Source organism: Ceratotherium simum, chromosome 28 (assembly GCF_057802395.1).
Source record: "Ceratotherium simum simum isolate JZ-2026a chromosome 28, ASM5780239v1, whole genome shotgun sequence".
Classification (NCBI taxonomy): Eukaryota; Metazoa; Chordata; class Mammalia; order Perissodactyla; family Rhinocerotidae; genus Ceratotherium; species Ceratotherium simum.
In genome coordinates, this window is record NC_141927.1 from 20,571,202 (window position 1) to 20,643,290 (window position 72,089).

At 39.1% G+C, this 72,089-nt stretch overlaps 1 protein-coding gene across 2 annotated transcripts; it reads left to right on the plus strand.

Annotated features, from left to right (window-relative positions):
* The first annotated feature begins 33,173 nt into the window (after nucleotides 1-33,173).
* On the plus strand, nucleotides 33,174-49,774 carry FRG1 (FSHD region gene 1). 2 transcript variants are annotated; one of them, XM_004428775.3, is made up of 9 exons: nucleotides 33,175-33,441; nucleotides 35,481-35,551; nucleotides 37,856-37,981; nucleotides 38,780-38,837; nucleotides 40,503-40,617; nucleotides 42,985-43,089; nucleotides 47,202-47,293; nucleotides 47,822-47,932; nucleotides 49,671-49,774. In XM_004428775.3, exons 1-9 carry the CDS (start codon nucleotides 33,380-33,382, stop codon nucleotides 49,705-49,707), a joined length of 777 nt encoding a protein of 258 aa, XP_004428832.1. In that variant the 5' UTR covers nucleotides 33,175-33,379; the 3' UTR covers nucleotides 49,708-49,774. The 2 variants fall into 2 exon arrangements, with proteins under 2 accessions (XP_087274528.1, XP_004428832.1); XM_087418402.1 differs by lacking the exon at nucleotides 42,985-43,089 and having other exon boundaries at nucleotides 33,174-33,441.
* Nucleotides 49,775-72,089: the final 22,315 nt, after the last annotated feature.

The window sequence follows — 72,089 nt, forward strand, 5'->3', positions numbered from 1 at the left end:
CCTTTGGACTGTAATTCAGAGCTCTTACGTCACATCCTGGTCTTATCAGAAATCTGCTTTATTAGCTTTTCTCTACACATTCCAACCTATCTTCACGTACTTTGAGTTTTTTGTGATGAAATAAGAACTCAAAAATATATTCATTGGTTGCTGTTTTATACTTTATTAACCAGGTCTATAGCATTCAAAAATTAAAATATGTGGGCATGCATTTGATGAGTCTGAGGGAGGCATCCGCACCTGGCCAGCGCCAGCCCAGCCAGCCATGTGGCCCTGGGAATGGCCCCTCCACTGATTGACATTGCTCTGCAGGATTGATGTAGCCACTCCAAGGCTTTCCAAATTCTCAACTATCGCCCCTTGAAGCATTGCAGGGTTTGGCCACTAGGGTTCTGCTCCCTCAGGTACTGAGCCTGGAAGAAGGTGAGGCAAGCTCTTCTCAGGATGAAGGAATAGAAGGGCATCAGTGCAACTCACTGATAACCTTTTCTCCCCAAGTGAAGGTCTTTGAAGATCAAGCTCCAATAAACCCACATCCTACAGTTTTTCTTGAGGATTCATTCATTCATTCCACAAATATTCGAGTGCCATGTACCAAGCACCATTCTAGGTGTCAGGATAGAACAGCGAACAAGAGGCAAAAATCTCTCTCCTCATGGAGTCTACACTCCACATTTTGGAGGCCTCTACTGCCTAAAGGGATTCATTCCTTTTTCTGCAGCATTCAAAGAGACACTGTTGCACCCTTTACAACAGGTAGACCCAGGAGAGAAAATTCGAGCTCCTGGTTATAAATAATAACTAATAACAAAGCCTATATAGCAGATGAAATGTTACATTTCTTCTCCAAAGCTGAATTTCTTTAATCTTAGTAAACACATAGCTGTACCTTGCTTAGAAAAACAAAAATATATCAGAGAATGAAGAATTTGAACCACTTGGAGCTAAGTGTAAACAATCTGGTACTAATCTTATGCTTAACTATTCTGTTTCTTAAGAGGAGTTACCTGTGTTCATTACCTTGGAGACAAAAAAAAAAAACTGTGTCACAGATGTTGGGAAAGTAAGTATTGTATTAGTAATAGAAAACCACAGTAATGTGAGGAATCATTCTCAGAAAGACTTTAAATCCTCTCTCACCTTCCAGCACATGGGAGACCTAGAAATCTTTAAAAATATCTAGGAGAAGGATGGATAATATCTCTTAGCACCTTGACTCTCCCAAGAACTGGAGATAAAAGCCCGATGCCGGGGCCCCATCTTTCAGCAGTTTCTACTCATTTGTAAGAAAACAGTGCTTTCTTTCTTATGTAAAGAATAAGCTTTGTATCCACTATAACTGAATTAATCTTGACATCTGATGAGGGATAGAGGCTACAGAGGCAAATTTGAAAGAAAGAATATTTTATTTTATTAGCTTTATTTGAATATAAGCCTTATATTCATGCTGACTGAATCCAAGAATAAGGTTATTCAACCAAAACATAGCAAGGGGGGACTAGTTTTGAGTTTTTTCCTAATTACAAGGCCCACCAGGAGAATAATAAGGGGGAAAATTTTATCATGAAATTGGATCCCACAAAACCTAGAGATAAAGAAACAAGAAAACTAGGAATTACAATTTATTCCAATTCTTTTTTTTCCTCTCGTCTTTTTTAAGGCATGTAGCTGTTTATATTATGTATTCTCTCTCCCTAAAAGTGAGTCTTTCTTTTGGGATACCTGTAGCCCGAATATTTCTGTTAGGAAATTTTTTTCCAACACATGCAATGTTTTTATATTGCTATAATGTTTATTTTTGTAGTCTGTGGACCTGAATAGGTCATCCAATTAAATTTTTAGATGACTCACTTGAGATAGCAAAGAAGTCATTCTTCAACACATAAGCAAGAAGATTAAAATCACTTTTCAACCTTGATCAAAGATAACATTCGGAAACAAGGCTGATGGGGAAGCAACATGGATATTCAGGAACTTGATCACAACCCACAATTTGTGGGCCCAGAGTGGGGCCTTAGAGCAATTCACAAGGCCCTATGTAACTAAGATTTAATTCCTGTTTACTCAGAGTCTACAGGTTCATTCTCAAATACAATACATAACACCTGGAGAATTCCCTGATTTCTTAACCTTGGCATAGAACTTAGCTGTGAGGAAGCACAGCATTTGCTTGGCTGCCCTCAGAGGAGAAATAGGAAAGCATACCCCTCTTATGGTAAAAGACTCAAGAAGCACTTCCCAACTCTTATTGTGAACAAGGAAATTTCCCCAGAATGTCCAGAACGAGAGTTCTCCCAAATTCTTTATCAACTTATCTTAGGAGTTCGCTGGATGCCTTCTGCTCAGTGTCATCAAGGCTCCCTCACACTCAGCAGCTCTGGCCCACAAGGATCCAGTTTACACACACCTGCTAGACACTCCACTCTAGATGCACAGTCCAGGATTCAGTAATAAGCAATCCCTCAATAAAATGGGTCACCAGTAGCAGGTCTGTCCATCAATAATCAAGTATAGGAAGTAAATAAAACCTACAGAATGGAATTGTCTCATTGGGTTAAAAATATATCCAACACTCCTTTTTTTATTCCTTCATCATTTGATATATAGCAGGTATTCAACAAGTATGTCTTGATTAATTGGTTGATACCCAGTATACCAAATCATATTATGCCTAACATTTGCCCACAGAGTCTGGCTTTATGACCAACATAACCAAGTAAATGAGTGTCATATATGCTTACCCCTTTGAGTGCTAAACATTTCTTTTTTTAGAATCAATAAATAAATCACACTAGAAAAGCAAATACATTGCTTTACAGTAACTCCTTGTTTTTGATGCAATAGAACATGATTCAATCTCATCTACTATTTTATTTAACAGACTTAACTTGTTAGATTTTGACTATTTCACCCTCCTCAAAAGACAAATACTCCTTTCCCCTGATGATATCCAAATTAATGTGGCATAGAGTCCAAAGGGATTTTCAAAAGGAACACACACACACTCAAACGGAAAACAACGACCTAGAATGGTAAGTTTAGTGTTTTTATGACTTGACTTGTTACCTGATTTTATATGTTTAGGTTACATTCTGGATGTGTAAGGAAAGAACTCATCTTTTATAGATTTTAAAACATAATGAATACAGATCCTGCTCTCTAAATAATCTTGTAATTATATCATGGCGCTTACTATTTAACAGTTTTCATTTCAAGTCTTACATGTGAAAATGCATATCACATCATTTAAAAATTTCCTGAAAGTGCATCTTTATGTGTTATTTCCAAATTGCTTATATTACCCTGAACCTTTTAAACTAAATATCCTTTCAAGAAACTGTTAGATTAAGATATCGTTCTCCTTATGAGCAAATTAGTTAGCTTAAATTTCCAGAGATGTTTTTCTTTTGCGACTAGATTCTTATACCCTGATTTTTAAAGTAATTTGCTCTAATTTATTTTCTTCAGAAGCAAAAGTCATCATGATGTAATACTGAGACCAGACAGAGATTTCACTGCAAGTCTTTTTTTAATTGAAATTTTTATTGAGATAATTATAGATTCCCATGCAGTTATAAGAAATAATAAAGAGAGATGCTTGGTATATTTTTCCTAGTTTGTTCCAATGGTAACATTTTGCAAAACTACAATACAATATCACAACCAGGAAACTGACATTATACAATCCAGTAATCTTATTCTGATTTCCCCGGTTTTACTTGTACTCATTTGTCTGTGTATGTGTGTGTGTGTGTGTGTGTGTATTAATTAAGTTCGAAACAATTTTGTCACCAGAATAGATTCATGTATCCACCACCACGGTCGAGATACTGAGATAGTTCCATCACCACAAGAATCCCTCATAATTTATTGTTCTTCATTTGGCAGGCAGCTACACTGTGGTAGGAGGAAGACACCAAAGTGTTGCCTGGTTTTCATGTACTCAGTTATCACCTAAATGCGATTTTTCACAATAGGTGTCCATTTTTCAAATCCATTTTTCTTAATCTGCCACCTCAGAAGGATCCAGATTACAACTGCGATTTTTTTTCATCAAGTCTTATTTTCAGCAGACCACACGTGCCGCACATCATTGTCAGAACAGAGAGAACAGGAACATTTTTAAGATGGCCAAAACCATCAAAGTCCCAAGACTGACAAATGTTAGAGTCCCCAGCAAAGCAGATAAGCACAGTCCATATGCGCCTCTGCTTTTGGTCCTGCTGCTGTATCTCCCTCTCTCTACTTCTATAATCTGTGTTATTCTATCCTCATCCTTACTTATTTTTTAGGGAGATGTTGACAAGTAAGAGAAGTCAAAATTTTCTATTTTGAACTCCTAATTATCAGAAGAAATGGAAGCCAAGATCAGCAGTTGATAGAGGATAGAGGATACATCAAAAAGAGCAGAAGAAATGGAGGATGGTGAGAGGGGAATGTTATCAATAGCCATCCAAGGAATTCCACCACCATGAAGCAAGGAAGATTCTGGCACAGCAGCAATTTTTAAAATAGAGAACATGGGGAAAACAGATCAGAACTGAACATGTGTGTAAAACACAACGTAAGAACATGAACAAAGATGTGCATGTGTTGGAGTTGAGCGACGAGTCTCCATCTAAGATTCTCAAGCTAACACATCACAGACTGCTCCAATGTCACAGGCAAAGCTGGGTCCAGAGAGTGGACTGCACTGTCTCTGCACCAAGGGCATGTGTACAAGTTTCAAGGCCAGGACAGCCAGGTGAGGGCAGCTGCACCACCCGGTTTATCTCAGCCGGTGCCCTCCCTGAGAGGCAAAGCCATCTTTGAGTGTTTCAGGATTGCGTAATAGAGTCCATTTCTGAGATTTATCAAAATAACCAACCTAAGGGGAACTTCCTGAAGTTCATGGGAGAGAGATACCCTGTAAGTTAACATCCCTGTAAGGGAAAGGGATAGATGGCCCCACCACAGATTCCCTGACTTGGACCTCACACGGGATGCAACCTTGGGACAGCTCCTCTCTCCCAGTCATTAGAAATAACCCAAATGAAGTTTACCCTCTGATATGTTTATTGTATAATTGCAATTTCAACTAATTATACCCCTCTGCATCTCCTGAGTTCTATTCACCAACTAGATGAATGTCTACTAAGTAGCTACAGTTGTGCTGTAAAAGGTAATCAGTGAATAATAGTCAATAGTATTCTTTCTATAGCTTCATCTTGCATTGCATTTGTACATGTTCTTATCACATTTCTTATGAGAATTATATAGTGTACCATATGTGTTTTCAACAGCGATGTAAAAACTTCCCATGTCTCTTCCTTTCCTTACAAAATTATTTTTTATGCTAAGACAACTAAATTATTGGTCTATCTAACTAACCATAAGTCTTATTTGCTCAACTCTTTTACTCCACTCCAGTTTCATTGGACCTGTTAACAGTTCCAAACATGAGATGTGTCCATTATCAATTAGTTCTAAATAGGGTAGGTGCTCCCCCAATGGGCTCCTACAGCACCTTGAACTTCCTGGGTACAGCCTTGATCATCCTGTACCAAAATTGTCTTTGTACTTGTCAGCTAACCCCAGTATACTATGTCTGCAGAGCAGGGAATGTGTCTGTCTTATTCATCATTGCCATCCCAGCGCCTGGGGAGGTATTCAGTTGTTAAATGAATGACTGTAGGCCCTGTTTGCTCTCTCTGCATGTCCTCTGGCTCAGACTGCTGACACCAGTAAAACCTGAACACAAAATTAGGCCCCACCAATCTGTTGCAAAGGAGCTCAACCATGTCTTAACACAACTTTGACCCTTTTCAATATCCTTTTCCAGCTGCTGTTTTCTACTCCTTGAAAGCATAACAAATCAAAGGACTTATCTTTTTCAGTAAATTCTGAAAAATAATCACCTTACAAATCATGCCAGGTGAATCTCATTGAGCTCTTTTGATGCAGTTAATACTAATTCATAAAAGAAAATGTCTTAAATCCTGACTTTAACAATGACAAAAGATCAGGGACTCAACTAATTCAACTCACAAAATTGGGCTACATTTCTTTTGCCGTGAGCATAGTGAAAGGGTTTCAACTGACTGAATGAAAGAAAACACAAGGAAAGGTTAAGTAATGGCATATTAAATTTGTTCGGGGGTGGGGGAGAATTTCTAATGCTACAACACAGGGATTACTTTTGAACTGGCTTTCCCATCTTTATTAATGACTTTGGGGAGGAGAAGCAAACAGCATCTTAATAACCTCTGCAGGCAAATCACAACACCCATCTGGGCAGCGTGGTTAACATTCAGAGCTGAGAAATGAAACCAAGTAATACAGTCAGATTAGAGGTGGAGGCAGGCAATAAAAATAAGATCCAGCCTAGTAAGCTAATATCTCTGTGGGGAAAGTTATAAAACACCTCTCTGCAATGGAAGGAAGGTCCTCGTAAAGGTATAATAGTAGAAGAGACATAGAACTGTTATAAGAAACTAAAACGGGATTTACTATGAGTGATGACAGCTAAAAAAAAAAAAAAAGTGAGTGAGGTGTGGGTGGTATAAACACAGGCACCTAGTTCCACTTAGAAGTGACATGGCCATCTCAAAAAGGACCTAGTAAATCAGCATCACAGTGTTATGCTTCCCAGCACTCTTGGTAAGAAAAATACTGAAAAATAAAGTAAACCTAGGAGGCATAAATTAATAAGAATTAAAGAACTTGAGGAATAATTTATATGGAAAGATTTAAAAGATCAGATCTGTGTGGTTTGCCTAAATAATGACTTTGGGAGAGACAGAACTATCTACAGCTGTCTATAGAGTGTAAATATTTTTTAAAAACATAAAAATTACTTAGAATGCTACAGAAAATATATGAAAATAAAGAGATAGAATGAAATTGAGGGAAAAGTCTTACATTGTCTTGATTTGGATTTGGTAATAGTCTTTCAGACATCAAGCAAACTCTACCATGGGCTAAATCTAAAGTCTTGTGTTACACGCAAGTTTGGGGTATTTTATGGTACAAGAGAAAATTATAGATTCTTCCTTTTTCATAAATAACTTAGAGTACATTTCTCCACCCTTTCTTCTTGTACTAAACACCTGTGTTACCCAACCTGTGTTGAAAATGTGTAGAAAATATTTACACCTCCATTCACACTCTTAAAATGGAACATTCAACACTCCTGCCCAAATATTTGTCAGCTGGGACCTATTCAGGTGCTGATACCAAGGTTGGCGTTGATATTATTACATTCAACTTCCAACAAGCCAGGGGGTAACTCAGTCAGATATAGAGTTTACTGTATAGAACAAAGAAAACTCAGACTAGAGAAGCAATGGGTACAGGTGCTGTTTTCCAGGTTTCTTCTTTAAATTCTGTTTTACCCTAACTTTTCAACCCAAAGCCACACAATGTGCAATATGGTCCTAATCTTTAATCACTTGTATGCACTGAAGATATAACTAAAATAGATTCTAAAGAACCAGGTTTAATTTGTGTGTTAAAACCTCATTTTTGTACCTACTACAAGTATAGGACACTGTCCCTGCCCTCGAGAAACTTGTGGTCTTCTTAGAAAGAGTGGACAGGTACGTGAAAAATAACTCACCAATCTAAGGTAGAACACAATCATCAAATAATGCGACTGAGATACAGTAAGTGAGTCATTAAGAGTCAAGAAACCAAGAGATTTGGGGGTACTAAGCTAGCCCAAAGATTGAGGGAAAACTTTCAGAAAGCATTTGGGCTCCCCATTGTTTGTTTTTCTTTTTTAGAAACGAATATTGCACACCAAGCCCACTGAAACAACCTTTAAAATAACTTAACTGTACCTCTTGAATACACCCATTCATGCATGCAATACTTACCTGCAGGCCTACTGTATTCCAAGTACTATTTTTAAAACTGGAGATGCAGCAATGAACAAAACTAAGTCCCTGATCTCATGGCGCTTACATAGGGGAGAGGGGGAGCAACCGGTAAAGAAATTTTAAAATGTGTACATAAAATATGTCAGGTAGTAAGAGGTGCTATGAAGAAGAATAGAGTAAAACAAGGGACTAGAGAATGATAGAAATGTCATTTTAAAGGAAGTGGTCAGGAAAGACTCCTCTAATGAGAGGGTAATATTAAGCAGAGGCTTGGACAAAGAGAGGAAGTGAGCCATGGTGCTATCTGGAAGAGCGCTCCCGGCAAAGGGTACCACAAGTGCAAAAACCCTGAGGCAGAAGCACAGCTGCCTGGCATCTTTGAGGATTGCAGTGGGAGAGCGGAGCAGCATTAGACTTGAGATCAGGGAAGTGTCAGGGAACTAGATGAGTTAAGGCCTTGTTAGCTGTGGCAAGACATTGGCTTTCACTTTGATCTGGAAAACCATCGGAAGGTTTTAAGCAGATGAAAACCATTATCTCTCTTATGTTTTAAAAGGTTTACTCTGGCTGCTCAGTGAAAAATAAAATGCAGAGGGCAAGAGTGGATAAATGAGAAATGAGTTAGACTGTTTCAACAATCCAGGAAAACGATGACGTAAAGTGAAGACGAGTGAACTCAAAGGATGTGGTGAGAAGAGGTACAAGTCTGAATATAGCTCAGTAGTGTTTGTTGACTGGGGTGTAGGAAACAAAGACGAGTCAGGGTGAGTTTTCTGGCCTAGCAACTGGTACACTTGAGCTGCCATTTACTGAGATGCGGAAGACTGAGGGCAGAACAGGGGTAGGGCCTGAGGTTGAGAGTGGGGGGATCAAGAATTCTCTTGTGGACATGCAATGTTTGAGTTGTCTGTTAGTCCTCCAAGTGACGATAATTAGCAGGCATTTGGAGACTTGAATCTGGAGTTGAAGGGAGCAGTCAGAGCTGGAGACATACATCTGTGAACCTTCAGCATAGAGATGACATCTAATGCCAACCGGCTTCATCAGGGATGGGCATAGATAGCAAGAGGGCTGAGGACTGAGACCTGTGTTATTCCCATTAAAAGATGAATGAATTTTGAAGCTATAGAAATGATGATACGACAGTCAAACACTGAAACTCTGCTCAGTGCATAGGAAAACAAAATTCCTATTTTATCAGGTCACTGAATGGCATTTAAAGTTCAGAATTTTAGCAAGGATCACAAATATCCTAAGAAAAGTTAAAGCCTAAGCTCAGATTGGTGGCCAAGACTCTGCCTTCCTTGACCCTTCCGTTAGAAAATAATGGTGACACCAATAAAAGTAATAAAGGAAATATTTGTAGATCACTAAGTAATGTTGCAATACACTCAAGGGTAGATCCATTTTGTCTACTGTACCATTGTCATGGACTGATAGTGATAACATAGTTGATTAGAAATACACTGTCTGGGCTGGCCCCGTGGCTTAGTGGTTAAGTGCACACGCTCCGCTACTGGCGGCCCGGGTTCGGATCCTGGGCACGCACAAACGCACCACTTCTCCGGCCATGCTGAGGCTGTGTCCCACATACAGCAACTAGAAGGATGTGCAACTATGACGTACAACTATCTACTGGGGCTTTGGGGGGGAAAAAACAAAAAAAAAAAGGAGCAGGATTGGCAATAGATGTTAGCTCAGAGCCGGTCTTCCTCAGCAAAAAGAGGAGGATTAGCATGGATGTTAGCTCAGGGCTGATCTTCCTCACACACACAAAAAAAGAAATACACTGTCACTCTCAAGCCAACAGCAGTTTATAGATACAGGGCAAGGAGCCTGGTCTGGGGAGGCTGAAAAATAACTGAGAGAACAAGTAAATAGGAAGCTTACCAGTAACATGGTCAACCAGAATCAGGCAGATAAGCCAGAGGCGCTACAAGTGGCAGATCAAGCCAGCTAGACAGACAAAAACCAGGAGTGTACAAATACCAGGAAACAGGAGTGTACAACAATCCAGGTTGTACCAGAAAACACAAAAGGTGGGAGGTCCAAAGTTCAATGAAACAGTCAGGCATCAGTTAATTTCAAAGTTTAAACAAGGAGAAGGTAGCCGAGGGATCGAAGGAAAGGCATGGAAGTCTGCAACAGGAGACAGGAGGGTGCAAGGTATTTGATTAGTTTGGAGAACGAGGTGCTTTTTTGAGGTTGAGAAAATAACTGGGAGCCAGACCAGGGAGGACCATCTAGACCATATTAAAGAGTTAGCACTTGATTGTGTATGTGTTTGGGACCGATGCAAGGTTTCTTAGCAAAGCAGTGATGTTATCATGTCACATTTTAGAAAGAATATAAATTGGGAAGGGGCAGAGGCAAGGAGACCAGGAGGAATCTCTTACAACAAATGATAAGGGTCCAAACTACACAGTGGCCATGGAAATTCAGGTAATTAATTTTGATTATTTAAGCAGAAAAAATTGAAGCAGAACGTTATAGAAGTGACAAGAATGTTCTACAATGTTGAGGTGTAGAAAGCAAAACATTTCATGCTTCCACATTTCTCTTTGGTTAAAAAAGAAGAAGAATTTTTCTGTTAAGGTTTATGATAGCCTATTATCTCAATTAATCAAATGTAGGCAGGATGAATTTCAATTTAAAAATACAAAAAATTAGTTGCCTCTTTAGAAAAAGTGAGTCAGTATTTCCTATGGTCTTAAATTATCCTTCAAAATGATGGGCTATGAGACAAATGTAATTTTATTTATTTATCCAGCCTTTTCCTTGATAGATTAAAAATGTATACAACATCTTACTACATCACAAAGACAATAACACACTCAATTGTTAATTGCTAGTATACTAAAATTGTAAATCAAGGGAAGGTAAAAACCAGCTATGGAGTTCTAAAGGGAAAGGTTATTCCAAAATTCTTCTGCATGCTTTAGAATAATTTCACAATTAAAATCCCTGTACTTTCTGAAATCATCATCCAATATTTAATAAAGTATATCTATAATAATAATATTTGAATTTAACAGTTTATAAAGCACTTTCATTACCTCACCACATTTAAGAGAAGTCTGCAACTGGTTCAGTCCATTCATGCATGTTAGAAAACAACAGTTTTGGAAAACTGCATTTGTTAGTGAAAATCACAAAGTTTAAACAATTTCTGACCCCTGCTATAGGTTTAAACCTGAGAATTGTTACTTGTTATCATTTGGTCTGTAAATTGATCACAGAGGCCGACCATCCCCCCTGGAAGCATTAGGGTAGCATAAGGCTCCAACACCGGAGGTGAAAGGTTGAATTTGGTTCAATCACACATTTGTTATGAGAACTCTGGCAAGCTTCAGCTCTACAATTAAGCTTGGCAACACCAAGAAATTCTGCGAAAAATCCTGCACAAAAATAATCACTCCTCTCTTCTCATCCTGAGATAGAAAATGTGAGTTTCCCAAGAACAGATCTCTGAAGAGCAAATGACATAGAAATTCCCAACAAGTGCGTAGGTAGGACAAGTAACTAATAAAATGCCTCTCATATCTGCCTCATAAAATCCTGCTCATTCTTCAGGACTAATTCAAATAGTGCCTCCTCCATGACATCTTCCCTGCTCCTCCCACCAGATACACTTGCTGGCTACATCCTCTCTCCCAGAACACATGGTACTTTCTACAAGGTATCTATACTTAGATGGTTAACTGAGTGCCTATGATCAGGGACTTTCCAATTCATTTTGTGACTCCCACTATAGTTGTCCTGCACCAGGCACACAGCAGACACTAATAATGTTGGTTGAACAATTTGAAACTTTAGACTGCTACAGTCGTTCCAACACGGCTAATCATTTTCTAACACATTTTGGAAGTTCTTTAGGAACTGATTTTTTAAATATTTCCAGAGATAGCAGGTCTTGCCCTTCCAGGTTAGATATTATTTTATTTTAGAAACTGTGAAAAGTCATACAAAATCAAGCCTGTATCTCTGTACATTCTCTCTTTTTTCCCCCTTGATGCTAAAGAATGGTCTCTTCACCTTCCCAGGCCAACCACTCCACAAATAAATGTGTTGAATGAATGAACAAGTGAATAAGTGAAGTAAATGGGAGATCAAACTGTATAAAGGTATATCATTCAAAAATAAGAGATACAATTGCCAATGTGCTATAACCAAGCTCTGTCCTGACTTTGGCAACCCACGGCTCTGACAATGAGGAGGAAAGGGGACCGAGTCCCTATCTGCCTCAGGTGCACTAAGACTTTCCCATTTGCCCAAAGACGATACCCTTGCAGATGAGACATGATGATGCAGAGACCTGGTCAGAAATGTAGGAGGAGCTTGAATTGCCCATGAATTTGACTGGGATAGAAGGGATTAAACTGGGCTTAACAGGAAACAGAAGTTACTGGACTCTTGACAAAGCAATAACTGCCATCCATCTCTTATACCTGCCACTACCTCAGGCTCCAAATAACTTAGCACTAATAATTCCTTGACCAGGCCCCTGGTAACTGCCTAAGTGGCCTTTAAGAGCATCACTTCTCAATTTCCTGACCTGTCTCACTTTCCTCCTAGGCCTTACAGGAGCCTCCAGCATCACAGATACCATTCCCTGGTTCCCTAACACAAAGTCTACCTCCTCACTTTCTAGAAAGCATCAAGCTTGATTGTGTGTCTAAGCTCTCAGAAGTCAGACCTCAGAGTAAGCCTTGAAGGGAAATCAGCGGCAGGGAAGAGAGGAGAGAAGGAAGTCACTGTACTGGATTTATACACACGACCACATTTAATCCACACAATGAGCCTATAAGGTTCGTGTTGTTGTAGCCAGAAAACTGAGGCTCAAAGAGCTTAAATAACTTGTCTGAAATCTCACATATCTACTGAGAACAAAGCCTGGCTTCTGAAGAGTTATGAGGCCCCAAAATCCATGTTAGTTCCACTATATGTGACCCTAACATGCAGCTTAAACCAGTAGGACTGACATCATCATGGGGCTTATCACTAGCTCTGAAGACCAATCCAATAGAAGAATCTTCAAAATGCTTTATGAGCAATGGTAGTGTCATGGGAATAAGTTGACAAATTTCCAAGGTTGATACTTGAGACTGATTTGAGATTCTTTTCTCTACATGGAGTCAGAGTAAGAAAAAAGGATCTAAAAGGGGTGAAGGGCAGCAAAAGGGCTAAGCCTTAACGTATCAACCAGAACAGATAATGTTGGGATTTTCCTTCCCTTTTTCCAGACAAATCCAATAAAGATGTCTGTATCTGTTATCTAAAATCAGCTTGAAATGTTTGCCCCCTCCCATATTAAGTGACTTCGTATAGAGCAATAACTCAACTTCAGTTCATAGAGCAAAGTTATTTCTTTCAAAGTTTTTATAGTATCATTAAAAGCAAGTTTTTTATTTTATCCTTGGCAACCGTAAGCAGAATGTCAACAATGCTCAACATATCAGCTGTATTAGAGAGAAAACACCATGAAACTCTAAAGACCTTGATTATTGGGGCAATGAAAAATTCATGCCCTGCTCTGGTGGAGCAAAGCTTTGGCAGGGTTAGTGAGACGCCTTCAAAGTGTACCAGTGAAGTTTCCAACCTGCTATTTCAGATAAATGGTTTTCATTTCACTGTTTGCTTGTGCTTGATAAGGTTACTGGATTGATTCAAGTTGTTTGCAATGCCTTGAAGACAAAGGGTGTTATAGCACCCAGTGTCTTCGCCACTCACTTTGCTTTTCTAAGGAAAGTTCTTGTTATAATACCCAAGACGGCAACAGAAAATATTCCACTTCTTATCACATATTAATTTTGCTCTGGAATAAGTAAATATAACTACCAGAAATGCCCAAGGAGGATTTCATGCTGATGTTTATGTGTGTTCCTTAACCCATGGGTAGACCACAGGAAGATCTCTTCTAATCCATGATTCCAAGTCTCAAGGCACAGCAGGGCAAGTACCAAAATATCTATTCTCAACTTGGAGCTGAGAATTCGAACAAGAATTCTATTTTCTCCATAACCATAAAACAGTATTGCTATGGTCTGAATGTTTGTTTCCTCCCAAAATTCACATGTTGAAAACCTAATCCCTAATGTGATGGTACTTTGAGGTAGGGCCTTTGCGAGGTGATTAGGTCATGTAGGTGGAGCCCCCATGCATGGAATTAGTGCTCTTATAAAAGATGTCCCAGACCTCTGTCTCATTGCTTCCACCATGTGAAGTCACAGTGAGAAGATGGCCGTCTATGAGGCAGCAGGCCCTCACCAGACACTGAATCTGCCAGCACCATGATCTCGGACTTCTCAGCCTCCAGAACTGTGAGAAATAAGTGTTTGTTGTTTATAAGCCACCCAGTTTATGGTATTTTTGTTATAGCAGCCAAAACAGATTACGACAAGTATCAAGAAAAATGTCTTGATGTCTTAAAATATAAATCATTGGAAAATAAATCTACCTTTCACATAAACAAACTGAAAATTTTGAAGTAAAATTTATCTCTTGTACCATCAGCTTACCTCTATCCAGAGTTAACAGCAAAGTTGTAGCAGTGTATGAAGCGCTACAGCTTTGATGGGCTTTGATATAGACATCTAAACCTATTGTTCCAAACTATTCAGAATACTAGCCACAGCAATCTCACATGGAAAGACCATTTCCAAGGTATCTGTTCTTCTTCTGGATTGCAAATTCTGACTTTCTTATCACTGTGCCCAAACTAGAAAAGCTACACCTCCCACACAAAAGCCCTCTTCTATGAGTAAAGGCCTCACTGCTCCTCAGCTAAAAAAAAAATAAAAACAAAAAACCCCACAGACAACTGGGAGCATTGGTCCCTTTCTCCCTTTAGACTGATTTCTAAGAAATGAAAGGTAAAGTCAGAAAAGTAAATACTTGGCACCTACATATTCAATATCTAGCACTGTGCAAACAGAGTAGAAGTCACATAACTAGGAGGGGGAAACGGTTTCTTTGCTTCAAGAGTTTATAATCTAGAGTCAGGAACTAATATAAAATTTGGGAGTATATTCCAAAGAAAGAGCAAAAACGAACAGGAGAGAAAAGACGAGAAACCAGAACTTGGGCAAATATTTCAATGTGGACAAAATAGTTCTGCCTTGGGAGACCTCTGGAACTTTTCAGCTTCCTCTAGAGGCTCTACCACATGGGCTTTTCCCATCACGGGAGAACCTTCCATGTCAGGTCCGTTTCTTTTCCCAAACTCCTCCACCTAATTCATTCAAACAAATATATATATAAACAAATATATATATATTCTTTTGGATATATACCTATGAATGAGATCACTAGATCACATGGTAATTCTATATTTAACTTTTTGAGGAAGTGCCATACTGTTTTCCACAGTGGCTGCACCATTTTATATTCCCATTAGCCAGGCACAAGGGTTCCAATTTCTCGACATCCTTGCCAACACGTGTTGATTTCTATTTTTTTAATAACAGCCATCCTAATGAGTGCACAATTTTTTTTTTTAATGCCACTCCTGTGATTCTAATGTGCAATCAGGAAAATCAATTTTTCATCTGGGTAAAATGGAACAAATAAAACCTAGCCTGAAGGGTTGGTGTGATGATCAAACGAGTGTCCCGTAGAAGGCAATCAACAAATGTTAGTCCCTCTCTCATTCCCTGAAATTTCTACTGAACTTCCCCCCTCGATGTCCAGAAAAACTCAGTGAAGTTTTAAACTATGTAGATTTGACATAGGGCTGATTTTAACTTCCGTTTTGCTTTACCTATAGATCTTGAAACAGATGTCAAATATGTCCTCCATTGCATCTAAATAGCACCACACCTGCACCCAGATTTCCTCTCAAATTAAGTACTCATCACCTCTATTATGAAATAAACGAGGAGCAGCTGTAATGCTCAAGGAACAAGTGGGATTATACTTTAAAATTACAGCTCTGCCAACACTTTTAGTTTGTTGAATAACTCAAACAAGTTGTCCAGTTAAATTAATGGAATACTTTGGTACCACAAAATCCTGAAATACTTGGCCATAGAGGCAACAAAATATTTATCAAGTAAAGCATACATGTATGACACCTTAGAAATGTTTTCAGAGATAAGTAACGAAGGTGTTTATTTTTCATTAGTGTATTTTCTCTAATTTCACAGTCACAAATTATGGTTTAGTTCATTGGTTGGACACTTACTGCATGTCCTTTGTAAAATGCTGGAGATCTGCAATAATGTTATTATTGGGCTTCTGACAGAATCCACAGAAGGCCCCAGGAATTACAAACCAATCAGTCAACTACACAGTGTCTAAAGTGTTTGCAACAAAATAATGAACAATGGACTTGCAACAAAGCTGGAATCAAACTACATTAAATAATAGGCATTCTAGCTAGACTTTCTACAATGCACTCTACAACCATGGATCAACGAAATATTGGAAAACCCAAACCGATTGTGGTTCACTACTGTGCATTTATCCTACGGTATCATAATGTGGCCAATCAAAACAAAGTTGTATAAAGTGGTTTTCAGAGTGAACTCAAAAATTTGTTAAAGCCAACAGAACTTCTTGCAATTTTCGATTTGTTCAAATCAAACTATTCACAGATTTCACAAGCTGCTGTATGTAAACAAAACTTTTGTAAGTTTCAGCTTTAGGTAAAATTCTAAAGTCAATAGCTTCTGATTGGCAGGCTTCAGTTCTGTCCCTCCTCTCTTGTGTTTCACTTCCTTTCCTTTCTTGGTGTCACACAGATGCTGTGAGTGAATCCATCAGGTGACCTAATGTGCCAGTTGGGGAAGGTTTCTCTAAAGAATTAACACTTGTGCTGAGATCTAGAGCAAAGCGTCTCAAACTTTAACGTGCACGTGAATTACCCCGGGACTTTGTTAAAGTGCAAATTCTGATTCATTAGGTCTAAGGTGGGACCTGAGTCCTAGGAAGGATGCCCATCCCATAGATGCCCCTGCTGCTGGCCTTGGACATCACTGAAAGTAGCAAGGATAAGGTGAATGCTGGCCAACAAAGGGAGAGCCAGTGCATCACGGCCCTGGCAGCCCAGATTAGACCAGCTCATGTATCTGAGAAAAGAGCAACGTGATTGAGACAGATGAGTACTGGAGAGACAGATGGGTACTGGAGTGACGGGTGAGGCCGAAAAGGTAGATAAGCCCTAGGTCAATGTGGTAAGTGCCTACTAGGTACAAGGCACTGGGATAGACTCTGGGTAAACAGAAATAAACAAGGCAAACCTAGTGCCTGCATCCTTAGAGTCTGTAGTTCTGCAGAATTACCTTGTGGGTAGGAAACCAGTAAAGACTTTTAAACAGAGAAGAGACATGGTCTAACTGAAATCTATAAAGGGTCTCTCCAGATGCTCTGTAGAGAAGGTATTGGAGGGGTACAAAGTTGGAAAGAGGAGTTTATGTTTGCAGACCAGGTGGGAGATGTCAATGGGGATGGCAGGAGAAGTTTACTTTAGAACATGTTTTTGAGGTTGAATAACAGGACCTGATTGCAGGTGGTTATGGTAGAAGGGTGGTGAGAAAAAGGAAGCATCAAAGATTACTCCTTGTTTCTGACAGAAGCAAGTAGGTAAATGGAGGTGATTTCTAGAAGAATGAGAAGGTTAGAGAAGAAATAAACTAATAGGAAAGAATAGATGTAGGAAGAGGCATAAACTTGGGGGCAGAACTCAAGAGTTCTGAGTTCTGGTTTTATGGATGCCTGTGAAAATCCAAGCAGAAATTTCAAGAAAGCAGTTGGACGTAACGTTTGGTACTTAACAGGAAAGGTCTGTAGTACAGATTTATATTTGCGGGTCATAAGCATTTAAATGATATTTAAAGCATAGGAATTAATAAGATCTTGTTTAGGGTCTGTGTAAAGTGAGAAGAGAAGAGGACCCAGAACCAAGCCGTGAGGAACTTCAGCATTTAAAGTTTGGAGGTAAAGAAGGAGGAGATGAGAGGAAAAAAACAAGTCTGAGTCAGCCAAAGAAAAGGAAAGAAAACCAGCCAAGTGTAGAGGCAAAGAAGCCCCCCAAAAAAGAGAGTTTCAAGCTAGAGAAAGACATCTACTCTACTGAATGTTCCCGATATCTTATTGGACTTAAAGTAGACAGGCTGTTAGTGACTATTATGGGCTCAATTGTGTTCCCCCAAAATTCCTATGTTGAAGTCCTAACCCTAACACCTCAGAATGTGATTGTATTCGGAGATAGGGCCTTTAAAGAGGTAATTAAGGTTGAGGTCATGGAGGTAGATCCTAATCAATATGACTGATGTCTTTATAAGAAGAAATTAGGACACAGACAGAGGGATGACCACATGAGGACACAGTGAGAAGGTGGCCAACTGTGCCAAGGAGAGAGGCCTCAGGAGAAGCCACACCTGTAGACACCTTGATCTTGGACTTCTAGCCTCCAGAATGGTAAGAAAATAAATTTCTGTTATTTAAGCCACCTAGTCTATGGTATTTTGTTATGGCAGACCTAGCAAACAGCAATACAGTGACCTTAGCAAAAGTAGTTTAATGGACTTGGTGACAGTGAAAGCTAAGTTGGCCTGGATGAAGAATGAAAGGAAAATGAGGAAGAGGAGATAGTAAATGTAGAATATTCTTGAGGAAAAGTTGGCCAGGAAGGGAGAGGATAGGTGGCTTGGTAGCTAGAAAGACATGCAGAGTCAAGGGAAGGGTCTCTGCAAGATGGAAGATAATATTTTTTAAATGAAAGATTTACATTTAAATGCTGACAGAAAACATCAAGAAAGAGAGAGACTGAAGATGCAGATGAGAAATGGAAAAGCAGATGAGAAATGGAAAAGCAATGCACAGAATCTCTGAAAAGCCAGGAAAAGAAGAGACCCAGAGAGCCTGTAGAAATCCTGCAGAGGGATCTTTTACCAGAAGAGGGTATGATTTGCAAGCCCCAGGATTGCAAAACGTACCTAATTGCAGAGTTTTATGCTTTTCAGTAAACTAGCTTGTACATGATCTAATACAGTCACCCTGTGAATAAAGTGGGGCAGACAAGGTTACCTGCATTTTACATATGACGAAAGAACGGGCAGAAAGAGGAAGTGGTTTGCTTGAGGTCACACGGAGCATTAGTTGCAGTGTCAGCTTTAGATCACAAGGCTCCTGACGTTATTGCACACCAGAAATGTAGACTGAATTAGACAGAATGTCAGTTATTATATTTTTAAATCTGGAAAATTAGAAAATTCTTAGTAAGATTTTTATTCATTAACAAAGCACAGATCAGGGGGTCAGCACCTCAAAATGTTTTGTTACACAAATCACCAGATTTAAGGAGAGGTTCCCTTTTCTGCTTAATTATAAGAGTTGAATAGCCCTGGGTCAAAGAGTTAGAGAAAACTCAAATACTAGAGAAAGGTCATCTTGAAGTGACGAAAGCAGAGCTAGCACCACAGGTGAATGAAGGTCTAATTAAGTGAAAGAGGATGAAGTTCAAAACGAATGGATGCCACTTTCAGGAATCTGAGATTTGGGTGAGGGAGAAGGGAAACACAGATGACACAAAATCAGACACCTTGGGTTGGATGGGGAGGATATGAGAAACATGAATTAGAATCTCTTCAAATTCAAATGGACTATTAAGACTATAGAATCCCTAGGACTAAACTCCAATTGGGAAAAACTCTGAAGGAAATGATCTCCCACTCCCAGGAGACAGCAAACATGATTTAGGTAAAAAGCTTTTACTTTTATGGCTGGGGACGTAGCAATAAAAAAAAATGAACTTCCTGCCAGTGATTCTTTTTCAAGCCCAGCCAATTCCCATGTCTGGGGAAATGATAAAGAATGTCCAGCCTGGTGTTAAAAGAATTGTCGCAGATCTGCAGCTTACCTGTGTTCAAGCACTGAAACATCCACTAGCCTGTTCCTAGCTCGGCCTGGAATCGCGAGCGCCAGGCTGTTCTTCAGCCTCGGCTACAGCGTCTACGTGTCGGCATAACCAGGGCCTCGGCAGTGGGTGCTAGAGAGATACAGATCACTGATGAAAACAGCTGATGAAAAGCAGAATCTTTTCTCTTTGGCAGCAGTACCAATACCATGAAGCACGTGTCTTTTGGAGCCTTCCAAACCACTTCAAAAGCAAGTTTTCTGGTGTGGATCAAGAAAGCTAGGCATACCGCCCCTGAGCGCATAGCCACCAGCCAAGATATTGATGAGGGCAGGCAGCTAGGACCCACACTCAGGCTGTGGTGCCATCCTACCCAGAGCTCTAACTCCCGCAGGCGTGGGCAGCATTTGAAGAAAGCAAAGCTGATTTTTGTGATCTTCGGCCAAACCAAAGGTGGCTGCTTTCCGAGACACCCAGCACCCCACCCTCCCCCAGCCCCTGCCCACTTCACGGTGGCCTGCCCAGGCCCGCTGTCCCCAGTCTTGTCTTTTGTCCTTGTCAAAACTGAGCAGTCCTGTGTCTGCTTCCCTTTGGACTATGCAAACTAACTAACTAATTTGGTAAATCTGTTAAGTGAACTTTTACTCATAGTTTATTGAACATTGCACACTGACAACTTTGCTAGATAAACATTACCGCACTAAATTCTGCCTTCCTCAAATTGAACCAAGGCCTGTTTAAGTTGAACGAAACTCTGAGACCTAAGTATGAGGTCTGAGTTAACTTTTTATATCTCAGTCCTTTTTTCTAACTTTTCATAGAAATTTTCTTTAATTTAACCTAAAAGAGAGACTCATGACATTTGAGCTAATATGGAAAAGCCAGTAGGACAGAGAATTTGGAGACAGTCTTTCAGAGCCCCACAAATTACATGAAGTTTATCAAGAAAACTCTCCCTGTGCCTCTCCCCAAGCCCCAAATCTCCCTTTTCAGCCCCAAAGCGTAAAGTGGCAGCTCCTCCCACTACAGTTCAAGATTAGTTCCTGAAGACTAACAACTTTGAAGAATCAGAGAGAGAACTCTCTGATGAGGAGACAGCATAAATGTGGTTGTCCAGAGTTAGATAGAATTGCTGCAAATCTCAGCACCATCTCTTCCTAGCTGTGCGATTCTTAGTCTCTCTGACCCTCAGTTTTATCAAGTCTAAAATGGGACTAATAATATGTACATCAGAGTATTGCTGTGAGGTTTGAATGTGAAATTATTCAAAATTATTTAACATGTTCAGTACTTAACATAGTGCTGGGCACAAAGCAGGTACTCAACAAATACTAATAGCCTTCCCAGCTCACATCTCCAAGCAGAGGGACTTCTGACTGAGACAAGAGATGGTTCTCAGCAGTCCTATAGGTGCCTCAGACCAAAACGCCACTTTTAGGCAAGCCTAGAACTTGGTGAAGAACAAGAAGGGAAAAAATCAGTGTCACTAAGAAGACACTAAAGGAGTTACCTCATAATATAATTCTGTCACCATACTTGTTTCCTGAATCTCCATTTAAATTTCAGTTCCACAATGGAAATAAAATTTGTTATAATAGAAATGACTAGGGTGGTATTTGGCCAGGGAACAAATTTCCCCTAAGAAATTTATGTCCCTAAGAAAGATATATACATACAGAAAGCAAAGCTCAGTAAAACAACACTTTATTACTACTTGGAGATTCTCTCCAAACACAGAGAAAGGTCTACTGAGGCAAGCTTAAAGCTGGAAGGACTCTGTTACTAACTTGGTCTAATGTCAAAGCAAGCCAGAGATTCCACCTCCTTCTCCCCAAGTTCAAACCCAAGTCTTAGATCTGGCCACTCCAGTGTGAGAAAGGGCCGGAACACCTGTCAGAGAGGACAAGGAAAACAGCCAGACAGAGATTGGTCTGAGTGATGCCAGGGGAGCTTGCCTAGGTTTTGTTTTGTTTTTTCTTATTTGTTTTTGATTGTGTGTTTTGTGGAAGAGAGTGGATATTCTCTGCTGCCAAAGGATAGAATGCAGACGTGTCTTATCCAATATTTGGGGGAACAAAGGGGATTCTAAAAAAAAGAGCAGTGATTAGACTTTCTCCCAAAAGGAGTAGCCCCAGTCTACCTTAACTCTCCAACTTGCCCATAAATCTTTTCCTAGAGTTAGAAAACTTCTACCTCCAGCTGCGGCTCATACAAGATCCTTAAACTCGACCAACTAGAGTAGTCCATCTCCTTGGAGATGAAGTGAAAGGAGAGGTACGCATAGAAGCTGTAGGCTTTCTGTCCTCCCCAGGCCAACAGATAAGTCTCCTACTTCTTATAGAGCTGGGGCACGGAGAGCCTTCAAATGATGCTTACCCACGGACAATACCAGAGAACTGTTCCTCATCTCACCACGAATATTAAAGATTTCAAAGAATTTCTTGTCTGCATTATGGTGACCTATTCACAGTGCTACCCAGAAAGAAGTGAGATTTCAAAAGAAAGGATGTTAGCATTCCCAGGGACTTAAAAAGTATTGTAGGAGAATCGTAAATAGGTCCTGGAATCAGATAGACTTAGATTCAAATACCAGCTATATCATTTATTAACTGTGCGACCTGGGGCAAGTCTCTCAAATTTAGTTCCTCTGCAAAATTGGAATAGCAAGAGTAGCCAACAATAGGGTTTCACGTGGATTAAATTAAATAATGTATATAAAGCATTTAGCTTTAGCACTTGTTCATAAATTCTACTGTATGATTTCAAAGCACATGCTTTTACCTACAATGTTATAAAGCCTCCTATAGTAGATTAAGCTATCAGAGGACTTGTATATGTAATTCTGTAAAAATTCTGTAAATATAATAGGGTAAGAATAAATAAATCTTAGAGCCAGCCTGGTGGCATAGTGGTTAAGTTCATGCGCTCCACTTCGGCAGCCTGGGGTTCGCAGGTTCAGATGGCGGGTGTAAACCTACACACTGCTCATCAATCCATACCATGGCAGTGTCCCACATACAAAGTGGAGGAAGATTGGCACAGATGTTTGCTCAGGGCCAATCTTCCTCACCAAAAAGAAAAATAAAAAAAAAAATAAATCTTTAGAGGAAATAGTCAAGTATGCTTTGTTTTTAACGAACTTAGTTTGGGAAAGAATCAAGTCATAGTTTTAAGTCTTTTTTATAGGGGCTAGGTTTTTATCCAAGGGACAACTCGTTGTTATTGGATAAGGTGCTATAACTGCATGTTTGTGTCCTCCCACAAGTCATATATTGAAGCCCTAATCTACAATAGGACAGTGTTAGGAGATTGGGCTTTTTGATAATTAGATTTAGATGAGGTCATAAAGGTCATAAGGGTGGGGAACTCATAATGGGATTAGTGTTCTTATAAGAATAGAAAGAGACTAGAGCTCTCTCAGCCATGTGAGGATACAACGAGAAGACAGCCATCCACAAACAAGTAAGTGAGTCTTCACCAGACACTGGATCTGCCTTGATCTTGGACTTCCCAGCCCCCAGAACTGTGAGAAATAAATGTTTATTGTTTAAGCTACCCAGTCTATGATAATGTGTTATAGCAGCCCAAGCAGACTAAGACATAAGGATTCTCTTTTTTTAGAAATCCAGTTTAGTCGCAGTCACCTACCATCCTGAAATGCTATATCCTCCCTCCTCCCATCCCTGAGGTATCAGCTCTGAGGCTAGCGCTCCATCCAGCCAAACCTCTAGCCCACATCTGAATAGTTTGTGTGCTCCCATGGGGGCTTCTGTCTAACTTAGACAATCAAAGAATATATGCTAAATGGAATTAAACACCTCCATGCTGTCTGCCAGCCAACATCTCAGAGCACACCTCTGTGGATTCTGTCAGACCTCTGAGACTCCTCAGTTCTGCCCATCAGACTGAGGTCTCAGACACAGCCATAAAGCCCAGATTCTGGTGTCAGCTTTGCCCTCAGGATGCACATTAACACCTTGCTTAGCATTGAGCACTAAACACTGAACATTTGGCCATTACTTCTAGCCAGTGGCCTCTCTCGCTGTTCCAGTGCCTGTCAGCCTGACTCCCAGTCAGCCTTGGCCTTCACTGAGTGCCAGGCCTGCTGTGGCCACCAATGACAGTCAAAGTCAGAACATGACTGCTGGCTCCCAATCCAGGGTTTTCCCTCAACTCCATCGCTCTATGTATTAAACAACTAGGCTTGCTTTATCTTCATTTTCTCTTTTTGCCACTTCTTAGAATTCTCCATTTCGAGAATCCTGACCTCTCAACATGTCATAATCCTCTTGAAAGTGACACAGCAAATATGCTGCATGCACAGTGCAAACAGAAGCTGATTTCATTTTTCCATCATCTAAAAAGCACATACGGTAATTTCTAAGCCAGCAGTAAAATCTATTTATAAAGAATGCTGATTTGTTTTCTGCACTTTCCAGCACAGAGGTTCAATTTATTTCTTTACCATAAAAAGAACCATTACTTTTTTTAAACAATCATAGTTAGTGTGTTTTAGAAATGTTTTAATTTCCCCGAAAAAAAAACCCACTTGCAAATTAGAGTGTAAATAGCTTTCTTAAAATGGCCCCATTTTAGATCCAGTTTGCTGATTGATGATTTCTCTGTGCTTCAAGGCAGATGATTTCACAGTCATTGGGTATATAATATAATGATGTTTTTATAAAGCAGTTAGTATCACTAAAAACATGATTATTACAAATGAAAGTATAAGAGAAATCTTCACTCCCATAACGTCGAATTTTGAGCTAACTCATTGCTGAAAATTATGTTTCTACAAGAGAAACCCTATGCATTCCTTCCATGGGACAAACCTAAAGCACCCCGAAAGCTTAATAATTATGGAACAGGAATTATCGTAATTTTTTAGGGTACCTTGTGTTCTTGGGATTGCTGCCTTCTGTTATTAGAAGGGAAACAGCGGCACCTTGTGGACAAATAAGAAACAAAATAGACACATTTTGCTCAAGGAATATCATGTTGTATTAAATGTACCATTTTTTTAGGTTTGTGTAGCCCTTTCTACAACAGAAGTAGTGTCACATTTGTATTTAAAGGACAGTATAGCATTGCTTATAGAGATTTATAAATGACCCCAAAAGGTCTTCATGGAGGCACATCATGTAAATATAGCTACATGAATACTTCCCAAATGCCAAATTTGGGTGGGGAAAAAAATGAGACAGAAGACTTCTTTGAATGTACCAAATCCTAGAAAATGGACACAAAAAATCTTTAATCAGGGCCGGCCCCGTGGCGTAGCGGTTAAGTGCACGCGCTCCACTGCTGGAGTCCCGGGTTCAGATCCCGGGTGTGCACCGACGCACCACTTGTCAGGCCATGCTGTGGCGGCATCCCACATAAAGTGGAGGAAGATGGACACGGATGTTAGCTCAGGGCCAGTATTCCTCAGCAAAAAGAAAAAAAAAATCTTTAATCAGGCAGAATCAATGATGTCTATTCACACAATTCCTAATTTATGGTAATATCATAGTCTGAAAAGTAAATTCCAGCAACAAGAACACAAAGAAAAAGGGAAGGAAATGAGAGCAGGACCTTCGCCTCACACTCTGGACCCCTACCCCCCCCCCCCACTCAGCAACACCCCCACAACCACTGCTTTCTTTCCTGGATTTACCCACTACTCTGCACACATGTGGTCCAGGGAACTCTGGGAGGTTTCCAGTCCCTTTCGGGGAGTCTGTAAGGTCAAAACTCTTTTCCCAATAATCCTTACGTGTTATTTGCCTTTTCCTGTCCTGTTCTCTCAGGAGTGGATACTGGAGTTTCCCAGAAGCCACCTGGCATGCGATATCAGAAGAAGCTGATGTGGAAACAGACAGGAGAACCAAGCTCTCTTCTAGCAAGCCTGACATTAAAGATATATGCAAAAATATAAAACAATGCTACTCTTCTCATCAATTTTGTTGTTTTCAAAAATAATTATTTTTAATAAAATACGTTATTTACGTTAACACATAATAAGTCTATTTTCTAATATATATTTTTAATTTTTCGGTTTTAATGTTTAAACGATAAATATAGATAGATATAATCCACATAAACAAAAGCTCTTTGGACTCTTCAATAATTTTTAAGAGTATAAAGAAGTCCCGAAACCAAAAAGTTTGAGAATTGATGCTCTAAAGCACATACTCTCTGATGTAACGTCCATCCTCTCCATTTCTTAAAGACAATACTTATCAACCATCTCCCATTCCCCTCACCTAACACTTGTTGCAAAATCCAGACACAGTTTCCCCCTCCAGGCCTCCTTCATAAGGGAAGTTCTCACATTGTGGGCGTTATTTATTGACGTCTTTTATCAAGAGCTTCCTTAATGTCATTAGCCTCTTTGGAACCACTTCCTTCCCTCCCTCTCTCTCAAAGACATATTTTGTAAATGCTCTTTTTCTCAGGGTGCAATAGGGCTCTGCTTAGAAATGCATCAATAGAAAAAAAGGAAAAAGAAGATTCTTTGAGCCTTCTGATAAGTGAGAAAATAATGACAGAATGTGGTAGAATGTCATATATCTCAACACATGTCCTGTCATCTTGTTACTTTATGCGATATGTCTTCTGTGTATATTAGTCAATGTTCTATATTGAAGTGGTAAATCCATAAAGAGTACAGTCCAGAATGTCTCAGCTTAGGTCCTTAGAAGATGTGCTCGATATAGCCTTCTTGACAATCCTGAAACATTAAATATTTCTATTGAAAAATGATTGCAAATGTTTTCTGAGTTAAAGGCTAGAAAAGTTAAGCTTCTTTTTGTTCTTTTTGCCTGCACACCACCCACTGCCCCCTCCCTCTGGTATTAGCCATTATCTGAGTTCCTAGATGAAGTCACTCTCTGCCCTTGAGGTTTGGAGGATAAGGCTGACCCCACCCCCAGCTTCAGGAGTAAGCAGAGGACATCATCAACAAAGGAACCTAGCTGAGGGGACAAGCAGGGGCTGAAATCCAACCTGCAACTCTGCTCTCCCAGCCATGTGCCCCGATGTAGGACTGCATCTACCTGGAACAAGGGCAGCCATTTCTAATTCTTACAAAGGCACTGTGTGAGGAGCGGAGACCCCAGATGAGCACATGACACGGGCCTGGCCAATGAATATCTTCTAACCACAGATCAGATCAGAGATGGACATGAAATCCCAGCCAGATGTCCCAGAGTCAACCTTCGGTCTCTTATTGAAACTATTAGGAGGAGTTTTCCTTCTGGGGTTGTGGAGTTAATGCGATGTAAGCCTGGAGATGAGTGAGGGTGGCCACACTGGACCACAAAGGGAAAAAAATTTGTGGAGAATAAAGCCAACAGGGAAGAAAACAAAGCTGAGGATTTGAGAGAAGCCAAGTCCTGAGCCCCTACATGCAGCCATCCAGAAGCTACACCCTGGCTTCTTCTGTTGTATGAATCCGTAATTTCACCATTCTTTGAAATAAGCCAGTTTGAGTTTGAATTCTATTACTTACAACCAAAGGAGTCCTACTATATTATTCTAGCAGAATTTCTGAAAACAAGGTATTGGTAGATCAACACATGTTCTAAATGCTTTAAATTTGGTCCAGAGAGTGAGGGAACAAAGAAAGGAAGGGAGGAAAATGGTGGATTAGCATCTACAGTAGTCAGGGAGGGGTACAGAGCATCAAGCAAAAAGCACTAGAAGTTAGCTTTGTATTCAAACACATAAATCCTGCCTTGAAGTCCTCTGCCTCATGGTCATGGAGGAAGCTATATTTCTTGGAACTGCTCAAAAGACAGAAAAGGAATAACCACTTACCCCTGGGGACTCCAACAGGGGAGCAGACTACATGGGAATGTGCTTTGTTGGTTTGAGGTAGATAAGTCAATTTTCAAAGCCACAGTAATTCCAGAAACAAGAACAAGAATAATTATTTTACTTTAACGATACAATGCCTAGTCACGTTAAAAGCAAAGAGACCCTTGGGGCTGGCCCGGTAGCGTAGTGGTTAAGTTCACACGCTCCGCTTCGGTGGCCCAGGGTTCACAGGTTCGGATCCCAGGCAAAGACCTACACACTGCTTATTGAGCCATGCTGTGGCGGCATCCCATATAAAGTAGAGGAAGGATGGGCCCAGATGTTAGCCCAGAGCCAATCTTCCTCAGCACAAACAAGGAGGATTGGCAACAGATGTTAGCTCAGGGCTAATCTTCCTCAAAAAAAAAAAAAAAGTAAAGAGACCTTGAATAAATAGCTTTTATGGCAATGAAAGCAGATAATTTAGGAGAGAAGGGACTAGAGATATTTTATTTTCTGAAAGCTTTGTCGTAAGGGGAAAAATTACCCTGGAAATACAAATCTATTCTATCAAATACCATGGTAAATTAACATGATACACTAGGTCACTTAATAAATTTATGGAGACAATTTATTGGAAACAGTTTCCACAAGAGGATTTTTTTTTTCAGGACACTACAAGAAAACTACAAGCCAATATCTTTGATGAATATAGATGCAAAAATTCCCAACAAAATATTAGCAAACTGAATTCAACAACACATTAAAAGGATCATACACCATGATCAAGTGGGATTTATCCCTGGGATGCAAGTATGCTTCAACATATTCAAATCAATAAATGTGATAGACCACATTAATAGAATGAAAGATAAAAATCACATAATCATCTCAATAGATGCAGAAAAAGCATCTGACAAAATACAACATCTTTCATGATAAAAAAAATCTCAACAAATTGGGTATAGAAAGAACACACCTCAACACAATAAAGGACATATATGACAAGCCCACAGCTAATATCACACACAATGGTGAAAGGTTGAAAGCTTTTCCTCTAAGATCAGGAACAAGACAAGGGTGCCCACTCTTACCACTCTTATTAAACATAGTACTTGAAGTCCTAGCCAGAGCAATTAGGCAAGAAAAAGAAATAAAATGCATCCAAATCAGAAAGAAAGAAGAAAAACTGTCCCTGTTTGCAGATGACATGCTCTTATATATAGGAAATCCTAAAGACTCCACCAAAAGCTGTTCTAATCAATGAATTCAGTCAAGTTGCAGGATACAAAATCAACACACAGAAATCAATTGCATTTCTGTAGATGAACAATGAAATATCTGAAAAAGATATAAAGAAAACAATGCCATTTGCAATAGCATCAAAAACAATAAAATACTTAGGAATAAATTTAACCAGGGAGGTGAAAGATGTGTACACTGAAAACTACAAGACTTGGATGAAAGAAATTGAAGAAGATACAAACCCATGGAAAGATATCCTGTGGTTCATGGATTGGAAGAATTAATATTGTTAAAATGTCCATGGCCAGCCCAGTGGCTTAGCAGTTAAGTGCACGCGCTCCGCTGCTGGCGGCCCGGGCTCGGATCCCGGGCGCGCACCGACACACTGCTTCTCTGGCCATGCTGAGGCCGCATCCCACATACAGCAACTAGAAGGATGTGCAACTATAACATACAACTATCTACTGGGGCTTTGGGGAAGAAAAAAAGGAGGAGGATTGGCAATAGATGTTAGCTCAGAGCTGGTCTTCCTCAGCAAAAAAAGAGGAGGATTAGCACGGATGTTAGCTCAGGGCTGATCTCCCTCACCAAAAAAAAAAAAAAAATGTCCATACTACCCCAAAGCTGTCTATAGGTTCAATACAATCTCTATTGAAATTCCAATAGCACTTTTCACAGGAATATAAAAAACAATCCTAAAATTTGTATGGAACCACAAAAGATCCCAAATAGCCAAAGCAATCCTGAGAAAGAGGAACAAAGCTAGAGGTTTCACATTTCCTGATTTCAAACTACATTATAAAGCTATGGTAATCAAAACAGTATGGTACTGGCATAAAAACAAAGTACAGAATGCAGAGCCCAGAAATATACCCTTATATATTTGAGTTGAAATGAAATTAATGAAGAGGAAAAGTAGCTGTTTAACTTCAAAACCAAGCATGGGGGGGCCGGCCCCGTGGCTTAGCTGTTAAGTGTGCACACTCCATTACTGGCAGCCTGGGTTTGGATCCCGGGCGCGCACCGATGCACCGCTTGTCAGGCCATGCTGAGGTGGCGTCCCACATAGAGCAACTAGAAGGATGTGCAACTATGACATACAACTGTCTACTGAGGCTTTGGGGAGAAAAAAGGAAAAAAGGAGGAAGATTGGCAATAGATGTTAGCTCAGGGCCAGTCTTCCTCGGCAAAAAAAAAAAAAAAAAAAGAGGATGGGAATAGAAGGAAAAATCATGATTCCAGTATAAAGCACTGTCTTGGGTTCTATAAACTGGTCTCATTTTTATTTTTTGTAACTCTTTGTATACATAGTGGCTGGGCAAGAGGAAACGAAATCCAGAAATACGGAATGTACCATCCCTTATTTACGTCCCCATACAACCAAAGAGTCAACAGCAAACTGCTCATGCTTCTTCCTCACCTACTCCCTACATCAAGCTGACTTTCCTCACTGCTGCTGTACTGAAAATGTTCACCCGAATGTTAACTCCATGGCCTTCCTTCCATCCTATTCTTCTGCATCTTTGGGATTAAATAACATCGCTCTTCCTGGAGTTTCTCCTTAGTCTTGATTTCTATAATTTTACGCCAACCCTGTTTTTTCCTTCTTTCTTACCTTCCCATCTTCGTTTTTTTCTTTCTATCCCTTCACTGTAGACATGTGAAACGGTTTTGTTCTTGCTCTACTGGTCTCTCTACATTCCTTCCCTCGGAGCATGCATCTATGCTCTTGCTTTCAGCTTCCTGTCATGTAGTGATGACCATCTAATAACAATGAGGTTGGTGATCATCACAGCTAACTCCTACTGAGCACCAACTACGTGGATCATAACCCCTCTACATGAAGTACACTATTAAACCCTCACAACCCTAAGAGATACTATTGCTAACCCCATTCTAAGAGATAAGGAAATTGAGGTTTTTCCAAATGTCCCTAAAAAAGCCAACATGAGCAGCCTCCCGTCCTGTCTCTTTTGTTCATGACTCCAGAAATCTTTTCATCATGACACGTGGATTGTTATGGTATAGGAAAAAGGGACATATTGTGAAAATACTGGAAAAGATGTTATAATAGTAGGTAAGGATACTAATCTACTAAATTATTTGTGATGGCTTTGTTTTCTGAGTCAGGTTTGAGATGGGCCCATCCTGATACTATGGTGCCACCAGGGATCATGAGTTTAATAATATCCCCTAAGGTTCCTGAAGCCAAACTGGTCTCCATGTTTTCTACATTACGTAAAGAGCCGTGGCTTGCGGAAGAACTTCCTCGCGTCACTTACAGAACCCGTCATACCACTCCTGCAGAATCATCATCCTGGAGTACCACTCTGTTCATCTCACCCCGCTGCTGTGTAATCACTCTCAACTGCTTACTGATTTCATGCAAATCCTTCAGCTACAAAATGACCCCACCTTGCCTTCTCAATCCTACTTCCCACCACTCTACCCTGTGTTCCAACCAACAGGGCTACTCACTGCTCCTTACACAAGCTCCGTACTCTTCTATCTCCGCGCTTTTGTCCATACTGTGGCCACCGTGAGACATGTTTCTCCTCATCCATCTCCATCTGTCAAAATCCTGCCCATTAAGACCCTTCTCAGATGCCACTTTGACTACAGAGCTTCTCCTGATCCTCAGAACAAGACAGGAGCATCTAACTCCTGCAACATGTCACCTTCATATCCTGCTATAACATTTTGTTTGTACACTTCTCAGGGCACTTTGACATCTAATAATAATAGTTAACATTTATGATGCACTGACTATTTACCAGGGACTTTAAAAAGTGTTTTCCTAGATTAACTCTCTTAATGTTCATCATAACCCTAGGAGGTACCATCCCATTTTATAACTGATGAAACAGATATATGGAGGTTAAATAAGTTGCCCAAAGTCATCCAGCTTCTAAAGAGAGAGCAAGGTTTGTCCACCCAAGCAGTCTGTCTCCGGAAGCTATGCTCTTAACTACATGCTATACTGCCTCTCGCTGCATATTATTTACTTAGACAAAGGCCCTTAAGATCAGGCCCTGAGTCAAAGCATCTTTCATATCCTCTTATCACCAAGCGCAGTGTCTTTGCAGAGACAGCTGACAAACAAATAAGGAACTGACTTCCAGTGGCCTCCATGACATTCTATTCCTTACCCATCCGATTTTTCTCCTGTTTTTCTACCACAACCCCTCCTATCTGGTCAAGTCACACCCTAACTGTTCACTCTCTTCATTATCCCACAGCTGAACTTCAGGCTTGAGAATCTTAACACTTTAACAGACACTTATGCAGGGTCTACTCTGAAGCAGGCATCAGGGACGGTGTAGGTGAGACAAGGATGAATAAGCTACGGTTCCTGCCCTAAAAATGCACACAATTAAGCTATACAATGAGAAATGCAAGATATTTGGGGAGAAACAGGAGGTCATTCAAAGATGGGTTTTTGGAAGAAATGATGCCTGAGTTAGTCTTAAAGGGTGAAAACACGGGCCAAGTGAGGAGAGTGAGAGGAAAGTGAAGCATTCCAGGCAGCAGAAGCAAACACAGAGAATTCGAACATTTCCCATAATTTAGTGCGACCAGAACTAAGATGGCAGGGATACAGTGGCGGGAAAAGCCGTCAGATCATCAATAGCTTATTAAATGATGCTAGGATTTTCCCTCCCGAAAGCAATAGGCTGCCTTTAACAGATGTTAAGGGAATAGTTGGGGAATAATGATCAGCTATTTCTTCAGAAAGATCCCTCAGGTAGCACTATAGAAGGTGGTTTGGAAGGGGGAGAAAATGGAATCAGGGAGGTGAATTATAAAACTGTTGAAGAGATTGCAGCAGGCACGAGAAATACTCAGGTGACTTAGGCTGTGAAACCTCTCTCAAGACCCGGTCTCTGCAGCAAGACTTCTCTGATTACATTAGTTTTCAGTGTCAACCTGCACCCGAATTCCTACAGCACTTGTGACATCTGCGGCCCAAATTTTGTCACTTAGTTATCTTGTATTTTATTCCTTAATCGTTTCCTGTACATCACTCAAGTCTCCCTAGTCACAACAATACCATAAACTTGTATGGTATTGAAATGGCTTGTAAAGGTGTCCGAGGCCCGGTAACGCGCTGTGCTACTCAGCTACCCCGCCCCGCGCGGGGCGGTCAGGCCCAGGCCGCTGCTTGCAGCACGGCCCCGGGGGGGTTGATTGAGCCCTTCATCCTCCGGCTGATCAAACTGTCGCCCCCTCCCGAGAGCTAGCGGGAGGCTATCTCAAGAGAGGCTCGAGACGCAAACCACGGCTGTTAGCCCCGCCGCGTCCGCCAGAGGGCGCGTCTCCCGGCTCACCTTATTTAGAGATGGCCTGCCTGTCAGGAGTTGTCGAGACCAAGCAAAAGAACGCTGATGTATTTCGGCCCTCTGCGGGTGCCGTAGTCCCGGACGGTAAACAGGAAGTAGAACCCTTTACTCGGGCCGCAGTGTTCGGGTGAAAAAGAGCAGGGATTCAGGAGACACGTCCAGTCGCGCGGTTGCGTACGCTGGCAGGGAGTCGGTACGCCGTGTCAGTTTCTGGGCCTTCGTCGCCCGTTCGTGCTCCAGTCGAGGTATTTTGTCCTGAGCCAGCTCCCGCGTCTTGATACAGAAGTGTCCCCAGAACCATGGCCGAGTACTCGTATGTGAAGTCCACCAAACTCGTGCTCAAGGGAACCAAGGCTAAGAGGTCAGTTCGTGCGGGAGACCCTGCCGCTCTTTGCTGACAGTCCGCCGTCCCCACCGACCCCAACCCCAACCCCAGCCCCGCGCCGGGGCTCCCGGGAGCCGTCGTGTGGGCCCCCAGCCCTGGGCGCGGCCTCTCGTCCGCGGTGGGCGGAGGGGGCGACTCGGTTCCCGGCGGCGCTACACAGCCGGGCAGACGGGCCGCGGAGACGTGTCCTAGCTGTCCGCCCTGAAAAGGGGGGAGGCGGGGGAGCGAGACCAATACCCGGGAGACAGTTCGGGGCCTCTGATGAGGCCGCCCTCCAGACCTCGGCATGGTGGGTTGGCATTAGTCTGATGACCTAGGTCGTATCCTTTATTGGGGATAATTATTTTCACCATGCCTCCCCCCAAATAAAAATTCTTAATTTCTTAATGCAATTTGCTGATGTGAATTTCGATAGAGATGTAGGCTCGAAATCTGGACTCCACCAGTTACTAACGTTGTGACTTGTGGCAAGCTCATTAATATCTTTGAGCTTATGTTTTCTCATTCATAAAGAGGGAGTAATGATACTGTAAAAGGATTGTTATGAGGATGAAATGAGATAGCACGTACAGTAAATAAATAGAGCCAAATGCAAGGAGGAAGTCGTGGTGATTTATGATTATTAGGTTTTTAGGAAAAGGTATCTGCCCACTCGTATCCCCACCTCTTTTTTGACTGGGAGGTTTGCTCGGAGTTGATTGTTCATACAAATATAGAGCATTTCCTCCCGGTCTCAGTGATAAACAGAGTTTTTGGTACTTTTAGGTGAGATGGAAAGAAAATGTCAAGGAACAAGCTGAAGCCACTGCCCTTAAGAATGCTGTGTGGGGGTCTGACATCATGAGGAATCTATCCTCAATAAATCTGAAATTTGTATTGTCTGAACTTACTAGAGGGAGAGAAGAGTCAGCTTCCGAAAACGTACTTTACGATGAAAGCGCAAACAAGTGTGTCTTCTTATGATTATCATAACTGTCGATCATAATTCACACACATGTAGCACTTTCTAGGTGCCAAGAACTGTTTTAAGCATTTGGCATGTTAACTTTTTTATATCACCCTTGGGATTTTTTTTATTACTGAGATATAATTCATATACCTTAAAATTCTCCTTTTTAAAGTAGATCTCAGTGGTTTTTAGTATATTCACAAGGTTCACCACTATCTAGTTGCTGAACATTTTTATCACCTCAAAAGTAAACCCCTTACCCATTAAGCAGTCACTCACCATTCTCCCTTTCCCATAGTCCCTGGCAACCACTGATCTACTTTCTGTCTCTATGAATTTGCCTATTCCGAATATTTCATATACATGGAATATGCAGCCTTTTATATCTGGCTGCTTTTACTTAGCATAATATTCTCAAGGTTCACCTATTTGGTAGCATGAATCAGTACTCATTCCTTTTATGGCTGAATAATATTGCGTTGTATGGGTATGCCACATTTTGTTTATCCATTCATCGATGAACATTTGGGTTGTTTCCACTTTTTGGCTATTATGAATAATGCTGCTATGAATGTTCTACAAGGAGTAGAATTGTTAGGTCATATGGTAACTCTCTGTTTAACTTTTTGAGGAGCCCCAACTATTTTCCAAAGCAGCTGCACTATTTTACATTCTCACCAGCAACGTAGGAAGGTACATATTGACTCTTAATCCTCACAGTAACCTTCAGGGTTGGGTTAAATTTTTATCCTCATTTTATAGGTGGGGAAGCTGCGTCACAGAGAGATGAAGTAGCTTTTCCAAAAATCACAGAGCTAAGTGACAGAATCAGGGTTTAAAACCAGGCAGTCTGGCTCCAGAGTCTGTGCCCTTAACTATAACCCATTTATAGGATCAGAAGCAACTTCTCAATATTAGAAGTAAGAGGTATATCAGTGTAAATCATTATAAATCAATAATTTCTAAATCAATGTACAGCTTAAAAGATTCTTCTAAGATTCCATCTCATGATACTTAATATGCAAAAAATATACCTAAACTGATCTATACAAATTATCTCCTGTAGCAAGAAGAAAAAGAACAAAGAGAAGAAGAGAAAAAGAGAAGACGATGAAGAACCCCAACTTGATATCGTTGGTGAGTCAGTTTTCTATACTTTATTCTGAGAAAAGTTAACGTTGATTGAGATCCCTTTAAAAATACTTTTCTAGTTAGAGATAAGTGGTAAAAAGAAAGTACAAGGAATTTACGACCTATTCATATTTATCTTAAAATGCTCCAGTATTATTGACAGTTGAGGATTCCTGTCATTGTCTTAACACAGTAGACGTCACTGCTGCCTTTTCTTCATTGTCACAGCAAAGCACAGGAGAGAGTAGACATAGCTCCATGATTTAATAGACACCATTAGACTACGTAATAGCCCAGAGACTCTGATACATAATTTTAAAGGCCTGATATAGATAAATATTGTTTAACTAAATGTATTTTAAAAATTATTTTCTTTGAATATTTTAATTGTAGAAGCCAGTGATTTGTATATCCCTAAAAGAAATATATTCACAGTAAAAAATAATTATTTTGTGTACTGTGAAATGAGTGAAAATCTTAATTAAACAAAACAGAACTCCAAGGTAGCCTGTAAATGGTACCAGAAATAAACTGACCCAAACACACTTAACCAGCCTGTTTTCTATTAGTCCTTCTATCCTTTCCACACCTATACTTTAAAGCAATTTATTTCTCTTTTAAAACTTGGCAGGTTTCATTTTGGAATTTCATAAATTATGGCTCCTTTACATTTTATATGAGATGGTATAAAGGTAATGTTCTAGAAGATCTCACTTTTTTTTGAAACAGCAAATCAACACTTCTAAAATTAGGGTAAATATCTTGGGTAGATATCTAGGTGTGGAATTGCTGTGTCAAAGGATAGATGAATATTTAACTATATAAAAAAAACTAGCAAAAATTGTTTAAAGTGGTTGTATCATTTTACACTCCAACCAGGAAAGTATTAAAATTCTTTTATCAGTCTTTTCTCTCAGTATATGGTTTGACTTTTCGTTTTCTTTCTTCTTCTGTTTGTTTTTTTGTGTGTGTGAGGGCCATTAGCCCTATGCTAACATCTGTTGCCAATCCTCCTCTTTTTTTTTTTATTTATTTACTTTTTTTGTGAGGAAGGTCAGCCCTGAGCTAACATCCGTGCCCATCTTCCTCTACTTTATATGTAGGACACCTCACCACAGCATGGCTTGATGATCGGTGCGTAGGTCTGTGCCTGGGATCTGAACCTGCGAACCCCAGGCCGCGAAAGTAGAGCGCACGAACTTAACCACTACACCACTGGGCCAGCCCCCGACTTTTCATTTTCTTAATTTTTTTTTGGTGTTTTTTTGATAAGCATAAGTTTTTTATTTTTATAAATCCCAATTTTTTTTTTCTATTATAGCTACCACCTGATTTCTCCAATCTAAGAGATCTTGGCTTACCCTAAAGGTCACAAAGATATTCTTCTACATTTTCTTTTAGAGGCTTCATAGTTTTGTTTTTTACATTAGGTCTATGACCCATCTCAAATTAATTTTTGGTATGGTGTGAGGTAGGAGTCAAGGTTCCTTTTGGTTTTTTTTCGTGTTGATATCCAGTTGTTCCAGCACCACTGTTGAATAGACTCTCCTTTCCCTGTTAAGCTTCTTTGGTATGTTTGGCAAAAATCAATTGACTTTATATGTGTTGGTCTATTTCTAGACTCTCTCTGTTCCATCGATTTGTCTGTTATTCTTTTGATGTATTCGTCTTGATTACTGTCACTTAATAAAGTCTTGAAATCAGGTGGTGTGATTCCTCCAACTTGATACTTCTTTTTCAAGATTGTTTTCAGTCTTCTAGATCCTTTGCATTTCCATATAAATTTTATAATAAATTTATCACTTTCTGCAATAAAGCCTTTTGGATTTTCTGGGAGAATTGTATTGAATCTAGATCATCTGGGGAGAATCCACTCCCCAGTCAATTGACTCTCAGTAATTTGCAGTTTTCAGTGTAGCAGTTTTACTCATCTTTTTTAAATTCTTAAGTATTTCATAATTTTACACTACTGTAAATAGAATTTTAAAATGTTATTTTCCAATTGTTTGTTGTTAGTATATAGATGAACAGTTGATTTCTGTACGTTGACCTTGTAGTGTGAGGCATTATTAAATTCATGGATTGTTTTAATGTCAGTGTCCTGGTTTTGATATTGTACTGTCAACATCAAAGTTATGCAAGATGTTACCGTTGGGAGAAAGTGAGTAAGGATATATGAGATCTCTCTGTGTTACTTACAACTGCAAAATAAAAAGTTTTTAGAAAGTAAGTTATAACAACGATAGCAACAAGTAAAAACCTTGTCTCAAATCTAAAATATAAATTTTAAATACTGATTTTATTTTTTAGGAATCTGGTGGACAGTAACAAACTTTGGTGAAATTTCAGGAACCATAGCAATTGAAATGGATAAAGGAACCTACATACATGCACTTGACAATGGACTCTTTACACTGGGAGCTCCACATAAGGAAGGTTTGTGTCTGGGGGAAGCGATGGAAGGGGAAAGGCCACTTCAAGTGTACATTTCATGATGTTTGTTCACTCAGGCCCAATTCTAACTAATCTCAAGCATATTCCAAAGGAACGAACCCACTGCATTTGACTCCTCCAACTTTTCCTTCCTCAGTATTGACCAGTTCTTGGCAACTCCCTCATTCCAGTATAAGCATTTGAAAACATGCCGTATAGTCTAGAAGAGTAGTGCTGGAAATCAAAAACAACATGAATAATTGAAATAATAAGTGGAAACAGAAAGAAACCTGGTTGAGTCAAAGGTTTGAATTCCTTTATTCTTCAGACCTTTTGCCAAAACTAACCTGGAGCATCGTTAACAATGTGCAGTTTTCTCATTCTTTTAGCCCGTCAGAAGAAGCACTAATGGGATATGAAGTAGTTAGAAGATAAAAAGCAGTATATTTTGATCTGAATGGCCTTCCCTTGAATAAATTAAAGCATTTAGTTTTTTAAATATTAAGTGCTTATTTGTCTATGTACTACATTTTAAAACACAAAGAGAAAATATCCTGGAAATGACTAAATAAGCATCATGCTGCCCTATCTTCTTAAGTATATAAAGCTAACACTCTAGTTATAAGAAGATAAAATAGATCTTGATACTATGAATACTGTGTACAGTTATATCATAATATCATAATATTCTTACATTTAATTTTAAAAGAAAAAAGCTATTTTTTTAAAGCTAAAGAATATCTTTACATGTTCATTTACGACAAATGTCAAATTTATTTCAAAATGTTTTTTCTCCTGTAGTTGATGAGGGCCCTAGTCCTCCAGAACAATTTACAGCTGTCAAATTGTCTGATTCCAGGTAAGCTTGAATTGAACTATAATTAAAACCTTTTGTTTTTTAATTTAATTTCATTCATTAAAAAATTCTGATATCTGGCTAACTTAAGCCCACGAAGTAATTTTGGTTTAAAAAGCAAAGCAATTTTTTTTGAAAAGTGTATTTTTTGACATTTTTAAAGTATAATGTTATTTATATAACCAGTAGATATTTAGGTATTATTAAATTTCATTTGCAATAACTGTGTCTTTAAAAGAGAATTAAAACTCCAGATACAAGCATACATTATGATTCCTAGCAATATATAATACAATGTTGGAAAAAATGAAGATTAATAATGTCACAGACCAAATAAGATAGAGATTAGAAAGATCATGTGAAGAAAACAAACATAAGACAAAACCTGATCTGATGTTGCTATTGATGTATAAACTGACAGGTCAGAAGTCAAGAGACCAATAGGAGGATAGAAGAAAGGAATATTGTTGAAACCAGCAGAGACTGCTGTAGTCACAAAGACCACAAGAATATTTTACTCACTATTTTTACTATCATTTTATAAGCAGACCATTTTCATTCTCACAATGCAGAAGTACAGAATGATATTTGGGGTATTAGATATGGAAATTGAATTTCAGTGTTATAGTAAGTGGCTACATCAACATGATAATGATTTGTATTATCATTAACCTATAAATGAGTATAAAGTCAGTGTCTTGGCATCACAGGGGATTGGTAAGTTAAAATATTAGAAATCATATTTTTTCTTTAAAAAATCACATTAAGATGATTATTTTTATACTTTCTTTGAGTGGCCAATAAGTATTGTGAAAGACTTTTAAAGAATAAAAGCAGAAGACAAATTAATAAACACAAACTTCTTTACAATTGAAAACTAAAAACATTATAAACAAAATAAATAGACAAATGAGAATATTTGCAACAGCCTTAATAGGGAATGAGTTTTTACTCTTTGTATGTATGTACAGGATTTATAACATTAGGAAAAACAATAAAACCCTAATAGAAAAATGGACAAAAAGATAATTTAAACTAAAAAGGAAAAGAAAAGAAGTACAAATGTCACTCACAATAATAAAATGCGTTACTACTTTTCCCATATCAGATTTTCTAATTTTTTTTTTTTTTAAAGGTGTAATGTTAGCAGGTCTATGGTAAAAAGATAGTCTTTTAATTTGAGGTGAGAATGTAAGTTGATAGAAATTTTTTCTGGAAAGCAGTTTGACAGCATGTAATAGGAGCTTTAAAGTTCATAGTCTCTGGTCCAATAATTTCCCTTCCAGGAATATCTTCTAAGGATAAATCAGCAATTTTAAGTACAGAAAAGATAACAGCAGCACTATTTATAATAGCAGAAAAAATAAATTTTAATACATCTATAATAGAACATTATATATCCATTAAAAGTAGTGTATTTGAAGAATAATGAATTTGGAAAATGTTTGCTACATAATATATAATGCTTGTATTAAAAAGCAGAATATAAAATTGTATATATAAAACTACACTGTCCAATATGGTAGCCACTAGTCACTTGTGGCTTTTGAATTTGGACTATGGCTAGTCTGAATTTTTACATGCACACACATACACATTATTTTTATGTTCCATATTTAATTTTCTTTCTCTCAGTTTTTAACATTTATCTATTTTATTAATCTGGAGAATTGCCCTGAAGTCTGGCTATGGAAAATACCTTGGTATAAACTCAGATGGACTTGTTGTTGGGCGTTCAGATGCAATTGGACCAAGAGAACAATGGGAGCCAGTCTTTCAAGATGTAAGTGCTATTATTGTTTATAAAAGCTTCCTGTCAATGTAAGAGAAAGTCTTTCACAGTCACTGAGAGCATATATTCTAAAAAAACAAAAAAAGTAAAGTGTAATAATATAATGCATTAAATTGGAAAAAACACGATATGAACCCATAACTTTAAAGATCTCAAAGAATGTGCAACAAAAATAGCAGTAGTACTTTTGTCCACTGTCATTTCTGTACACCCTGAGTGCCTAGATTTAGGTCTCTCATTTTTCATTAAAGAACCAGGACTCCTCACAGGATAATGAATTTTACGTGCTAGGGCAGGAAAACAGTTCAGGAATATCTTCTTAGTAGCAGAAATGATGGATGCTTTCAAAAACTTTAGGGACTGTGGTAAGAGGACAATGGAGTAAGCCTAAGGAGATGGCCACTGGCCAGGTTGTGACAGTTTGTACATGAAATAATAAACAATCATAGTGATGGTTCATTGAAATCAATTTAGTCTGTAAACATCTTTGCATTCATAATGAAACTCAAAGGGAAAAGCAAATAGTGTACAAAAAGTTTTAATACAAAAGAAAGAAGAATTGATTTTTATTAATTTTAATAAGTAGGCAATTCGCAATATATGGGTATTTTTTTTGTTAGGTCTGTGTCTGTTTATTCAGAATACATAAGTTCCTTTTTCTGTTTGTGTAAGCAATAAGATTGAACAAAAATATAGGAGAGCTAAACAATCTCCGAAAAGTAGATACTACATCAAGAACAGGAAGGACCAGTGGGCACCAGGAAGAGGAGTTTGGTAGTTGTGTAGCACGAGTGGTAATATACAATAACGAATTCAAAAGAGGATCCAGCTGTGTTTTCCAAGATGATAAATTAGCCAAGCATCTCCCCAAAAACAGGAATTACTTAGACTCATTCCTTCATCCCCTAGGATAAAAATCTCTGGGTCAATAACTTTCAAACTTTTTTGACCCCAATCCAGTGAGAAAAACATTTTTACATTGCAGCCCAGTACACACATATGTATAACTAAAGCAAAAGTTGTACTTAACGATACTTACTTATCTATGTGTTGTGCACTCTGATATTTTCTATTTTACCTCTCTTTCTGTGTCTTTTTTTTTCAGTACTGGTCATGACCCACTAAATTGATTTTATGACCCACTAATAGGTTATAACCCCTTCTAGATGATCCTCCCACTATAATGAGACACTTATGAGAAAAATTATATCAACAGAAAAAACCAGTATATCATAAGACCAGGGTGTGAGTCAGATACTACCACTCATACAGAACTCTAGAGAAGTTCATTTCACTTTATTTTTTGGGGAAGATGCTAAGTTTTAATAATTTAGATTTAAATAAAGAGAGACTTAAAAGTCCCTGATGTAGCAGGTAAAACTTAATTGCCAAAAGAGACTGAGCCGAATGATCGGCAGCACAGGTTTAAATCTCCTTGGACTATACAGCCATATCCAGGCTCACCGAGAGTCATCCAGGTGACATTTCTGTCACCAGCCCTTGCCACCTTGAAATGGAAATTAAATTAAATCCATGTTATTAGCACTTTTGTAACAAGACATTTTGTAATGATTGTATTTGTGAATTTTTTTCCTGATGTTTAAGGTATTCAAAGTTTTCCAAAAGAGTCAACTGTATACAAGTTATAATTAAACCTTGTATTTGTTAGGGGAATTTAATCAAATCTATAATCTAGATTTAGATACACAAGAAAATTAGTTTTCAAAGTTTTGTTTTTTAGAATGAGTATAATACATTGAGCATTAAACAACTAAAAAGAGTATGAACATTTCTTTCCACACACAAAAGTCCCTCAGACATTGATGGGCCAGCCCCGGTGGCAGAGTGGTTAAGGTCGGCACACTCCACCTCGGCAGCCCGAGTTCAGTTCCTGGGCACAGACCCTCACCACTCATCTGTCAGTGGCCATGTTGTGGCGACGGCTCACATACAAAAAGAGGAAGATTGGCAGCAGATGTTAGCTCAGGGCAAATCTTCCTCAGAAAAAAAAAATTAAAAAGTCCCTCAGACATTGATTCTTAAAGTTCTGAGCAGTAAATTCAAAAGCACCAAATGTATTTTCTAATCATAGAGAAAAATTTTACTTAAGACACTACTATTTGAGTAAATTATTGTGCATACTAAAAATATTTATTACGGTTATCCTTGAGTAGTAAGATTATAGGTGATTTTGGTTTTCTTTTCTATATATTTTTTTTTATTTTTCAGGTTTTCTCCAGATTCTCTTTTCCTGATTACCTTTAGTTTCGGGGGGAAAATTAATTTGGTCTCGAGACTTAAGAATTCTTTTGCAGCTATTCTCATAACTGTATTTTGTTGTTATTTTGTTTTGTTTAGGGTAAAATGGCTTTATTGGCCTCCAATAGCTGCTTTATTAGATGCAATGAAGCAGGCGATATAGAAGCAAAAAGTAAAACAGCAGGAGAAGAAGAAATGATAAAGGTAATCAGGACATTTTTCTATAGACTACTACCTGTCACATACGTGATGTGCCTACGTCTCTCTAAAATGTTGAATCATTTAGTATCACTTGAGAGATTTAATTCATAGGTTTTTATACTATGCTCCAAATAAGCTTTATTTTTAATTATAAATCCCATAACCGATGGCTTGTTTGTACCACGTGGTAGAGAAATCACTACATTTATGAGCTACCTTGCTATTATCTCCATGCATTAGTATCTTTTTCTGCGTAGTTCCACATGCTTTTTAGGCCTATGTTTTCTTTTTTTTCTTGACTGCATTTTAAAATTTAATTTTTTAAATAGATGATTCATTCACATGGTTCAAAATTTTAAAAATATAAGCATATAAATGTAAGCGTATGTCTCTCATCTTTCTATAGCCTTCTAAAGTTTCTTTATAAAAATATGAATGTTTGTAATTTTCTACTTCTTTACACTAAAGTTAACCTCCTGTACACACTCTTTTAGACCTCAGTTTTTTCCCTTAACATTGTATCCTGAAGATTTTCCCTTATCATTACGTAGAAAGTTATCTCTTTTCTTTTAACGGCTACATAATATTCCATTTTAGGGATGTGGCATAATTTATTTAATCGGTTCCTTATAAATGGAAATTTAGGTTATTTCCAGGCTTTTGCTCTCACAGACAATGCTGCAGCACAGAACTTGAATATGCATTGTTTTGTTAGGTGTGCAAGCATACCTGAGGAGAAATCCCCAGAAGCAGAATTACAGGGTCAAGGGGTGTATGCATTTGTAGTGTCATTAGATACTGCCAGATTGCCCTCCAGAGGGCTTGTGCTAACTTACACTCCCACCAACATGTATGGGAATGTTACTTTAATACTTGAGCATCTATGTTGCTAGTCACTATATAAAATATATAAAAGTCATAGCAGAACTTCAGAGCTTTAGCCCTCAAATTCTGGATCTTTTGATGAATAAGTAAAAGTGTTCTTTTTTTTTTTTGAGGGAGATCAGCCCTGAGCTAACATCCGTGCTAATCCTCATCTTTTTTTGCTGAGGAAGACCGGCTCTGGACTAACATCCATTGCCAATCCTCCTCCTCTTTCTCCCCAAAGCCCCCCAGTAGATAGTTGTATGTCATAGTTGCACATCCTTCTAGTTGCTGTATGTGGGACGTGGCCTCAGCATGGCCGGAGAAGCAGTGTGTCGGTGCGCGCCCGGGATCCGAACCCAGGCTGCCAGTAGTGGAGTGCACGTGCCCAACCGGTAAGCCACCGGGTCGGCCCATAAAAGTCTTCTTTACATGAGGAGAAACATGAAGCACGTAAAACAAATGTTCTTTAATTTGATATCAGTCATTAAGCTGGAAATAAAAGTTCCTTATTCCAGGCTGAATTCCCTAATCTTGTTCTTTGTTTTACTTCATTGTAAAAGTGGTACAGACATCTCCATATCAAGATAAAATTCTAATTAAAATTGCAAAGTAGATAAATCAGGTGGAATTTGATGAAGGCCTTTAAGGCTTAATTTTTTAAGCTTAACAAATTAAGTCACTTATCTTTAATGAAAAACATACACCAGGATGAGTCTAAAGAATAACTACCGTCTTCTTGATGCATAATTTTTATTTTTCTTGGCATCCCATCCCAGTACTGAGAATTCAGAACCTTACCTAATTTCTTTCTTGGGGAGTCACAGGTTCCGGCTAGTCTAATCCACATTTGCTGTGTGTAATGCATTGAGGGCCGGAGTGGAAGGCTCAAAGAAATGGGGGGAAAAAATGCCTTTTATAAAGTGATCTTAATCCTTATAAATAAAGCATAAAAATCTGTTACAGTTTTTTTCTACTACCAGTATAATTTAAAAGCGTCTATCAAGGATCTGTACATGCTTCGTGTTAAATTTCATGTCACGTATTTGATTTTATTTTTAAAATGTTCTTGATTTTCATAATACTCAGTTTTACAGTCTTTTAGTGTTCTTTTTATTGTGAAAAATATCACTAATATTTTTAAATCATACCACCAGTAACTCTTTATTTCATCATTTGGAATTGATTGATGGAGAAAGGAATACCAAACAACACAGGAATTAGGAATTTCACTGTATCTTCCACAGTTTTCTCAAATGGCCAGTCTCAAATAATTTCATTGCCAGTCTCAAATGATTTCAAATCTAAAACTTAGATTTTCTTTTGTTTTATTTTGAAAAACATTAGTCATGATATTTTTCAATTACATAAACAAACTAAAGCCGGTAGCTGCAGGCACTCTGCTGAATGCAGCACATGCATCATCATCTTTTTTTTGTTTTTCCTGAGGAAGATTCACCCTGAGCTAACATCTGTGGCCAGTCTTCCTGTATTTTGTATGTGGGTCGCCGCCACAGCACGGCCACCAACAAGTGGTGTAGATCCGTGCCTGGGAACCGAACCCCGGGCCGCCAAAGCGGAGCACGCCGAACTTAACCACTAGGCCATGGGGCCGGGCCCTGTATCGTCTTCTTTATTCTTCATAATGTTCCTGTGCGAGAGCAATTATTATCTTAACTTTACAGACGGGAAACAGCCTTTACCCTCCTTACACCCTCACCTGTTTTGATCAGTCACTTCATGAAAGTCACACAGCTCGATATGGTAGAGAGGAGATGTGTACCCAGGCCGAAGTGACTCTAGAAACTACTCTTACATTCCACACCACACTGCTTCTCAGGAAACAGGTCATTAGAAAAATGCTGATGGATTTCTGACTTACCTATTTTAAATCTTATTTATATTTAGTGTTATCGTATCATGTTTATTTTGCATGTGCATTACATTATAAAAGCATGGTTGTTGAAGACAGACAATGCAGCTGCATTACGTTGCACTTCTACAGAAAAAAAAACACTATGCTGTATTTATCATTAATTACAGCCGTGTTTATATGAAGTAACTGCAGATTTCCCTGGGTCTGTTTGGTTAGTCAGGCACCTGGAACTCTGAGCAGTGATAATCCAGGACTCTTTCCGCCTTGCCATGTACATCGCAGGCTCTGATAGTCTGTCAGCCATCCACTGTTATGGCCCAGCCTTATCTACCAGAACACATTCCCTCCTGCTAAAAGCAGTATTGTAGTGTTGTCACAGGCCCTGGCCATGAATCTCCCAGGTCTTCTACAACTCCTCTAACCAAAACTGTTACACGCATATTGTTGGCACTCTCATTATTGTCACCACTTTCTAAGCAGTCTTGGAGCCACAGAGATCACTTGGGACTTGTAGGTCCTTTGGGTTGCAAATTGCCAGTTCCACGGGCCTGAATTCTGTCCCCTTCCTTGCCCTACTCAGTTGATCCTAATTGCTGTATCAGTATCAATTAGTTTATGGCATGTGATAGTAAATATCTGTCAAAACTTAAGGAGGATTTGAAAGGGGTGGATTCCAATTAGGTAAAAACAAATTGTGGGGACCGGCCCCATGGCATGGCAGTTAGGTGTGCAAGCTCTGCTGCTGGCAGCCTGGGTTCAGATCCCGGGCGCGCACCAATGCACCACTTGTCCGGCCATGCTGTGGCAGTGTCCCACATAAAGTGGAGGAAGATGGGCACAGATGTTAGCCCAGGGCCAGTCTTCCTCAGCAAAAAGAGGATTGGCATGGATGTTAACGCTCAGGGTTAATCTTCCTCACAAAAAAAAACAAATTGTGTTAAAAGTGTTAATGCATTTGGTAATAGCCCATGCAAAGGAAAATAGCTACCATCTTAAACTTTCAATGTTATAAAATAAACACTGCCAGGGATAATTTGATCCTACTGTATTTACTTTGAGGCCAAAGTTAAATTAGTTAAATTATCGCCTAATTGCTCAGCAGGATCTGATCTATAAAATGTTTTTCAAATAATTTTCTCTATAGTGTTTCTGATGCAGTGGCTCTAGAGAAACATATAATGGCAATTATTTATATAAATTATATATATAAAAATAACACATGTCTAGAACCTGTCTTTTTCTGGATCTAATTGCTATGTTAATTGTTTTCTTCTTTTGCCTAGGAAATCACCTAGAATGTTCTTGTGTAATAAGTAAAGTGGGGAAGGGGAAAGATAAATGTGTAACCTGTTGGATTCTCATCTCCAATATCCAGATTAGATCTTGTGCTGAAAGAGAAACTAAGAAAAAAGATGATATTCCAGAAGAAGACAAAGGAAATGTCAAACAGTGTGAAATCAATTATGTGTACGTATTCTTTTCCTTTTAGATCTACAGATTTTGTCAGTGAAGCGCTTCTCAAGGCGTCTAAAATAAAATACCTGAAGGACGAGAAGAGGCAACATAATGTAGCCTGTAGGACAGAGCACTGAGCTGAATGCTTTTCTTTTGTCAAGGCTTCAGTTTTCCTAATTATCCTGCTAGCTTTCAAAGGTGAAGTCACTCGGGTTAGTCTGTTCTCCCTGTTCATTAACAGGATGGCTGTAACTTGTCGGTACATGATGCCAGCCGCATGCTGTTCCATAGGCAGGACACAGGGGACTCCAGCCAACGTTCCCTGGTGGAAGTGGGGCTTTGAAGAGCTGCCCAGACAACTGCCCTCTTGATAGTGGGCACTAACCTTGTCTTTGTAGTTGAAAAGCTGTATGTTATTAAAGAAAGACAATTAGATTTTTTTTAAGTAAATGAAAACCTTTTAAAATATTTGTAAGTTCATCAGTAAACATGTATAACCAAAGCTTGAGATATTTTTTAAGAAAGACATTTTCTTAACAGAAAGAAATTTCAGAGCTTCCAAGACCACAAACTTAAAATAAGTAAAGAAGACAGTAAAATTCTTAAAAAGGCCCGGAAAGATGGATTTCTGCATGAAACGCTTCTGGACAGGTCGGTATATTTTTACTTATTCCCAACTATTTTCAATAGCCAATAGAAGTGGTGTGTATAAAACCAAAGTTCTTTTTAAGTTACTATGGCTTTCTCAAGTTTTTATCTTTCTTTCTAATTTGTGAATGTGGTAATAGTGCCTAAAAAGGACATCATAAGTCTTAGAGAAGATCACCAAGAAAGAATATCTAAAAATAGCCAGATTCTAAGTAATTATATATTTTGTTGTAAGAAATTCAGGTTTGACTGAAACTACTTCATAAATTTATTTACCATCATCCTTTTATAACTATTAGAACCAGGGCTAGAAAGAAGTAGTTTGACTAATTTCAAAATTCTGTGGATTCTATTAGAGTAGTACAGGTTCCTAAAAATGAGATAATAGATAGATCAATGTATATATAGATCAGTTTAAAAATAACTAAGTGTAAAAATTAAATAAATGAAATTGAAGCACTTTTATTAAGTTGGATTCAGAAGTGTGCAGGATATTTATCATAGCACATTATTAATATTTATTACTATTCCTACTTAGGTAAGTAATGTCCTAGATTTACAACATAAAAAAATGAGTAGAGGAGCCAGCCAGGTCGCATAGTGGTTAAGTTCACACACTCTGCCTCAGCAGCCCGGGATTCACAGGTTCAGATCCCAGGTGCGGACCTACCCACTGCTCATCAAGCCATGCTGTGGCGGCGTCGCATATACAAAATAGAGGAAGATTGGCATAGATGTTAGCTCAGGGACAATCTTCCTCAAGCAAAAAAGAGGAAGATTGGAGGGGCTGGCCCAGTGGCATGGTGGTTAAGTGCACGCGCTCTGCTTCAGCAACCCAGGATTCACAGGTTCAGATCCCGGGTGCGGGCCAACGCACTGCTTGTCAAGCCATGCTGTGGTGGCATCCCATATAAAGTAGAGGAAGATGGGCACGAATGTTAGCCCAGGGCCAATCTTCCTCAGCAAAAAAGAGGAGGATTGGCAGCAGATGTTAGCTCAGGGCTAATCTTCCTCACAAAAAAAGAGGAGGAAGATTGGCAATGGATGTTAGCTCCTGGCCAATCTTCCTCAGGAAAAAAAAATGAGTAGAAAGGTTTAGCTATGAGCTTACAACTATAAATCAAATAAGTGCCAAATGGAAAGAGAATTTGGTAAACTCCTGCCACTCATTCAAGTCCTATGTTGCAAAATTAGTCTTAAAACATTTCTTCACATTGCTTTATAAGACAATGCTTAATTATATATTTCCTGTTAATTAATTGATCAAGTTACCTGAAGTCTGTAAATTTTGTAAGAATTTTTTCCAGCTGAGCAAATTAGCATGTATATAGTCCTAAGAAATCAAGAATGATATATAAAAAATAATTAAGATATAGACTCAAAAGAAATAGAATAAGGTCTATGCCCTGTAAGTTTTATCGCTTATGAAAAGACAACATCACCACCCTGTTAAATAGAAGTTTAGGGCATGCTTCAAGTCAGAGGTAATTAAAATTGCTATTGTGAATTCAAAAAGCTCTTAGGCAACATTTATTAAAGATTAGGAAAAGACTTTCATAAGAACAGAGTTATTTAGTATGAAACATAAAATTGAAAAGTAAAATTTTAATTAAAGTATGGTGTGGTAATGTAATAACCAAAATTGAGAACAATTTTTAACCATGAGTGTATATTTAGTAGCAGTTGACTGTGTGGTATGTTTTCATAGGCTAATTTTTATTATTTGTCTTTGTTTAAACAGGAGAGCCAAATTGAAAGCTGATAGATACTGCAAATGACTGGACGTTTTGTTTCTGTCTTCTTTTGTTTTTTTCTGAATAAATCAGTGGAAGTGTTTTTACAGAATTCTTGGGCTGTTATGGAATTATTGCTGAACTAGTAGCTAGGTTAACCAAAATTAATCAAGTTTAATCAAGATTCTCCATGGATGTACTTTTTAGTTAACTGCAGTGTTTCACATGGAAATGAAACTTAGAGTTCACACTTAAAATGACACAGCATTTTTTTCTTTTCTGGATTTCCTGTCATAAAGCATGAGGTGCTCCTCTATGAAACTGATGCTTCCTGTGCATCTTGTGGGATCCATCTTATTGCTTTACATCTGACTTGACTGTACTGGATACAATAGATACTTAATCAGTACCTTTAAAAGGAAGTTCGGAACTCCCAATCCAGTCAGTCACCAAGGCTTTGATTCTACGTCTTAAATATTGCCCAAGTCACACACAGCCAAACAGATACCAGAACAAGGGGGCTGGGCAGAGAGAAGAAATCAGGTATTAGGCAATGAGATGGTAACAGGAAACCTTACAAAAGAGCAAGTAGGCTGAAACGGAGCAGAAGAGCACTTAGGACAGTTTAGCCACAATGGGTATGTATGTAATGCAAGCATACTCACTTATGGGATGGGATGGGAGCTATTAAAGAGAGTCAGACATTAAGCATTGCTGAGGCTGTTTTATTCCTAGCCTGTCTCATTCTGAGTTCCTGAACACAGTATTCCAGATGTCATTGAACCCTGTGAGCATTCCAGATCCAAGTTGTGTATCAGATGCCTGGACTTCACCACTGGAAATTCTGCTTCAGAAGGACTGAGACTGGCTGAGGCATCTGGATGTTTTTACAATTCCATGTTGATTCTGATGCACAGCTGGGATTGAGACCTGGCCTGGGCTGCCAGACCCTGTCTATTTCTCAGCCTTTATTCCATCTGTCACCAACTCTAGAGTTACATAGCCCATCTACAGCAAGGTAGCTTATCAACCTTATCAATATCAACCTTCTACAGGAACTCCTGCTGTAGATCTAGCCCTAACTTGGCCCTCCAGTTCCAGTAGCTGGACATTCCCCCATCTCATGTTCTCCTTCTTCTGATCCTTGGATTGGGAACATGCTTACTACTCTGATCCCCCAAAACAGTGGTTCTCAACCAGGGGCTGTTTTTCCTCCCAGGGGACATTTTGCAATGTCAAGACATTTTTGCTTGTCACAACTGGGAGAGGGGGTGCTGCTGGCATCTAGAGGGTTAGAGACTAGGGATGCTGCTAAACATCCCCTACAATGCACAGGACAGCAGCCCCCCACAACAAAGAATTATCCAGCCCCAAATGCAAATAGTGCCAAGGTTGTGAAACCTGCCCTAGGACTTTGTCTATTCCTTGCTTCTGCCAGCTCCCCAGCCCATAAAAATCAACAGTAGTTCAAATTTATATACATAAGAATTGCCTAGGGTACCTGTAGATTTCCAAGACCCATTCTTAGAGATGTGGGCTTAGCAAGGCTAGAATTGGGCCCCCAAATTGACATTTTAACAAGCACTCCAGGTAATTCTGAAGCAAGTGATCTGAACCACTTTGAGAAACACTACCCTCAAGAGGTTGAACTCTTGCTTCCAATACTAGTGGTACCTGAGACCATCTGCCAGCTGACTGATTTCCATGAAACTAACATTCTGCCTGCCTGAATTTCTGAACATAGTGTGTTCCTGGATTCCTTGTCACCATGCTCACCCTCATGTTCCCCCGGTTCCTGCCTTCATTCCAAAGAGCAGAACTAATTACAGGTCTTGGCAACTAGGAAGATACAGATTAAAAATCTGCATTGTCTGCCTTCGTGGAGTTTATATGCTAGTGAAGGAGGACAGCAAATGAATAAAAAATCGCAAGTAATAGGTAGGTGTTCCTTCCCTGTTTCTATCATTGCGCTTTATACAAACCCCCGTTATAGCACTGAAGTCAGTGGGAGAGTGGCAGAGATCAAGAATGAATGCATCAGGGCCAGCCCGGTGGCGTAGTGGTTAAGTTCATGTGCTCTGCTTTGGTGGCCTGAGGTTCGCAGGTTCGGGTCCCGGGCACAGACCTACACAATACTTATCAAGCCATGCTGTGGGTGGCGTCCCATATAAAGTAGAGGAAGATGGGCATGCATGTTAGCCCAGGGCCCATCTTCCTCAGCAAAAAGAGGATTGGCAACAGATGTTAGCTCATAGCTAATCTTCCTCACCAAAAAAGAACAAGAATGCATTTAAATATTGTCATCTGGTCCACGTTTTTCCATCTTGTGTCATGAGAAATTTTATTTAAAGCACTATCAAAATCAAGATACATTCTGGCCAAGCATTCCCCTGATTTACCAGCCTAGTGATCTTATCAAAAAGAAGGTTATAGATAATAAAAGCACTAACAAAAGGAAAAGCTCCCCACACCCAATTTTGACTGCTCACATTTTTCAGATTAGATAATTTCAATTTTTCTGTCTTCAAGTTCACTGACTCACTCTTTTACCGTCTCCACACTGTGTTAAACCCAGCTGGTGACGTTTTAGTTTCAGACACTATTTTTCACTTCTAGAATCCATTTGATTCTATTATTATTGTTATGGTTATAGTTTCTTTTTCTCTGCTGAAATTTCCTATCCATTCATTACAAGGTTTTCTTTGTTTTTTTGGGGGGCCAGGGGGGTTGTTTTTGTTGTGGGGCAGAGTTATAATAGCTGCCTTAAAAATCCTTGTGTACTAATCCCAACATCTGGGTCATCTTGGGGTCAGTCTATTCTTTTGAGTATGTTTCTTCTTATGTCTGATATAATTAGATTGTATCCCGACCATTGTGAATAATACATTGTAGAAACTATGGGTTCTGTTTTGTTCCTCTGAAGAATTTTTGTTTTTTTTGTTTTGTAGGCAGTTAACTTAGTTGATCTCAAGCTCCAAATTCTGTCTCTCTGGCAGTGGGCAACAGCTGAAATCTCTGTTCAGTTCTCTTTGTTTTTTAGCTGGCTGCAGAAGTCTGCCCCAAGGGTGTGAGGATCAGTGAGAGATGTGAGCAGTGTGGCTACTCTGTGGCTGTCTCCTTTTCAGGATTTCTCCTCACTGCCCAGATTCTTTGGTCACTCTGAACTCTGTCCTCTGATTCCTCAACTAGAAAGACTTAAGATTTCCTTATGAATTTTAATTACTCTTAGTGGCCCTGCCTGGGGCCTGCCCTAAGTTGAGAATATGTTAAAAATACGATTTCCTTCTTACTAGAGTTGACTCCCCTCAGGTTTCTGCATGCTTTTGGTCACTCTCTGTTACCGTTAGATAATTTTTAATATTTTGTCCAAAGTTTAATTTTTAGTGTGTGAGAGGATTTAGTAGAAGCTACTCCACCATGACCTGCTCAAACTCTTATTAGCTCCTTGCCCTTTCCTCCCCAAATTAAGAACCTGCCTAGGCTTTCCTAGATACAGATACAAAACAACATCCTACGGAAAGAGGTTAATAAAGACATCATTAAAATAAATAAATACATTCATACATCTTAAAATATAGGCCTGAATTCCTAAAAAAGACTCATTGAACCAGATGACCCAGCACCCGCCCAAATACTATGGAGTTCCTGGCTCAGCCCTAGTGTAGACGCTAATCAGTCCATGGCTTCAGCTCACTATAGCAGGAATTATATTTATTCAGTTATTCTAAACTCTTACGACACAAAGGAACATATTAAAATATGCTGGCGCAATACCGTATTTTATTAACCAAATTATTATGACATAGTTTTCATAAGTGGGATAGGAAAACATCAAAAGTGACGTTCTTTTCATGATAGTGTTCCTTTACACTACTGTCATAATCAGTAATATTAGCCTGAGGGGCTTAATGCAGGGAAGCTCCATTATAATTTTTTCAGGCTCACAGGTGTTGAAATCCATTTCATTTAATGAAAAGATTAGAAACAAAATGAGAAAAAGAATAATTTCATACCTTCATTTGCCCTTTCCTCACTGACCTATTAGTTTACAATTTTTTAATAAGTGCATATTTCATTAAAGGAACTTGATGGTGTTAAGGCAGGTTTTGCTTTTTGACATTTCTTATGTATTATGCCCCAGGAAAATCTCTGGCACAATTTGGTGTATTTCTGTTTAATTTTATGCCACTAGGAGACATCTCTTAAATGTTATTGAGGCTTATTTTCTATGATGAAGAAACAATATGCGTTCTTTCCATTTAGCCTTGTGTTTCAACACTGCCTTCGTATTTCATAAAGAATAGATTTTCTTTTCAGAGTGCATAGTGAGGACTTTTAAATTAAAATCTGCAGGTGTTTGTTTTTCTTAGTACTTTGCAGATCTAATGAGATTTTGCAATCCTGTTCTGAGTGCTGCTACAAGAGAAAAAAGGGTGTAGCACTACTTGTTAGTGTTTATTTTTGCATCATGCAGTTTCCTAATTCTGCTCCTTAGATACTAAGTGGAATTGCAAGAAAGAGAACAAAGAAAACAAAGCACTTATTCCTTTAGAAAGGTGGAAACTTAAATATAAGTAGAGTCTAAGGTAAGAATCAAGTCCTGACTTCCAGCCTTACTTCCCCAGCTGCCACCTCACAGACACATAGAAAATGTATGGCTGCAGTCAGTCACACAGAAAGAAAAAAAAATGGGCGCTGCTGTAAGCACCTAATGTCTTATTTATTCTTTTTCTTTATTATCTCTTATGCTTGTATCACTAAATATTATTCCATATTTTCTTATCCTGCTGCTAAATATATTTCCCCAATGCAGATTTTTTTTTTCTTTTTTTTTTTTTACTGCTACCAGAAAAAACAGGGATATACCTAGGTTCAGGAGAACTTAAAGTTAAGATACTAGTTTAGCCCACCACCAGCACTCATTCAGTCTGATGCTACCTGTGTATGTAAAATGACTTTCTAAAGTGTGGTGACTTGTTTGGAAATGACCAGGGGACCCCAGACCAACCTGGGCTGTTCTGCAGCTCCCCGGCCCATAGTTTAGATCATTCATCCTAGTTTAGATCAGCTTAAAACACAGCAGCCCAAATTGCTTGAATGTAGCCCTTCCTATTGTTTAGGAAAGTAATTTCCCCAATTGCCCACAGAAACAGAACCTTCTTGCATGTTCCCTTGTTCTTCATTTTTAGCCCAAAAATCCTCTCTAGAATGCCTTCTATATATCCCATCACTGCCTCTTCAACCTCTTCCACCTCTCCACCCACCATTATCAACTTCTTTTTATCCATGTTCCTTTTACTGCCATAGCATCCTTCCACGCCAGTGTGCTCTTTCCACAACACAGAAAAATGGGCAAAGACTTAAGCATTTAGCAGAAAAGTAAACAAAAATTTCCTCTTGACTCTGCCATGAAAATGCCCCTTCTGGGTTTTTCGAAGCTGAATTCAGCTCTCATTCCATGCACCCAGAGTTGGAGAGTCTTATACCATGGCCCCAAGAACCAGTTTTGAAACTCCTCATTCTCCCCACCCATCAACTCAGGCCTTGAAGTACATACCATCCACACCCACTGCCATCGCAGTTCTGCATGGCTCTGCATCCGTGTGCTCGACCCACCTGAAACCTGGCTCCTGGTCTTTCTCTTCACCAAGTCTGCCATCCTCGGTTTCATTGACTTCAGCATTCACACTATTGTGACCTTAAACTCAACTGCCTTAAAAATTCTGTTGCCTCAACTCTGCTAATCTTTGACTCCACTTTAAATTAACTGTAGACCAGCTAGGTTGTACATTTTGCCTTTGCTACACCTTCTTCCTAGATTAGAAATCCTGCTCTCTAACTCTGAATGACCCTCTTGGAGGATGGCTGTTCATCCCTTTACCCAGTGCACTTTCATTTTAAAAAGTTTTGAAATGTACTTCCTCAGTTCCAAGCCCTCTCTATTATTATTAGATTTAATTTTCTCGCAGTTAGTATTTTATTTCTAAACCTAATAAGTTATTTTCTTTTCAGTACATTATATTATTTTGTACTTATTGCATTTATAGAATATAAATATCATTTTTTAATCCAATACTAATATTTTCTTATATAACAAATGTATTACCTCTAAGAAATTCCACATCTTGCCCCGTTCCAACTGTAACGAGGATCTTCAGTTTTCTCTTTAATATTACAAAATTACTGATCAATTTGCCATATGGTGTAAATAAGAAATGAAGGATGAAAAGTCATCTTACGTGCTGAGAACACAGCTACTGTTCTTTCTGCTCTCCTCCCCCTCATTGTGGCAACTCATTGGCGGGAGTTGGGGGGAACGGTGCTGATAGACCTATCATTTAACTACATAGAGTCACAAACTAGTAAGTCCTGAATGCACTGACTTCTCTCTTTCTTCTTTCCTGGGATTTCTCATCTCACTTATATCAAACCCAGGAGAAGTGGAGGAGTTTCACCTCGATTTTACAAAACCAGGGCTTCCTGGTATAGCAGATTAGATACCATGAATGGCACTCCTCATTAAAACAATTAGTGCACTGGATAAAAATTTTTTAAATCACTTTTAAACACTAATCTACACAAAAGAAAGGAATCTGTAGATACCAAACAAAGGGAAAGCAGGAATCCTCAGAGGCCAGTGAGTGCCCAAGCTGCAAGTGTCTGCCGAATCCTGGAGACTTGGAGCTTTTGCTTGGACAAGCGGCCAAGATGAGGTAAGAGCCTGGACTCATCCAGGAGGGAGTCTGTGACTACAAAGGGCTATACCTTCAGGGTAACAAGGAATGAGAAATGAATCTGACTGCACAGAGAGGGCTAACAAAGAAATGTTTTGTCTTCTGCTTGGCACTGAGTGGAGGGGAAGGAAAAAAAGCATCCCCTGAGATGTAACCACCAGCTGCTTTCAAGTGGGTTTGTGACCCAAAATCACACTACCTCTGATTTCAAAAGAAAAACAACAAAACAAAACTCAAGGAGTGAATTCAATTTAAAGTTGTCTCAATTGGTTCTGCCTTCGGACCTTAAAATAAATCCTACCAAAAAAATTTCAAAGAAAATAAGCAACTCATAATCAAAATTAAAAATACACACAGAAACAAGTCACCATTAGTGAAAACCAGAAGAAACAACAGAAATAAAAAATATTAAATGTAAAATATTACATCACAAAATAAATATGTTTAAAGAAATAAAACTTAAGCTGAAATCTAAACAGGAAATAAGAGATTATAAAAAGACTAAGCAAATTTTAATGAAAAAAAATAAGAACTTCAAAAAATAACAATTAGGGGCCGGCCCGGTGGCGTAAGCGGTTAAGTGCATGCGCTCTGCTGCAGCGGCCCGGGGTTCATTGGTTCAGATCCCGGGCGCGCACTGATGCACTGCTTGGCAAGCCATGCTGTGGCGGCGTCCCATATAAAGTGGAGGGAGATGGGCACGGATGTTAGCCCAGGGCCAGTCTTCCTCAGCAAAAAAAGAGGAGGATCAGCAGATGTTAGCACAGGGCTGATCTCCTCACAAAATAAAAAAAAAAAAAAAAAGTTCAGTGAATGGCAGGGCCAGCCCAGTGGCACAAGCAGTTAAGTGGGCACGCTCCGCTTTGGCGACCCAGGGTTTGCGGCTTCGGATCCTGGGTGCACACCGACGCACTGCTTGTCAAGCCATGCTGTGGCAGCATCCCATATAAAGTAGAGGAAGATGGGCACAGATGTTAGCTCAGGGCCAATCTTCCTCAGCAAAAAGAAAAAAAATTCAGTGAATGGATTAAAGATCAAATTAACCATAGCCAAAGAGAGAATTAATGAACTAGAAGGTATCTGAATTAATGATCCCAAATACAGCTCACAGAGACAAGGAGATGGAATATACGATGAAATAAAGGTCAAGAGAGAGACAGAATATGATGAGAATGTCTAAAATATGCCCAATTGAAGTACAGAAAGGAGATAATAGAAAGAATGGGAAAGAAGTAATAGAGGTAACAACTGAGAGTTTTTCAGACATCACATCTTGAAATCCCAGTGAATCCCAAGAATGATAAATAAAAATACACACTTAAACACATTATGGTGAAACTGCCGAACTGCATAGAAGAAAGTTTCATCTTAAAAGCAGCCAGAGAGAAAAGAGTGATTATCCACAAAGGTACAGCAATTCAGCTGATTGCTGGCTTCTCACCAATAGATATGAAGCCAAAAAACTATCTTCCATGAGCTGAGAGAAAATAATTGTCAACATACAATGCTACACAGTCATGCACCACATAATGGCATTTCAGTCAACAGTGGACTGCATATACGACGGCAGTCCCATAACGGACTACTACACGCACATATAGGTGTGCAGTAGGCTATGCCATCTAGGTGTGTAAGTATACTCTACAATGTTCGCACAATGACAAAATCACCTGACGACACATTTCTCAGAACGGATCCCCATCATTAAGTGACTCATGACTATATGAAACTATCTTTCAAGAATAAGACAAAAAGCACTAAAGCAAAATAAAGACACTGTCAGATAAAAATTGAGAGAATTTATCGCCAATAGATCATCATTAAAAGAAATTATAAAAGATAAAGTCTAGGGCCGGCCCTGTGGCTTGGTTGGTGGTTAAGTGCGCGCACTGCAATGCTGGTGGCCCGGGTTCGGATCCCGGGTGCGCATTGAGGCACCACTTCTCCGTCCATCCTGAGGCCGAGTCCCACATACAGCAACTAGAAGGATGTGCAGCTATGACATACAACTATCTACTGGGGCTTTGGGGGGAAAAAATAAAATAAATAAAATCTTTAAAAAAAAAAAAAAGATAAAGTCTAGGCCGAAGAAAAATGATCCCAGAGGGAAGGTCAGAGATGCAAGAAATGTTAAGCACAGATATTGAAGATAATAATGGGCAAAGCTAGGGAAAACTGACTGTATACAAAAGAGTAATAATAATGTTTAATTTGTACAAGGGATGTTAAAACTAAAATATTAGACAAAAATAGCAGATAATTGGTGGGGGGAGGGGTGTTGAACTTACACCATTACAAGGTCTTTGATTTGTTCAAGAGGAGAGAAAAAAAATGCTGATTAACTTTAGACTCTATTAAGTAGGCAAATTAAAATACTCAGGGTAACCAACTTGAAAGCAGAGACAAAGAGCATAGAGCATCCAACAAGCACAGGGAAAAAAATTAACCCCAAGGAAAGCAAAAAAGAAGAAAAAATAGGAGGAAAGCACACAATATAATCGCAGAAATGTAAAAATATTAGTCATCACAATGAATGTAAATAAGCCAAGTGCTCCAGAATTTTTCAATTGGATTTTTAAGTATTGAGCAAAAACTGTTTAAAGAGACATAAGAATTCAGAAAGTCAATGAACAGAGAAAAGATATTCTAACAAAAGAGCATTATAGCTATGTTAATTACAAATTCAAAACAAAAGAAATTATTAGAAATAAATCATTACTATATAATATTAAAGGAGTCATTTCACTATGAAGATAAAAACAGTTCTAAACTTGTATGCATCTAATAACAACCTCAAAATATATAAGCAAAAATTGAGAACTATAAAGAGAAACTGGCAAATCTACCATCGTGGTATATTTGTAGCATACCTCGCTCAATAATTAATAAATTAAGCAGACAAAACTCAGAGAATTGAACAGCATAATAATAAAGTACGACCTAAAGGATACGTGAAGAATATTTCACGTAAGAGGATTCATATTCTTTTCAGGCACATGGAACATATACAAAAATTGACTCCATGCTTAGCCATAAAGTTAGCCTCCAAAAAGTAAAAAGGAACAATAAAGACCATATATTCTGCAAAATGCAATGATTATTTAAAAACCATAAACAAAGATAACTTACAAAGTTAACTGATACTTTGTGAGTGATGCCTCTTATCCAGATAGAGTTGACTCCTTTGGAGTTTATGAAAGAGTATTAATTTCTTTACCATTCTCCAATATACTTACCATAAAAGAAATATAAACCTTATAGAGAAAATCATCAAGAATGCAAAAACTTGAAATTTATATTGGAATTTATATAGAGATTATAATTTATACAGACATATATACAGAGATATAATTTATACAGAAATTAACATAGAGCTAAGGAAGATAGAAAGTTCAAGCACGCATGGAGTGTTAAAAAAATAAATTTAAAATTATACGCATTTGGAAAATTTTTTAAACATTTTTAAAAACGTATAGGTCAAATAAGAAATCAAATGAAAATTATAACACAAATTATTATAATGAAAATGCTACATATCAAAACATTAGGTAGACAACAAAAACAGTAATTATAATTTTAGTTAACCCAAGTTAATCAAATTAAGTATATAGCCCTTATGTTTATAGTAGAAAAAAAATTCCAAATTCATGAGCTAAGCATCCAACTTACAAAGTTGGAGAAAAATCAAAGTAAATCCAAAGGAAGTAAAAGGAAGAAAAGAATAAATAGTAGAAAATATTGAAATAAGAAACAAAAACTTTTTTACAGGATAAATGAAGCCAAAATTTGGTCCTTTTAGGAGACCTGTAAAGCAGACAAATCTCTGGGGAGAATCATCAATAAAGAGAAGGTATAAATAACTATTTTGGGGATGAAGAAATGGTCATAACTGCAGATGCTGTGGAGATTAATAACAAGGAATTTCATTAAAAACTAAGCAATATTTGAAAACTTAGATGAAACTATAATTTCTAAAAAATACATCTTATCAAAATTGACTGAAGAAGAAATTAAAATCCTGAATGGTCTTGTAACCATTCCAGTAAATTAAATCAGTGGTTTAAAACATTTTCAGAAAGAAAACACCAGGCCCAGAGAAGAGAGCTCTACCAATATTCAAGGAACAGATAAATCCAAACTTGCACAAACTCCTTCAAAGAACAGGAAAAAAAAGAAACACCAATTCATTTTATGTTAGCATAACCTTGAAACCCAAATGAGAGATAAAATATAAAATATATGGAAAGAATAATCACAGGACAGTCTCACACATAAACATAAATATGAAATTCCTAAACAAAATATTAGCAAACCAAATCCCACAAATCATTAAAAATACAATAAGCCATGATGAATTCAGGTTACACCAGCAATGCAAGTTTCATTTATTATTTTAATGTTAATTGATGAACATCATTATATTATCACTTTAAAAGAGTGAAACCAGATGATCACCTCCATAGAAAAGAAAAAATTGCTTAATTACATTCCAAGTCCATTAATGATTTTTTAAAAAAACAAAACAAAACCTAGAACTAACAGTGTAATTAATTATGAGAAAGTGAAACATTTCCTTTGAGAGCAGGAACAAGACAAGTATGCCCTAACATCCTTCTATTCATCATTGTACTGGGGATTCTAGAAAATACAAAAGGTAATATGAAATATAAAGTATAAGATTTGAAAAGGAAGAAGCAAAGATGTCATTATTTACAGATAATATGACTGTCTATGTAGAAAACATGAAAGAATATACAGATTTTTTTTTTTTTTTTTTTTTTCTGAGGAAGATTTGCCCTGAGCTAACATCCACTGCCAATCTTCCTCTGTTTGCTTGAGGAAGATTCGCTCTGAGCTAACCTCTGGGGCCAATATTCCTCTATTTTGTATGTGGGTCACTGCCACAGCATGGCTGACAAGTGGTGTAGGTCCACACCTGGGAAACAAACCCCGGCCACCAAAGCAGAGCACACCAAACTCAACCACTAGGCCACCAGGCTGCCCCTCAGATAATTTTTTTAATTAATCAAAAAATTTACCAAGGCTACTGGATACAAAATTAATATACAAATGTCTATTGCATTTCTATATACCAGCAACATTTAAAAATTTTTATTTTAAAAAGATATAATTTACAATAGCATCAAAAATATTAAGGACTTAGGAATAAATATTTGGTAGCAAAGATGTGTAAACTCTTTGTGGGGAAAATTATAAAACTTTTTTGAAAGACTTTACAGAAGACCTAAATAACTAGAGAGATACACTATGCTCTTAGATAGGAAGACTCATTATTGTTAAAGATATCAATTCTCAGATCTATAGGCAGTACCTAAAATTACATGGAAGCAAATACCAGAGAAGAATGTATACATTCCTGAAGAAGAATAAGGGAGGTTCTTTCTTTCCCTACTAGATATTATGACATAATAAGCTAGAGTAATTAAGATAATGTGGTATTGACACAGATATAGACCAGTGCAACAGAAAAAATGCCCAGAAACAAAGCCACCTATATATAGGAACCTGTTTTTCAATGGAGCACACACTGCGATCAGAGGAGGGGATGAGGAAGAGAGGAAGGATTATTAAAAAATGGTACTGGAGCAACTGACTATCTTTATAGAAAAAAATTAATTCTGAGTAGATTAAAACTTAAATGTGGGGCTGGCCCAGTGGTGTAGTGGTTAAGTTCGCACGCTCCGCTTCGGCGGCCTGAGGTTCGCAGGTTCAAATCCTAGGCACGGACCAACACACCGTTTGTCAAGCCGTGTTGTGGCAGCACCCCATATAAAGTAGAGGAAGATGGGCATGGATGTTAGCCCGGGGCCAGTCCTCCCCAGCAAAAAAAAAAAAGAAGAGGATTGGCAATGGATGTTAGCTCAGGGCTAATCTTCCTCACAAAAAAAAAAAAAATGTGAAAGACAAAACTATAAAAATTTTGGAAGTCAAAATAGAAAAAAAAATTTTGTTACTTGGATAAGAGAAGGATTAATTTAAGAAAACAAAATAAGTGATAAATTCAACTATATTAAAATTAAGACTATCTACTCATCAAAACACAATGCAGGGGGGCCGGCCCGGTGGCGCAAGCGGTTAAGTGTGCGTGCTCCTGCAGCGGCCCAGGGTTTGCTGGTTCGGATCCCAGGCGCGCACTGACGCACCACTTGGCAAGCCATGCTGTGGCGGCGTCCCATATAAAGTGGCGGAAGGTGGGCACGGATGTTAGCCCAGGGCCAGTCTTCCTCAGCAAAAAAAGAGGAGGATTGGCAGTTGTTAGCACAGGGCTGATCTCACACACACACACACAAAAAACACAATGAGGGACTGAAAACATAAGCTGCATCCTGGAAGAAGATATTTGTTTAACTAATCCTGATTAAGGGTTACTATTTATGATATATAAAGAACAACTGTGAATGAATTAAAAAGAAAAAAAGCCCAATTTTTAAAAAATAGACAAAAGACAAACAGGTGATAAAAGAAAGAGATAAGAGCAAGGCCAAAGTCGATGTAACAGTTACCATGACCACCTCAAGGCTGAGCTATGGACAGAAACAAAAAATTACATTTTAACCTTGACTGGCACCAGATGGGCGGAGAACAATGCAGTAGTTTTTCCCTGCAGTTAGGACATTTAACAAAGCCCCGGGCACAAGATAAACTGTAGCTGGAAAGGACAACCAATCAGAACTGGACTCCGGCTTAACTTCGCACACTTTGCACTTTTTGCCTTTAAAAACCAGCCACCCCAAGACTGGAGTGAGGGGGGGCTCATCTATCACCTGGCTGGTTGAGGCATACTTCCCCAGTTTGCAAACGTTTTTAGTAAAGGCTCCCTTTCCTTTAAAACTTTATTTTTACCTCATAAAGCTGCTCATTTCAGTTAACACAGGTATGACATAGACTGAATGTTCACGTCTCCCCCAAAATTCCTATGTTGAAACCTAATCCCCTATGTGATGGTATTAGGAGGTGGGGCTTTGTGGCGGTGCTTAGGTCATGAGGGCTCCACTATGAGGATTAGTGCCCTTATAAAAGAGACCCCAGAGAGAACCCTCACCTTTTCCACCATGTGAGATTATAGCAAAAAGACAGCGGTCTCTGGACCAGGAAGCAGGCCCTGAACAGAGAGCACATGTGCTGGCACCTTGTTCTTAGACTTCGCAGCCTCTAGAACTGTGAGATATAAGTTTCTATCCAGGGTAGTTATATTAGCCCAAGCCAACTAAGATAAGGTAATTCAAAGAAGAGGAAACACAAAATCCCCTAAATATGTGAGAAAATACTCAGCCTTATCAACAGTGGTATACTGGTAATCTTTAACAACTGGCTCTCCAGCAGGGAAAAGCCCTGATGTGTAGTGTTTCCTGATCTCCATGGGGCAAATATCATATGAAAATTCAAACTACCAATGTGATGTCACTGAATACAATCACAGTGTGATGTCACTGGCTCATGACCACCAACTCCAACACACCACTGCATTAGTAATCAGGGAGCTACAAAATAAATCTACCGTGAGATAGCGTTCTCAGCCACCAGACTGGTAAAAATTTAAGTCAGTTAATACCAGAGTTGGCAAGAATATGAAACAGCAGGAACTCACATGCACTGTTTGTGGCAGTAAATCAGATTAATCACTTTGCCTGAATATAGGCGAATCCTACAACTCAGATTCCACTCCTTCAGACCTTTGTATTTAAGATATAGACTCAATATTAGTGTCCAAGAACTGGACACTAGATTTGGTCTTTTCCTACATGATCTTGATAAAATAAAGTATAAGATTGTGGTTGGTTTGATTGTGCTTCCTCTATCTTTACTAGAACAAAACAGAAATCCCTAAAACTTGAATTGAGAGCCTGGAGAATAGAGAGGAAGCTTATCTGAGAGGTACTCTGAGATAAAAGCCTGATCCCCAAGGTGTCTCACCCTCGGTCCTTGACCCAGGCCTTCTTCCAAGCTCACACTTCTTCCAATGCTCGGCACAAATTGGAGACTTTCTACAGAAAGGCTGGAGACCGTTGATAATATTTCCATGTGTATGAAGAGAGCAAGAGAGAGAGAAAATGAAAGAAGGGTGGTGAGGAAAGAAGAGAGAAGAAGGACAGGCTTGTAGAACCCCAGTGAGAACTTGAGTGTATTTTCCCACAAGCATTGCTATTGAGAGAGGTTAGGATCCTGAGCTCTATAAGTAATCAATCAATTAATCATCATATATTTATCATACACCAACACTATGTCAGGCATTGTGCTAGATATTGCAGATATAGTGATCAACAATACAGACGTGACTCTCGTCTTGATAGAATTTATAGATTTATTAAGGAAGGCAGAATTTAAACAAATAATAAATAATCAAATAATTATAAGTGTGCAAAGTACTGACAAGGAAAAGTACAGGATATCTGAGAATTGATTAATAGGGTGACCAAACTTGGTTTGGAAAGATGTAGGTCAGAGAAGTCTTCTCTAAGGAGGACACAAATTAAGCTGAACTCTAAGGATGAGTAAGAATTATATGTGTGAAGGCATGAATGGAAGAGAATATTCCAATCACAGGAACCCAGTGAGCAGGAACACTGTGGCAGAAGAGAGCATGGTGTTTCAGAAGAACTGCTTTGGCTGAACGGGAATGACGGAGGGAGAGTGATGAGCGTTAAAGCCAGAGAGGAAGTCAGTAGCAATCTGGCTTCTGAGCAGAGCCTTCTGAGCCATGTTAAGAATTCGGGACTGGACTGTAAGGGTAATGGGAAATCACTGAAAGGTATTAAGCAGAGAAGTGAGATTATTAAATCTGCATTTTAAAAAGACCATCTGGTTGCAGTTTAGAGAATGTTTTGGAGAAGGGCAAGAGAGAAAACTATGAGTCCAGGTAGGAAGAAATTGCAGTGGTGGAGGCAAGAAATCATGATAGACTGGACTAGGGTGTTGGCAGTGAGGGTAAAGAGAGGATGACAGATCTGAGAATTGTTTAAAACGTAATTCACTGTCTTACTGATTAAGTGCAGGAGATAAGGCAAGAGAGGTTTCCTAAGTTTCTGGCTTGAGCTTGAGAGTGGGTGGTGAAGCCACTTACTGAGATGGAGGAAGAACTGATGAGCTCAGGTTCTGACTTGTCGTGAGGTGTCTATGAAATACCATGTGGAGATATTAGTTACAGAATCTAGACACAGAAGCCATGGGAAGGAATGAGATCACATGGAGAGACAGCATAGAGTAAGACAAGTAGATAGGACAGACAGGATTTCCAACACTAGGGTAGTTTAGTACAGAAGGAGCTGGCAAAGGACTGAGGAAAGGAAATCAAGGAAGGAGTTGGAAAACTAGTGGAATATAGTATAATGGAAGCCATAAAAGGGGAGCTTTTTAAGGAAGAGGAAGTGGTCAGTTTTATCTAATATACTGAGAGATGTAGTAAAATGAAAATTGTCTTTTGCATTACAGAGCTCACTGGGTACCTCAGTGAGAGCATTTTTGGTAGAGTGGTTGCTTCAATATCCAGATTAGGAAGTGTTGGTGGGTGAGTGAGAGGTAAGGAGATAGATATAACAAAGTGGGTCCCACGCATTTTAATTTAAAGGAACTAATAAATGCAAAAGATTTTTCTATTACCTAGACAGGATTAGCAAGTTTTTGTTTTGCCAAGCAAAAATATTTGTAAAATTCTACCATATAGTATCATAATTTTATAAGAGAACATTAAATTTCCAAAAAAAAAAAAAAAGTAGGAAGGATATAATATAAAATAAAAGACAGTCCTCAGGGGAAGATAATTGGTAAGCTTAATCTGAAATACACATCTCTAACTTGCTAAATGGGTAGACATGGACAACATTAACTTATTTTTTTTTTATTTTACCACAGATGATGATCTGATGATCTGATACTAGTCCGTGGACGAGTGTTTGGGAACTTCCAGTGTAGAATTCTTTTGAGGACTTGAGCTACAGAGGAAAGTGAGATTAGCAACAGGATCCAAGGGAGAATTCTTTTTCTTAACACAGAAGAGACTTGAGTATGCTTAAATACTAATGTCAAGAAGCCAACAGAGAAGAAGAGGTTGAAGATGCAAGAGAGAGAAGGCATAATTTATGGCATGGTATTCCTGAAAAAAAAGGAGAGGCCAGAACCCAGAAGACAAGGGGAGACAGGACTAGAATAGGAGGGACAACCTCACCATTGTAGCCAGAGAGAAGTATAAAGGATGGGGATAGGTGTAGACCTGTATATAGATTTGGTGGCAGAGAACTCAGGTATTTCTGAAATTTACAGTTTCCCCATGAAGAAGATGACGAGGTAATGTAAGAGTAATGGAAGAAATACGAGATGACCAAAGTTTTGAGAAGAGGGTTTGAAAGAGTTGTTCAGAGAGAGAGAAAATGCATGACAATCACAGATTTGCTACATAGTATTGAGGGCCCAGTAGATTTATTGTTGTGAATTGATAATAATACCTAATCTGCTGAGCAGAACTCAGCAGCCCAGGTGCAGGTATGTAGAAGAGATAGATAGTTGTATTCATCCAGGGTTGGGGTTTTACAGCAGGGGCAATGAAAGGACAAAAAGCAAGAAGATTTAACATATTGGCAAGTGAGTGGTTGAAATGATGGACCATGGAATCTAAGCTGGATGGGGGGATAGCAGGAAAACAGGGAGGCTGATGGAAAGGAAGAAAGTAGCTAGGCTGATGAAAGCAGCAAGACCTATCAAGGAACAGGTGTAATTGAGTGAACAATCTAGAAAGCTAGGAGGTCTATCTAGACTCTAGACAAAACTGGGTATAAGATAGGCATCTTGGGGCTGGCCCGGTGGCGTAGCAGTTAAGTGCATGTGCTCTGCTTCAGCAGCCCGGGGTTTGCAGTTTTGGATCCTGGGTGCACACCGACGCACCGCTTGTCAAGCCATGCTGTGGTGGCGTCCCATATAAAGTACAGGAAGATGGGCACAGATGTTAGCCCAGGGCCAATCTTCCTCAGCAAAAAAAAAAAAAGAGGAGGATTGGCATGGGATGTTAGCTCAGGGCTAATCTTTCTCACAAAAAAAAAAAAGATAGGTGTCTTCCATTGCAGCCCTTCCTTTTTATAGAATACTTTACATCAGAATTGTATGACTTACATAAGGTTTTGTGATCTGGCCTGAGAATTTAGTATAGTGATGAGTGTATACCCCTTGGAATCAGAAAACCTAAGCATAGTTACTTAATCTAAGTCTCATATTTCTCACCCAAAAGATAGGGATAATAATAGCACTTACTTCATATTTGTATGGAAAATGCATATTGATTTCCAAACACCCAACTTAAAAACTTCTTGAAAACAATTCATTTGTAATTTGGTGATTCCTTATATTATTTTAGACACTACTTGGTATATGATGTTAATGCAGTTCCTTTAGTTAATATATTCAACAAATACGTATTTGTTATTGAGCACTATTACATGCCAGACACTGCTCTAGGTGCTGAGAATAAGCAGTAAACAAAACAAAATCCCTGCCCTTATGGAGCTCACATTCTGCTCAGAAGGAGACAGATGCTTAACAAATAAAAAAGAAAATATGTATTACATCAGATGGTGATGATGTTTGGAATCAGGTCAAGTGGGGAAAGGAGGATAAGGAGTACCTGTGGAGTCCTATATTATATGTGATGCTGTAGGAAGGCCTCCCTAATTAGGGGCTATATGAACATTTGAGTGAGCCACATACATACCTGGGAAAGAACATTCCAGACAGAGGAAGAAGTATGAAGTTCCTCAGGTAGAGCATTCTCGGCATGTTTGAAGTCCATAAAGAAGGCCAATGTGGCTGGACAACATGAGAAAAGGCAAAGCTGGTGGGCTGTGTGATCAAAGAAGTAGCAGGAGCCTAGCCAGATGACAAGTGGCCCTGTAGGCCATGATGAGAACATTGGCTTTCATTCTGAGTGAGGTGGGAAGTCACTGGGGGGTTTTGAGGAGAGAAGTGACATGATCTGATTTATGTGGAGATTAGATGGGTGATGGGAAAAAGCGGGGATACCAATTATAGGCTATCACAATAATCCAGATGACAGAAACCTGGACCAAGGCAGAAGCAGAAATGGTAAGAAGTGGTTGTACTCTGCATATAATATATTTTGAAGACAGAGCCAACAGGGTTTGCTGGTGCACTGGGTGTGTGGTAAGAAAGAGAAAAGTCAAAGGTAACTGTAAGATCTTTGGCCTAAGTAAATTTGCTATTTACTGAGATGGAGAAGATTGAGAAGGGACTGTGTATTAGGATAGAGAAAATAAAGAGTTCATTTTTAGACATGATAAGTTTAAATGCCTTTTAGATATCCAAAGTAGATGATGTTGAGACGACAGATATAAAAGTCTGAGTTCAGGGGACATGTTTGAGCTAGTGACATAAATTTGAGAGTCATCAGTATAGAGAAGGAATTAAAGTCATGAGATTGGGTGAGATCACAAAAGGGCTAAGATAAGTAAAGAAGAAAAAGACATCTGAAGACTGAGCCCCCAGACACCCCTACATATAGAGGTCAGTTGAGGAGGAGAAACCAACAGAGGATATTCAAGAAGAGGCCAGTGAGGGAGAGAAGAATCGAAAGAGAGTAGTATTCCACGAGCAAAATGAAGGAAGTGTTTCAATGTCTGAGATACGACCATGGAATTGGGTATTTGAGGTAAAGTAGAGGCCAGGAACATTGCAAGAGAAGAGGTCAAGAAACCAAGAATCAGGATATTGGAAGGATTGTCTTTGTGGATATTGCAGTCACCAAGAATGTTGGAATCATATTAGAAAGAGTGACAGTTGGGCCGGCCCCGTGGCTTAGTGGTTAAGTGCGTGCGCTCTGCTGCTGGCGGCCCGGGTTCGGATCCCGGCTGCGCACCGACACACCGCTTCTCTGGTCATGCTGAGGCCGCGTCCCACATACAGCAACTAGAAGAATGTGCAGCTATGACATACAACTATCTACTGGGCTTTGGGGGGAAAAAATAAATAAATAAAATCTTTAAAAAAAAAAAAAAAAAAAAGAAAGAGTGACAGTGAGCCAAATGTGAAAAATCTTCAAGGGGTGAGGGGAAGCAGGAGCCAACAGAGGTCTACAGATATCTACAGTGTGATGGCACCAGCTTCAAGTCAAGTCAAATAATTGTGAATGTTTTGGGTGTTGGTAACATTAGGTTGGCCATATGAAATGCTGATATTCAACTACGTTTTTAACCTACAAAAATGTCAATTTCATATAGTTCAACCTAATATAACTGCACATTTACAAAATACGTTTGAATTGTGGCTGGCTTCATAAGTTGATATATATTTATGTTAGTGCTATTTTCTTTTTCAGTTGTAAACTCCTAGTGATCAGGAATTTGTATTTTACCGCATGGGTGCCTTTCACAGCACCCAGTGATCTGCTTGGTACTTTTAGTTCGTCATTTGGTACTTTATATACATATATTACTATAATTGCCATTGCTGACTTCTGTTGTCATTTCAGGGTAATAATCGTTCTCCTCACCTTTTTGAGTTTGGAAACAACTGAGAAATATACACAGGCATCAGATAGGGATCAATATCAGTTTTATTGCCAATTAAACGGCAATAGAGAAAACAGCTTGGACCTGAGGCCAAGATGGGACCCCGACTCCTTCTCCTCTGGAAAGAATTCATGCCTTCGGTCACTTGGCAAATGCACACTGCTTCCCAGGTGCACAGCAGGTTTCCAACATGATGGGGAGTAAAGTGAGGGCAGGGTGAGGCTGGGCTGGGGGGCAGCAGAAGCAAGTACTTACCTTCTCTCCACATCTCCCAGAGCCAGCCTTTCCAGAGGCCTTCTTCAGGTCTTCAGAGCCATCATGTCCACACAGTGTTTGAAAGATTTGGTGGAGGGCGGCCCCGTGGCTTAGCGGTTGGGTGTGCGTGCTCCGCTGCTGGTGGCCCGGATTCGGCTCCCGGGCGCGCCCCGAGGCACCGCTTCTCCGGCCATGCTGAGGCCACGTCCCACATCCGGCAGCTGGAGGGAGGTGCAGCTATGACATACAATTATCTACTGGGGCTTTGGGGGGAAAATAAATAAATAAATAAAATTATTAAAAAAAAAAGATTTGGTGGAGAGGTGCGGATTCTGGAAGATGTGGTCAAAGGCAGCAACTACTTCCCCTTCCACTCTTGTCCAGGGCTTGCTGCAGTGAGCTCACCACTGTGGGCAGGCAGGTCTGAATGAGAGAGCCAGAGAGGCCAGGCCACACAGGAGCAGTGGCCCTTCCAGCTATTCACCAATTAGGTAAGTCGCTCCTCCCCTAGGGAGACATGAATTGAGGGGATTGGAGAGAAAGGTGGAAGTTTTCTCCCCAAAACTTCTGATGGTAGGTCCAGCTTTTGTGAGGCCTGAAGCTTATACAATTTGGATGGTCCTCCTTAAGGAAAAGAATACAAAATTACAAGTGTAAAATTAGGTAGAAGGCTTGGAAGAGGCCTGAGCAAGTGAGGGTCCTGAAACTTAAGCATTACAGCTTTACAATAAAACCTCCTCTGCTCTTGAGAAGGGAGAAATACCTATTTTTATGCGTCCATCAGTTAGGACACTATCAGATACAATAATTCAACTTGCAAGCAAACCAACTTGAATTAGCTTCAATAAGAAAGAAGAGTAGTGGCTCACGTTAATGAAGAGTCCAGTCGTCGGACAGGCTCCGTGGTTGGTTGAGCTAGCAGCTTAATAAGGTCATAATGACCCAGTTTCCTTCCATCTCTCCTCTGTGCTGTCCACAGTATCTATTCATCCTTAGGCAATTCCCTTCAAGGTTACAGCATGAATGCCAGCAGCAGTGGGAACTACTAGCTTACTCTTTACTATTAGAAGAGAAAGGACAGTTGCCTCAATCATAGAGCAAGAAAGCCTTGAGCTTCAAACCATGGCCTGTTGGACTCAAGAGTCTGAGTGACTAAGGCGGAAGCCAAGCACTGTGGCATGAGGGACAGGGTAACCTTAAATGTCAGCTCATCCAGGGCCCCCCTCCAGAGATAAGGCTAAGGCTTAGGATACGGCTCATCCAGATCATGTGGCTGCTGTATAACAGAGGAGTGGAGTTGAGGTTGATTAATCATCTACAATATTAAACCAGAGCTTGTTAGAGTATAAAATAACGAGCTGAATGTATTCAAAGTTTTCAAGATATTCATTCAATTTACATTTTCCCCTCCATCTTTATTTTTCTCTATCACAGACTGAAAGCCCCAGGTGGGCAGAGATCACGTGTTCACTAGTTACCCAGCACCTAGAGTAAATGCTCTCAAAATTGACTGAGAGAATACATGAATTTACTACGAATTTATGAGAAACACCTGGTTGGAGCATTAAATAGGTAACTACAATGGTTGACGTAAAATGGAACTATGCAGAAATATGAAGTCAGAACAACAAAAAGATTTAGAGATCATTGGATTTGAGCTGAATTGACAAATAATTTTCAGGTCAGAATCATATGTATGAAAGAAAGTGAAAATACGACAAGAGGATTTTTTTTAAGTAGCTCTTCAAATGCTAACATGTCTGAGGTGTCAGCGATTCAATAAGACATCAAAAATGTTTCACCAAGAAACAGAAAGATAAGGGCAAAGTGAAGGATAATTAAGATAACTATTTTATTTTGGCATTATATGGGGGGGACAATTAGATTAAATGACAGCACTAAATTTGTA

Bases quoted from the DNA above. Each gene is read 5' to 3' on its own strand.
- FRG1 (XM_004428775.3), top strand. From the start codon at position 33,380: ATGGCCGAGTACTCGTATGTGAAGTCCACCAAACTCGTGCTCAAGGGA. The intron at 43,090-47,201 runs GTAATCAGGACA...TCCAATATCCAG, and splicing joins GAGAAGAAGAAATGATAAAG to ATTAGATCTTGTGCTGAAAG. The intron at 47,933-49,670 runs GTCGGTATATTT...TTGTTTAAACAG, and splicing joins CATGAAACGCTTCTGGACAG to GAGAGCCAAATTGAAAGCTG.